The 72089-nt window shown below is 39.4% G+C and overlaps 4 protein-coding genes across 4 annotated transcripts; 1 reads left to right on the top strand and 3 right to left on the bottom strand.

The window, feature by feature from the left end:
• Window positions 1-36316: 36316 nt before the first annotated feature.
• On the bottom strand, window positions 36317-42731 carry LOC110913329 (leucine-rich repeat extensin-like protein 5). The gene is made up of 2 exons (XM_022158166.1): window positions 42660-42731; window positions 36317-37528 (listed from the first exon to the last, which is right to left on the bottom strand). Exons 1-2 carry the CDS (start codon window positions 42729-42731, stop codon window positions 36317-36319), a joined length of 1284 nt encoding a protein of 427 aa, XP_022013858.1.
• Window positions 42732-46470: 3739 nt separating this feature from the next.
• On the top strand, window positions 46471-47468 carry LOC110910784 (small ubiquitin-related modifier 1). The gene is made up of 3 exons (XM_022155377.2): window positions 46471-46703; window positions 46832-46981; window positions 47191-47468. Exons 1-3 carry the CDS (start codon window positions 46638-46640, stop codon window positions 47257-47259), a joined length of 285 nt encoding a protein of 94 aa, XP_022011069.1. The 5' UTR covers window positions 46471-46637; the 3' UTR covers window positions 47260-47468.
• Window positions 47469-49833: 2365 nt separating this feature from the next.
• On the bottom strand, window positions 49834-52658 carry LOC110910785 (aspartate carbamoyltransferase 1, chloroplastic). The gene is made up of 5 exons (XM_022155378.2): window positions 52481-52658; window positions 50926-51421; window positions 50536-50849; window positions 50201-50437; window positions 49834-50107 (listed from the first exon to the last, which is right to left on the bottom strand). The coding sequence occupies exons 2-5, from the start codon at window positions 51401-51403 to the stop codon at window positions 50000-50002; spliced, it is 1137 nt and encodes a 378-aa protein (XP_022011070.1). The 5' UTR covers window positions 51404-51421; window positions 52481-52658; the 3' UTR covers window positions 49834-49999.
• Window positions 52659-54405: 1747 nt separating this feature from the next.
• Window positions 54406-57071, bottom strand: LOC110910786 (GDP-L-galactose phosphorylase 2). The gene is made up of 7 exons (XM_022155379.2): window positions 56430-57071; window positions 56215-56318; window positions 56059-56118; window positions 55740-55982; window positions 55451-55636; window positions 55111-55359; window positions 54406-55029 (listed from the first exon to the last, which is right to left on the bottom strand). The coding sequence occupies exons 1-7, from the start codon at window positions 56545-56547 to the stop codon at window positions 54691-54693; spliced, it is 1299 nt and encodes a 432-aa protein (XP_022011071.1). The 5' UTR covers window positions 56548-57071; the 3' UTR covers window positions 54406-54690.
• Between the last annotated feature and the right edge of the window lie 15018 nt (window positions 57072-72089).

Raw genomic sequence — 72089 nt, 5'->3', positions numbered from 1 at the left:
TTGAGGGCTTGTAAAGCATTCTCGTGCTTTTCAGTCCACTCAAATTTCTTGTTTTTTCTTAAGATATCATAAAATTCTTTACATCTTTCTGAGGATTTTGATATGAACCTGTTTAGAGCTGCTATCCTGCCTGTTAGCCTTTGCACATCCTTAGCATTGGCAGGGGATTTGATATTCACCAATGCTTTAATTTGTTCCGGGCTTGCTTCAATGCCCCTCTGAGTTAACATATATCCTAGAAATTTACCTGCTTTAACACCAAAGTGACATTTTGAAGGATAAAGCTTCATGTTATAATTATCAAGGATATCAAATGCTTCCTCCAAGTCCCTTAGGTGATCCTCTGCTTTCTTTGACTTTACTACCATATCATCTATGTACACTTCCATAGTCTGTCCAATTTGATCTTTGAACATCATATTCACCAGCCTTTGATATGTTGCACCTGCATTTCTTAATCCAAAAGGCATGGCAATATAACAATATAAACCGGTTGGGGTCATAAAAGCCGTATCCTCTTGGTCAGATGGCTCCATCTGAATTTGTTGGAATCCAGATGATGCATCCATAAAGGTTAACAGTTCATGCCCCGCCGTTGCATCCACCATGGAGTCAATGTGGGGTAATGGGAAAGGATCCTTGGGACATGCCTTATTTAGATCAGTGAAATCGACACATACCCTCCACTTTCCATTTTTCTTTTGAACAACAACCATATTGGCTAGCCATTTTGGATATTTTACCTCTCTAATCATACCTGCTCGAAGTAATCTTTCTACTTCTTCCTGGATAATGGCATTTCTTTCCGGTGCAAACTTCCTCCTTTTTTGATGGATTGGTTTGATTGACCTGTCAATGCCAAGTTTATGAGTTATAATATCCTTAGATATACCTGTCATATCCTCGTGTTTCCATGCAAAGGTAGACTTTCTTCTTTTGAGGAAGGATACTAGGTCTTCTTTCATCTTGCCAAGGATCCCTGATCCTATATAGATTTTTGATTCAGGATCATTAGGATCCAAAAGGATTTCGTCCACATCCTGTTCCCTTGCATCCAAGACATTCCTTGGAGGATACTGTAATTGCTATTGCTCCCTTGGCTTCGAGGTTGGTTTCATGGATGAGGTATAACAATCCTTATCCTCCTGCTGATCACTGTCGATCTTGATTATTCCCCATGGGCTAGGGAGTTTCACACATTGATGGTAGGTGGATGGGACTGCTTTCATATCATGTATCCAGGGCCTGCCAAGGATAACATTACAACAAGATAAACAGTCAATAACACAAAATTTTTGATAATTATGTAATCCTTCCACGTAGATTGGGAGTTTGATGTCCCCCAGGGTTTTCTTAGTTTCTCCACTGAATCCCACAAGCACAGAGGATCTTGGTGTGATGTCTGATTCTGGAATACCCATCTTCTTTAGAACATCAAGCTGGATAATGTTTACTGAGCTTCCTCCGTCGATAAGGATCCTGCGGACAAAATGGTTAGAGATAAAGAGAGTGATGACTAGACTATCATGATGAGGATCCTGGATGTTAATTCTATCATCCTCATCGAAGGTTATAATTTTTCCTTCCGAGACGCTTGATGTTCGAAAAGGCCTTTCTCCGTTATCCATTTTAGCTTCCTTTGCATGCCTTTTAGCTGCCGAGAAGGATGTACCACAGATGTCTGATCCTCCAGAAATAAAGTTGATCACTTGTGCATTTGCCGGAGGGGCTGGAGCTTTTTCAGGGATCCTTTCAGGATCCTGAGTCCTTTGCTTTTTTCTTCCCAACAACTCTTTTAGATGCCCCTTGCTTAGCAGATATCCAATTTCCTTTCTTAATGCGATACATTCTTCAGTTAAATGCCCAAAATCCTCGTGGTATGCACACCACTTCGATTTGTCTTTAGTTCCAGTTGGTTTGTCGTTTTTTCTGGGCCATCTGGCTTTTTCTCCTAGATTCTGCATTGCAAGGATTAGTTCATGATTATCAACGGAAAAACAATATTCAGAAATCGGAGGATAATCCTCATCATCCTTTTCTTGTTCAACGGCATGCACGTTCTGGTTGTCATTCCTATTGTAGGATTTGAATCTGTTGCTTTTGAAAGAGGATCCTTGCTTTTCTTGCTTTGAGGATCCTGCTTGTCTCTCCTGGATCCTCTTGTCATCCTCTAGCCGGATGAACCTGAGTGCCCGAGTTCTTACTTCATCTAGGTTCCTGCATGGTGTCATAACAAGATCATCATAGAACAATGAATCCTTAAGCAATCCCATCTTGAAGGCCTCAACAGCTGTGGCCATATCCAAGTTAGGAATTTCCAAGGATTCTTTACTAAACTTGGTTATGTAATCCTTTAATGATTCATTATGACCCTGAGTTACCCTATATAAATCACTAGTCAATCTTTCAAACTTTCTACTACAAGAGAATTGATTATTGAATAAATTAACTAAATTAGCAAATGAAGTAATAGAGTAAGGGGGAAGACTTAGCAGCCATTTAAGAGCTGATCCAGTAAGAGTGGATCCAAATCCTTTGCATAAGCATGCTTCCTTTAACTTTTCTGGAATTGGATTGATCTCCATCCTCTCCCTGTATTGTGCTATGTGTTCCTCAGGATCCGTTGTACCATCATACAGCTTCATAGTAGGGATATGGAACCTTTTGGGTATCTCAGCATCACAAATTGGTGGTGCAAAACGAGATACCTTATGGCTTCCATCTGCAATCTCCGGGATAGGTTTGACTACCCCTGGAAAACTTGATATCATATCCTTCAGTTTTTGTAGTTCTCTGGCCATAGCATGATTGATACCTGTATCCTGCATGAATCCATGGTAAGTGGTAAGAGAATTATTAAAAGTGTTACCTCCCATCGGGTTCAAGTTAGGAACATTGGGTGTGAATCCATATCGCTGGGATTCTGGGATAATGGATGGACCGGTGGAAGCAATGGTCTGCATTGGAATAAAATCTCCTTGATGGACATCTAGGCTTCCTGTTTGCAAATTCTTCAAGGATCCTGGTATCTGAAGGGATCCCTGAATATGGGACGATCCTGGAACGAAGGAGGATCCTTGAACCTGGGATGATCCTGGAATGAAGGAGGATCCTTGAACCTGGGATGATCCTGGAACGAAGGAGGATCCTGAGTTCATGAAGGATCCCATATGTTGAGTATAAGATCTTGCCGGTTGGAAATATGATCCCGATGCCTGAGTTACTACTGCTGAGCCGAAATGCACTTCTCTTAATCCACCCATATGTTGAATGTCTGGGGCCTCTGATGGCTGAGAAGTAATCATCGGAGTATCAAAATTCAAAGATTTGGGCATTAGTGGGGAATGATTCTCTGCCGTTTTTATTTGCCTTTTGAGATCTCCGATTTCCTTGAGGATCCTGTCATTAGTTTCATCCTGCTGCTGCATACGATCCCTCATCTGCAAAATCAAAGTAAATATATCACTAGTACTGGGAACAGAAGAAGTTAGAGCAGAAGATGATGGTTTAGAGGAGATAGGAGTTGGTCTCTTCTAAGCATTTCTCTGAGATCCAGCTGGTGGTGGAGGCAAAGGTGGAATGCCATTAGATGAGTTGACTGCAGACATCGCTGTGGAAGTATTCTTCAATGATGAAGCCATGCAACACTTCCGGAATGATCACCAACAGAAAAATTTCTTTATGAATGAAGCACCAATTGCCCCACGGTGGGCGCCAAACTGTTTTGGTCAAAAAATCACACAAGGATAATGCAACCAAACTTTATGTAAACGGGGAATGATGCTTGGTATGATGAACAAAGTGAAGGATCACTCAAATGTAAAATGCACAATTGACACAAGGATTTATACGAGGAAAAAGCCCTTGATCAATGATCTCCGGCATAAAAAACCTCGGGTGATGGAAACTACCGATCACCAATCTTCAATATAACAAATAATGGTTACAACTTTGGATGGTAACGAGCTAGGTACAAGGGTCACTATAGTATCGTGTGTCAAAGCGTGTGAGAAATGTGTTGTGTCTTCCAAATGGCGAAGAGTGCCTTTTATATAAGTGTGTGGGGTCGTATTTTAGGTAAATTACCTAACTACTAGCTCGTTTCCCCTTTAGAAATAGAAGTAAATTTAGCCTAAATAATTGCCCTTGAATTGTGCTAAGTTTCCATATTCTCCACAACATCTATTTCTGGTAATACGTGTGCGAGATTAGCGTGGAGGATTCCTTAATTACGTTGCCAAGACCAGGTCCGACTCGTAATTCCTGCAAAACAACATTAAATGTAAAGAGAACAATCGTTAGTATGAGGATCCTTAGGATGATCCATGATACTGATCCTGAAGCTCTTCTGAGGATCACTATCTGCCAAAGAAACAAGGATCACTTGTTAGGATATCATGTAAGGATCATATGTCATTAAAAATCCAGCCCTAACAGCCGTCACCCGAGGTTTTTTATGCCGGAGATCATTCGTTGATCAATGGCTTTTTCCTCGTATAAATCCTTGTGTCACTTGTGCAATTTTCATTATAGTGATCCTTATCTTCGTTCATCGAACCAAGCATCATTCCCCGTTTACAAAGAGTTTGGTTGCATTATCCTTGTGTGATTTTTGACCAAAACAAAAGTGATTAGTGATTAACAATGAATCCACGTATACCTCAAGATACCTGATCCCCATATGCTTAGCAATTTGCAAACCAGCGATTAAGGCTTCATATTCAGCCTCATTATTAGTGGCTTGGAACTCACAAGCTATGGAGTGGGGTATTATGTCCCCCTGTGGCGATTTTAGTAGTATAACAAGCCCCGTGCCTTTAACATTTGAGGATCCTTCAGTATGTAGTATCCAAGGATCCTTGGTTTCATCCAGCTGCTGGACTTCCAATTCGGCTTCCTTTTGTAAATCACTACTGAAATCAGCCACAAAGTCTGCTAATGCTTGAGATTTGATGGCTGTTCTAGGCTCATATCTTATATCATGGGCACTAAGCTTTACTGCCCACTTAGCCATCCTTCCGGACATCTCTGGTTTCCTAAGGACATTCTTAATTGGAAAATTAGTTCTAACAACAATAACATGGGTTTCAAAATAATGTCTTAGTTTAGTAGATGCCATAATTAGTGCAAGAATAAGTTTTTCAAGGTGTGAATACCTGGATTCAGCATCAAGTAAACTCTTACTTACATAATAGACAGGATATTGTGTACCTTCATGATCCTTAACAAGGACTGCACTTACTGCTTTTGAGGATACCGCAAGATATAAGGATAACACATCTCCTTTTTCTGGTTTCATCAATGCTGGAGCTGAGGACATGTATTCTTTGAGGGCTTGTAAAGCATTCTCATGCTTTTCAGTCCATTCGAATTTCTTGATCTTTCTTAGGATATCGTAGAATTCTTTACATTTTTCTGAGGATTTGGATATAAATCTGTTTAAGGCTGCTATCCTGCCTGTTAGCCTTTGCACATCCTTAGCGTTGGCAGGGATTTGATATTCACCAATGCTTTGATTTGTTCCGGGCTTGCTTCGATGCCCCTCTGGGTTACCATATATCCTAAGAATTTGCCTGCTTTAACACCAAAGTGACATTTTGAAGGATTAAGCTTCATATTATAACTATCAAGGATATCAAATGCTTCCTCCAAGTCCCTTAGGTGATCCTCGGCTTTCTTGGATTTTACTACCATATCGTCTATGTATACTTCCATAGTTTGTCCAATCTGATCTTTGAACATCATGTTCACCAGCCTTTGATATGTTGCACCTGCATTCCTTAATCCAAACGGCATAGCAATATGACAATATAAACCGGTTGGGGTCATAAAAGCCGTATCCTCTTGGTCAGATGGTTCCATCTGAATTTGTTGGAATCCAGATGATGCATCCATAAAGGTTAACAGTTCATGACCCGCCGTTGCATCCACCATGGAGTCAATGTAGGGTAATGGGAAAGGATCCTTGGGACATACCTTATTCAAATCAGTGAAATCGACACATACCCTCCACTTTCCATTTTTCTTTTGAACAACAACCACATTGGCCAGCCATTTTGGATACTTCACTTCTCTAATCATACCTGCTCGTAGTAATCTTTCTACCTCTTCCTGGATAATGGCATTTCTTTCTAGTGCAAATTTCCTCCTCTTTTGATGGATTGGTTTAACTGACCTGTCAATGCCAAGATTATGAGTGATAATATCTTTAGATATACCTGTCATATCCTCATGTTTTCATGCAAAGGTAGATTTTCTTCTTTTGAGGAAGGATACAATGTCTTCTTTCATTTGTCCAAGGATCCCTGATCCGATATAGATTTTGGATTCAGGATCCTCAGGATCCAGGAGGATTTCGTCCACATCCTGCTCTCTTGCCTCCAAGACATTCCTTGGAGGATACTTTAATTGCTATTGTTCCCTTGATTTCGAGGCTGGTTTCATTGATGAGGTGTAACAATCCTTAGCCTCCTGCTGATCACTATCAATCTTGATTATTCCCCAAGGGCTAGGGAGCTTTACACATTGATGGTAGGTGGATGGGACTGCCTTCATATCGTGTATCCAGGGCCTGCCAAGGATAACATTACAACAAGATAAACAGTCAATAACACAAAATTTCTGATAATTATGTAATCCTTCCACGTAAATTGGGAGTTTGATGTCCCCCAGGGTTTTCTTAGTTTCGCCACTAAATCCCACAAGCACGAAGGATCTTGGTGTGATGTCTGATTCAGGAATACCCATTTTCTTCAGAACATCAAGTTGGATAATGTTTACCGAACTTCCTCCGTCAATAAGGATCCTGCGGACAAAATGGTTAGAAATAAAGAGAGTAATAACTAAACTATCATGATGAGGATCCTGGATGTTAATTCTATCATCCTCATCAAAGGTTATGATTTTTCCTTCCGAGACACTTGATGTTCGAATAGGTCTTTCTCCATTATCCATTTTAGCTTCCTTTGCATGCCTCTTAGCTGCTGAAAAGGATGTACCACAAATGTCTGATCCTCCGGAAATAAAGTTTATCACTTGTGCATCTGCCGGAGGGGCTGGAGCTTTTTCAAGGATCCTTTCAGGATCCTGAGTCCTTTGCTTTTTTCTTCCCAACAACTCTTTTAAATGCCCCTTGCTCAACATATATCCAATTTCCTTTCTTAATGCGATGCATTCTTCTGTTAAATGCCCAAAATCCTCGTGGTATGCACACCATTTTGATTTGTCTTTAGATGCGGCTGGTTTGTCATTTTTTCTTGGCCATCTAGCTTTTTCTCATAGATTCTGCATTGCAAGGATTAGTTCATGGTTATCAACGGAAAAACAATATTCAGAAATCGGAGGATAATCCTCATCATCCTCTTCTTGGTCAACAGCATGCACGTTCTGGTTGTCAGTTCTATTGTAGGATTTGAATTTGTTGCTTTTGAAAGAGGATCCTTGCTTTTCTTGTTTTGAGGATCCTACTTGTCTCTCCTGGATCCTCTTGTCATCCTCTAGCCGGATGAATCTGAGTGCCCGAGTCCTTACTTCGTCTAGGTTCCTGCATGGTGTCATAACAAGATCATCATAGAACAATGAATCCCTAAGCAATCCCATTTTGAAAGCCTCAACAGCTGTGGCCACATCCAAGTTGGGAATGTCCAAGGATTCTTTACTAAATTTGGTTATATAATCCCTTAATGATTCATTATAACCCTGAGTTATCCTATATAAATCACTAGTCAATCGTTCAAATTTTCTGCTACAAGAAAATTGATTATTGAATAAGTTAACTAAATTAGCAAACGAAGTAATAGAGTAAGGGGGAAGACTTAGCAGCCATTTAAGAGCTGATCCAGTAAGAGTGGATCCAAATCCCTTGCATAGGCATGCTTCCTTTAACCTTTCCGGAATTGGATTGATCTCCATCCTCTCCCTGTATTGTGCTATGTGTTCCTCAGGATCCGTTGTACCATCATACAGCTTCATAGTAGGAATATGGAATCTTTTGGGTATCTCAGCATCACAAATTGGTGGTGCAAAATGAGATACCTTATGGCTTCCATCTGCAATCTCCGGGATAGGTTTGACTACCCCTGGAACACTTGAAATCATATCCTTCAGTTTCTGCAGTTCTCTGGCCATAGCATGGTTGATACCTGTATCCTGCATGAATCCATGGTTAGTGGTAAGAGAATTATTAAAAGTGTTACCTCCCATCGGGTTCAAGTTAGGAACATTGGATGTGAATCCGTATTGCTGGGATTCTGGGATAATGGAGGGACCAGTGGAAGCAATGGTCTGCATCGGAATAAAATCTCCTTGATGGACATCTGAACTTCCTGTCTGCAAACTCTTCGAGGATCCTGGTATCTGGAGGGATCCTTGAAACTGGGATGATCCTGGGATGAGAAAGGATCCTTGACCCTGGGATAATCCTGGAACAAAGGAGGATCCTTGAACCTGGGATGATCCTGGAATAAAGGAGGATCCTTGAAATTGCTGCGCTCCTGAGTAGGCTCCTGAATTCATGAAGGATCCCATATGCTGAGTATAGGATCCTGCCGGCTGGAAATATGATCCTGATGCCTGAGTCACTGTTGATGAGCCGAAATGTACTCCTCTTGATCCACCCACATATTGAATGTCTGGGATCTCTGATGGCTGAGAAGTAATCATCGGGGTATCAAAATTCAAAGATTTGGGCATCAGTGGGGAATGATCCTCTGCCGTTTTCTTTTGTCTTTTGAGATCTCCGATTTCCTTGAGGATCCTGTCATTAGTTTCATCCTGCTGCTGCATACGATCCCTCATCTGCAAAATCAAAGTAAATATATCACTAGTACTGGGAGCAGAAGAAGTTAGAGCAGAAGAAGATGAAGGTTTAGAGAAGATAGGAGTTGGTCTCTTCTCAGCATTTTTCTGAGATCCAGCTGGTGGTGGCGGCAAAGGTGGAGTGCCCTGAGATGAGTTTACTGCAGCCATCGCTGTGGAGGTATTCTTCAACGATGAAGCCATGCAACGCTCCGGAATGATCACTAACAGAAAAACTTTCTTATGAATGAAGCACCAATTGCCCCATGGTGGGCGCCAAACTGTTTTGGACAAAAATCACACAAGGATCATGCAACCAAAATCTTTGTAAACGGGGAATGATGCTTGATATGATGAACAAAGATAAGGATCACTTAAATGAAAATTGCACAAGTGACACAAGGATTTATACGAGGAAAAAGCCCTTGATCAATGAATGATCTCCGGCATAAAAAACCTCGGGTGATGGAAACTACCGATCACCAAACTTCAATATAACAAACAATGTTTACAACTTTGGATGGTAACGAGCTAGGTACAAGGATCACTATAGTATCGTCTGCTAGAGCGTGTGAGAAATGTGTTGTGTCTTATGCATGCTGTAGAGTGCCATTTATATAAGCGTGTGTGGTTGAATTTTAGGCAAGTCACCTAACTACTAGCTCGTTACCCCTTTAGAAATAGAAGTAAATTTAGCCTAACTAATTGCCCGTAATTTGTGCTAAGTTTCCATATTCTCCACAACGTCTATTTCCGGTGATGTATGTGCGAGATTTACGTAAAAGATTCCTTAATAACGTTGCCAGGACCAGGTCCAACTCGTAATCCCTGCAAAACAACATTAAATTCAAAGAGAACAATCGTTAGTATGAGGATCCTTAGGATGATCCATGATCCTGATCCTGAAGCTCTTCTGAGGATCACTATCTGCCAAAGAAACAAGGATCACTCGTTAGGATATTATGTAAGGATCACAGGTCATTAAAATCCTGCCCTAACAGGTACTATGAGTGATTCATCAGCTAAGCACTTTTTGAGATTAGATACGTGAAATACATCATGTATTCCTGCCATTTCCTCTCGCAGTTGTAGCTGATATGCTACAGGTCCTATTCGTTTAATAATCTTAAAAGGTCCAATATACCTGGGACTTAGCTTTCCTCTTTTGATGAATCTTACTACTCCTTTCCAAGGAGAGACTTTTAATAATACTTTATCTCCTACTTGAAATTCTAATGGTTTGCGTCTGTTATCAGCGTAGCTCTTTTGTCGATCACGTGCTGCTTTCAGTCGTTCCTTGACTTGAATGATTTTGTCAGTTGTTTCTTGTACTATCTCAGGTCCAGATAATTGTTTTTCCCCAATTTCTGCCCAACAGACTGGGGTTCTGCACTTTCGTCCATAAAGTGCTTCGAATGGTGCAGCATTGATACTTGTGTGATAACTGTTATTATAAGAAAATTCTATTAAAGGTAAGTGTTCGTCCCAATTACCTCCGAAATCAATTACACAAGCTCTAAGCATGTCTTCCATTGTCTGGATTGTCCTCTCACTTTGCCCGTCTGTTTGAGGATGATAAGTTGTGCTTAAGTTCAACTTAGTTCCCATTGCTTTTTGGAAACTTGACCAAAAACGAGAGGTAAAGCGGCTATCTCTATCAGAAACGATTAATAAAGGAATTCCATGTAATGAAACAATTTCATTTACATATAATTTGGCTAATTGTTCCATACTCATGGTTTCCTTCATTGGTAAGAAATGAGCTGACTTGGTTAGCCTATCTACAATCACCCAGATTGTATCATTACCTTTTCTTGTTTTGGGTAATTTGGTAACAAAATCCATTGTTATTAATTCCCATTTCCAGACTGGCATTTCTAATTGTTGTAACAAATCTGAGGGTTTCTGATGTTCAGCTTTAACTTGTGAGCAAGTTAAACATTTAGAAACATAGGCTGCTACATCCTTTTTCATTCCTATCCACCAGAAATTTTTCCTTAAATCCTGGTACATTTTATCACTTCCTGGATGCATCGTATATTTAGACTTATGAGCTTCTTCTAATATACGGTTACGTAAATTTCATAATTTAGGTATCCACATTCTCTTTTTATGGAATCTCCAAATTCCATCTGTTCCTTGTTCTAACTCCTTAATCATTCCTTTTAATTTTTCAGTATCCTCCTTGATTACTGATTCTTGTGCTTTTCTAATCTGATCGTTTAAATCTACTTGTAGATTTAATTTAAGAGAACGTACCCTTTTTGGCTTTTCGTGATACTTTCGACTTAAAGCATCAGCCACCACATTGGCTTTTCCTGCATGATACTGGATATCACAATCATAATCACTAAGTAACTCCATCCAGCGTCTTTGTCTCATATTCAACTCTTTTCGCCCGAAGACATATCTTAAACTTTTATGATCTGTAAAAACGGTAAACTTACTACCATAAAGATAATGTCTCCAAATCTTAAGGGCAAAAATTATAGCTCCTAATTCCAAATCATGGGTTGAATAATTTTCTTCATGATTCTTAAGCTGTCTAGAGGCGTAAGCTATAACCTTGTGACGTTGCATTAATACACATCCATATCCTAACTTAGAAGCGTCACAAAAGACTACAAAGTCTTCAGTTCCTTCTGGTAACGCTAGTATGGGTGTATGGGTTAATCTTTGCTTAAGGATTCTAAAAGCTTCTTCTTGTTTTGGTCCCCATTCAAACTTAACAGATTTACAGGTTAACTTAGTTAAAGGGATGGCTATTCTAGAAAAATCTCAGATAAATCTTCTATAATAACCGGCCAATCCTAAGAAACTTCTAACCTCAGTTGGTGACTCTGGGGTTTTCCATTTGGTAATTGCCTCGATCTTTGTTGGATCTACATGAATTCCTTCATGGTTAACTAAATGTCCGAGAAATTGTACCTGTTCTAGCCAAAACTCGCACTTTGAAAACTTAGCATAAAGTTTTTCCTTTCTCAATAAACTTAAAAGTAAGTGCAAGTGCTTTGCATGCTCTTCTTTACTTTTAGAGTAAATTAGAATATCATCTATGAAGACAATTATGAATTTATCCAAATATGGTTTACATATTCGGTTTATCATGTCCATAAATGCGGCTGGGGCATTGGTTAGACCAAATGGCATGACAGTAAATTCATAATGACCATACCTTGTTCTGAATGCGGTTTTAGGAATGTCCTCTTCCTGTACCTTTAATTGATGATATCCTGATCTTAAATCGATTTTAGAGAAAAATCGAGCTCCCTGAAGTTGATCGAACAAATCATCCATCCTCGGTAATGGATACCGATTCTTAATCGTGACTTTGTTCAATTCACGGTAGTCAATGCACATACGCATTGATCCGTCCTTCTTTTTAACGAATAAAATCGGCGCTCCCCATGGCGATGAGCTTGGCTGTATAAATCCTTTCTCCAACAATTCGTCTAATTGTTTCTTCAGTTCCTGCATTTCAGCGGGTGCTAAACGATAAGGTGCTTTGGCAATCGGTGCTGTCCCTAGTAACAGGTGAATTCTGAATTCAACTTCTCTGTCTGGTGGTAGTCCTGGCAATTCTTCTGGAAAGACATCTGAAAACTGGGACACTACTGGAATATCTTTTAATTCTTTTCCTTTAGTGTTAGTGATTACAGAAATCGTATACACTATAGATCCTTTTCTTATATAGCTTGCAGTTTTCATCACAGAGATGAATTTAGTGGATCTAAATGGTTTATCTCCTTTAATTGTGATCTTTTCACCTTTTGGTGACTTTACTTGAATCGACTTTTGATCACATAAGATATTAGCTTTATTGGCTATTAACCAATCCATTCCTAATACGATATCAAATCCTACCAGATTCATTGGGTAAAGGTTTGTGATAAATTTTTGATTAAAAATTTCTATTCTTGCTTCTTGCAAGACTTCAGAAATCTTAACGGTTTCTCCATTTGCTGTCTCTACTAGACATTCTTGTGGTAGTTTAGTTAATGATTGATTTAGGAGTTTGCAAAATGAAGTATTAATAAAACTTTGGTTTGCACCAGAGTCAAATAATACTTTAGCAAAAATATCATTAACTAAAAACGTACCAGCAATGACGTCCGGAATTAGCCTAGCTTCGTCTGCAGTTAGAACAAATGCTCTAGCATTTTTAGTGTTCTTTGTTGTTTGCAACTGGAGCTAACTTCGGACAGTTTGGCTTGATATGACCTTTTTCTCCACAGTTGAAGCATATTCGGTTGTTGGCTTTCTTTCTGCAGTCTTCTTCCTTGTGACCTGACATTTTGCAAAAATTGCAATATATGGAGCATTTTCCAAAATGCTTCCTTTTGCAATACTTGCAATAAGGTGCAGATGTAGACCTTACATTCCTACGGTTGGAATTCCCAGAACGGAATTCTTGAGTAAGCCTCTGAGTTAAGTTTCTCCTCTGATCTTCTTCCCTAGTACGGATTAACTCATCTGTCAAGGTATTGGCTAGTTCTACAGCTTCTTCTATAGTTTGAGGTCTAGCTGCCTTGACTACATGTCTAATCTCTCCAATTAATCCCCATATATAACGGGAGATTAACACTGGTTCTGGTGATGCAAGGGTTGGTACTATCCTAGCATATTCAAAGAATGTGGTAGTGTAACCCTTACTGTCTACCCCGGTCATTCAGAGATTCAGGAACTTATTTGCTATCTGTTCCTTTTCATTGGGAGGGCAGAATTTCCTTTCTACCATGTTTTTAAATTCCTCCCATTCCATGTTATAAACCCTATCACTTCCTCTTGACTGGAGGATAGTGTTCCACCATTCTAAGGCTGCGTTTTTAAACAGATTTGAAGCAAACAGTATCTTATCTTCTTCAGCACATTTGCTTATTTTTAGAACAGCCTCAGTTTTCTCTATCCAGCGTAAGGCTGCAATGGGTCCTTCATTGCCCGAGAATTCTATTGGTTTACAGGACCAGAATTCTTTGTAAGAACAACCATATGGCATGGTTCTTCTTCTTTTGGGAATGGGCGCTTGAAGTACGGGTCCATTGTTCACGCTGTGTTCCGGTTCACTTGGTCGCTTACTGCTATGCTTACTTTTATTATTCGCTTCTTGAACTGTTTGAATAATAAATGGCATTGCATCTATAATTCCTTGTGCCACTATGTGTTGAACGGCACTATTATCCATTTGGTTTCCATTGTTGTTTGGATTCTCATTAACCACGTTATTGTTACTCTGGTTATCGTTATTCAGATTATCTTGATTTTCCTCGTCGGCCATCTGAATTTTAAACAATTACCAAATATTAATATCACAATTAATATTTGAATATAGCCAATCACATGACACGCACTTTTAACCAAAAGCGTCGAGCATTGCGACTTTTACTCTATTTATATAGTATGCATCATTACACACTAGTACTGAAATTTAAATTACAATACTGACTGAAATATAAAGCTACAATACTAGTAGTAGGCATCCGTAGTTTTTTTTTTCTAACACATACACACATATATTATTTATTATATTATTATTATTATTACTACTACCGTTTCTGCCATCACCTTCACTGATATGGATTCATCCAAAAATCCATATTACGCTCATCGTATTTCCATACGAGGCGTTCTCCCACCTGTCGCATTCTCTCACTGCTTTCTAAAATTTCCTCCCCAAAAGTCCTAAGTTCTTGGACATTTTCTGCACTCATTGGGGGTGCAGGTTCTAGGACTGGGTTTGGAATCTGTGGTACGGGTTCCTGGTATGGAGGGATAGGGACCTGGTACGGGTATGGATTCTCTAAAATTTCCCTAACATATGCATCACTAATGTTGTAGGGATCTTGAGGATCTAACCCTGGGTAAGCTCCTAAGTTGGGCATTGGCACATTTTCCTGTATTGGGTTTTGTTGCACGTAGTCCCTAACATCGTCCCACCAGGGGTCGTAGTTGTTTGGGTCTAGGGGATCTGGTTCAGGTACCCTAGGTATCTCCCCCGGGTTGTAATCAGGCATTTCTATCTGGTTTTCTACTTCCAAGGGTTGGTCAGGATTTTGTGGTTGGGGTGCTAGCATTTGTTCCAGGTTTGGGTCAGCAGCAGTGGTTGCTAAAATATAGATATTAGCGATACCCCTATTGAGCATATCCTGATTATAAGCATCAGTCTCTCTTTTTGCTGCGGCTAACACTCGCTGCTCCTGCAACTTTTTCATTCTTTTCCTACGTTCATGCGCTCCCCTACTGAACCATCCCCTCTTTTTCTGAGGAAATGGCTCTTCAGATTGAGCCTTAAACACAAAGATTCCTTCTTCTGTGTCAGCAGAATACCCTGAGAGGGCAGGCTGAGAAGAGGAGGTGCCTTCGCTCCTAGGCGAACTAGACAGTTGACGATAGGCGTCAGAAGGTCCTTGGTCGCTCATACTGTAAACTAACAAATAGTCAGATAACACATAGCAAGAAATACAATTATACACGTATTTCCATAATTTATTTCCTAACACTTTGAATTTTGATGTCAGCAGAACACTTCTGTGGCTGAATCAGTGGCATAGCTCTGATACCACCTTCTATCACAGCCCCAGATCCCTAGTTCCCGGGAACGGGCGGCCGTGAGCCAGTTTCGGTGGTATCATGTTAATTACTTATTTGGCAGCGGATATTTTCATCAGGACCGTAGTTAGGAAATATTAAATCAGAGTAAACCACCATATTTTATAATATTAAACAAATGGGTAAAACCCAAGTTTTTTATTACAAACTGATTTACAGCGATAAATCCCACTTTATTGAAATAAACGCTTTCTTTTATTTAGGTAACTTTTATAGCCACTTTTCCAAGCCTTCAGTGCTATCCAGCTGGCTTCTAATTGGCTTTCACATTGTGTTACCTGAAACGCGTTTTAAACAGGTTTTGTCAGTGGGAAATACTGGTGAGTGAATCCCAGTTTAATCAAGAAATATTAATTTAATTTAAACAGTATTGAGGGCGATTACAATGTTTATATCTACCCAATTACTCATTCAGTACTGTCAATCCTGACTTGTGGGTCATATTACACATTGGCTAACTCTTCGTCCAATGGTAACGTTACTCACATTTTGTATACAAAACCCCAACATACCGGCAGTAATTGTAGAATTACAAAGACTCAATCACTGCTAAATTGCATTGTAAAAGGGTTAAGGTTTTGTAAAAACTGTTAACAAAAAGGAGATTACTCACATTGCTGTCTTAGGTTATTCTTTAAGGTTTCCTGGTGAATATCTATAATTTACACAAATGTACGTGTGTTAGTATAATAACCCTTTTTAACATTAGTAATACCCTCCCCGAGACGGCATTCCAACAACTACGTCGGGCAGAACCACGACAGCCGTTACGGAACCCTAGATCAATCGGGCAGCGTATCTAATACGTCTCCAGGGGTTATAATACTTACATCGTAGCAGAACCTCGCTATTTTAGGGGGTATAATGCCCGGGTATAGTAACGCCACTACAGAAAATTAAGAAAGAAAGAAAGAATTTGAGCGATCGGACTGAAGACCCGATGCGTGCTATTTATAGGGCTGAAATCAGTCTTCCTCGCGGCCCGCGTGGGATATGGGCTGGACTTACGCGGCCCGCATTGACTCCGGTCAACTGCGTAGCTTGGCCCGGTCATCGTATAGCTTCGCCGTGTGTTGGGCCACGTGGCGGCCCAGGGCTGTGCCACAATTCAGGGCACTCGCGGCCCGCATGGACTTAAGCGAGATCATACGCGGCCCGCATGAACTTAAGGTTTTGGCGAAGTCTGGTTATACCCTAATGCGGCCCGCGTTAAGTTGAGGTGAGGTCAATGCGGCCCGCCTCAACTTAATAATTATTGTTTTTAATTTATTTTATATGTTATATTTGTATTTTGGATTCGGTTTTCACATACGGGGTGCATATAAAGACATGGTGAGACATTTTAAGATATATTAGGGTGTAAAAATTATTAGGAGGACATCGATTTTACCGAGGGTTGTTATAACTTTGAAACACTTTACTTTTTCTTGAAAATTGAGTTTGAGCAAACCGCATAAAGATGACTAAAATAATATGGAGCTTGGATTTAGTCTTTAGTGGATAAAACCACGTAAATCGTGAGAAGTCATCCACAAAACAACATAATATCTATATGCCTCAATGGTAGAGACCGGAGAAGGGCCCCATAAGTCACAATGAACCAAATCCAAAGAAAAAGATGCTCGACTTTCATTAATAGGAAATGGTAAACGGTGTCTTTTAGACATTTCACAAGACGGACACATTATTGGTTTAGGTAAAATGGACGTGAGTTGCAAAGACCCACTTTTATTTAAACATAAGATAGTATCAAAAGAAACATGACCCAGACGGTAGTGCTATAGTTTATAAGTTGCCTTAGGTGATTTTGCCAACGTTGAGAAAAAATCTTGAGGACCCGTATGTAGCACATAGAGGTCGTCTTCACATCGACCTTGAGCCACAACCTTTTTCGTGGTGCGATCCTGAATATAAAAATAAGGTTAGGAGAACAAAACATCCAAATGATTATCAGTTGTAAGTTTGCTTATCAACATAAGATTTTTCTTAACATTAGGAACCACCAAGACATATTTCAATTTTATAGCTTTAGTAATATTAGATTGTCCAATATGAGTAATGGGAAGAGAATTTCCATTACCAAAAGTTACCGAATGATCACCTGTGTATGGGGCAGAATTATTGAGATTCACTTGTGGGTCAGCCATGTGGTTTGTGGCACCAGTATCACCAACCCAGTCAGGACTCCAAGTGTTAACAAAACATTGGGCATGAAAGGCTTTCGCCAAATCAGCCGATGATGGGTTTGAACGATGGGCAAATTAAAAACTATTCGGGCAAGTATTAGCATAATGCCATCTGTTCGACATAGTTGGCAGTGAGGAATGCGGCGACCCCTACCGCGACCACAAGAGCCACCACCTTGAGAAAAACGATCCCCACGGCCCCGATTAGTGGGAGAGGAGGGGGGGATAGTGCACGGTCCTCCCAACCGCCGGAGTGATCTCACTCCGGGAGCCGCTACCCGACCAAGCTAGCTCCGCGGTGACTTCCCCATGCCGAGTTCTTACCTTGGGCGACATATGCCACTCCCAAGACTCGAACCCGGTACCTCCGGGAAGAGGTAGGTGTCGGTGGCCAACTGGGCTACCCCAGTTGGTTCGATTAGTGGGGAGGATCGAGTGCTTTGTGTTAAAAAAGCCATGGGTGGTGATGATGGACCATGAAGAGATTGCAAGAATAATTCATGAGATTCAGCCTGAACAAGTAGATCCCGAAACATAGGAGAGGGTTTGGAGGCACGAATTGCAGTAGAAAAAGTTTCAAAAGAAGTGCCCAAACTACATAAGAACCAATGAACTTTGTCAGACTCGTCAACGGGTTGATCGACGACAACAAGTTGATCACATAGGTGTTTAAATCTCCTACCAAAATTAGATCAGAGGAAGAACCTTTTGTAATGTGATGAAGTTTGTCACGCAGATTTTGAATACACTCAATAGAAGCGTTACTGTAGGCAGATTCTAACGCGAGCCACATGGCACGAGCAGTAGTGAGGCCTTGGTTTCGGCTATCACCTCCTCAGAGAGCGAAGCATTAAGGAACATAATAGTCTTTTGGTCAGTAGCAATCAACGCAGAGTACTGCGGATTAGAAACTGATTTTTCGCCTTGAGAGATTAGCGGTTCAGGAGCAAGAGATGAACCATCAATATGGGAGACCAAGTCTTGACATGATAAAACTGGTAAAATATGGCAGCGCCAGACCAAGTAGTTAGTCGATGACAGCTTCACTATAAGCATATGCATCAGGGTGTTGGTGGACAGAGTCGAGTCAGAGGAGGAGGTAGTAGCCGTGACGAAAACAGAGGGAAAGAGATTGCGAGGAGGTGGGCGACAGTTTAGAAAGAAGAGGAAGTGCAGAGGGTAGGAAGGAAGAGGGATAGGCTCAATGATACCATGAGAGTTATCTGAATCTCTGCATTCCAAGGGATTGTAGCAGCAAATATATACACAAATAACATTACACTTAGGTGCAAAAAGAATGTATAAAATACACACTAAACACAATATTTAATTTTGTTTAACAGAGACCCTATTTTACAACCATGACTGGATTTTTATTTTAAATTGTTATGTTTATGCCTCTTATATTCATGTTTATATGTACGTTTATTGAAAAGCAACAATTGTTACGTGTAAGGCTAATGATATCACTACGATTTATGTGGACCTTCGAGTCGTCCAGCGGAGCCGTTCCTACGTTTTCGGAGACCCTAAGCGAACTACAAAATGGAGGCTCTTTTGCAAAAGTATCATTTTTAACATATTTAGTAACAAAACCCTCCTTTACCCGGGTTTAGGACCGACAATTATAAATTAAAAAGTTTATAATTGGCGTAGTTATTTTTTTTTTTTGAAAGTTATATGTTTTCTATAGATTTAGTATGTGTTTAAATAAAATTTATTTTTTCAACTTTAATTGAGGCAAATTATTTGATGAAATTATCGTAATCAACTTCTTCTAAGAAATCTTTTTCAATAGACATAAGAGCTAAACCGTTTAATCTTTCTTGTGATATTGTGAATCTTAATAATTGTTTATTAGTTTCAATTTGGAAAAGCAAGGTTCTGCGGTAGCGACGGTTACAGGAGTGGCTAAAGCAATTCTATAGGCAATATATGCATTTAGAAAAGAACTAAAGTTTTTAATACAAGTTAATATATTAATATGTCTGTCAGATTCTACATGTATAATTTCTTTTAGTTCGGATTCGATTGACCACTGCTAAAATTTGAATTTATTTAAGAGATTAACAATGATAATCAAACTGAATTGGCAAATACAAACTGGATTCCCTAAAAGTGTAATAACAAACTAAATTGGTAAATACAAACTGAATTCCCTAAGCAAATAAATCAAATCGATAAATATACCCTAATTCCCTAAACAACAAATGAGGATCAGAGGATGTCTAACCTGAATCACAAAATCGCAAATCACCAAAGTGGATCGCAAAATCGCTGAATCGCAAAATCGCAAATCACCAATTCACCAAACTGAATCGCAAATCACCAAACTGAGTGTCTTCCATGGGTTCAATCAAGCTGAATCCCAAAATCGACGAATCACCAAACTGAATTTAGTTTATGTTTGGGGGTTTACAAAATCGATAAGACTGTTTAGTGATTAGAATGTAAAAAACTTAAAATAGTCTATTAGTTGTTGCTAAATGTTACTGTTACTTTAAATCTTCGATTGAGATTGTGATGCCATTATTATCACGCGCCGATTGCTTCATTCCATATAGGAAACCCAAACGATGCCTCTGATAATCGAACGATTTCATTATTCACGCCGCTAATATTGATGGATAACTCAACAGTCGTCCACGTACTTTGAGGTTTCACGCTTATGGCATGCGGCTGGGTTATCAGTATCAAATATGTATGATCTGAGCGGCTCAAACTTTCGTGATCTGAACACCTCTGATAATCGACTGAGCCTAATCTTATTAGTACAGTAGTACTGGACCCAATATACTGAAAACCTAACAGAAACTTGGTGGCCCTTCAAACTTTCGTGAGTAAACTGCCATTTTGGTCCCTGTGGTTTGGGCAGTTTTGCCATTTTAGTCCAGACCTCAAACTATTTAAATCTGGGTCCCTGTGGTTTGCATTTTGTTGCCATTTTAGTCCAAAATCCAAAAACCCTCTATTTTGACTGTTGAAAACTGATTATTTTGTCCTTTAGTGCAGGGGCATTTTGGTCATTTTTTAAATTTCATTTGTTGTAAATTCATTTAAATTTCATTTGCTGTAAATTTCATTTATTGAGCTGCACTCTCTCTCTTCTCTCTCAAAACCCAGATCAACTCTCTCTCTCTCTCTATTACACCACCACCGCCCCGCCACCTCCTCCCTCTCTCTCTCTCTCTTCTCTCTCTCTCTATAGCACCACCACCACCGCCACCTCCGGCCCCTTCTCACCACCGCCACTCCGGCGTCATCCCATCCAACAGTCACACCCACACCTCCTTCCTCGTTTACCCCATTCTCTCTATAGCACCACCACCACCGCCCCCATCTGCCACCACCGCCCCCATCTCTCTACACCACCTCTCAATCCCGCAACCTACCATCACCCACTCCCACCCCGACATCACCCACCGGCCACCACCACAACCACCGTCACCAACACCCATCTGCCACCACCACCCAACCTGCAACCACCAACACCACCATCCACCTGCCACCACAACCATCGTGGAAACCCCTCAAATCCGAAACCCACCATGAAAAACCCTCAAACCACCACCGTAACCACCCAAAATCCCCAAATATTCACTAGAAACAAAAACTCAAAATCCCCAAATATTCACTAGAAACTTCATAAAACACCCAAAATCCCCAAATACTCACATTATCACTTACCAAGACGATGTATCCCTATCACCGGAGTTGCCGCCGTCACCACCTTCACCAAACTCAAAGCAAACCCAAACCCGAGCCACACCATAACCACCTCCACTGTCGTCGTCAACCACCCCCTTACATCATCATCATAATCACCATCCATCATCATCATCAGTCATCATCATCATGATCAGTTATCGTCAACCACCCCCTATTTACAGATCTGAAAAGAAAGAAGGATGGAGGAGAGATACAGGTCTTCGTTGTCCGTCCACCATCGGATCTGTGTAGAGAGAGAGAGAGAGAAAACTGAGAGAGAGAGAGAGAGAGAGAGAGAGTGTGTGTGTGTGTGTGTGTGTGTGTGTATCTGTGTTGTTTTAGTGAGAGAGAGAGATCGAGGGTTATATATATATATATATATAGAGTGAATTGCAAATTTTGTCCTTTATCTTTATACCTGATTGCAGGCGGTGTCCTTTATCTTTAAAATTGACGAGTTTTGTACTTTATGTTTCAAAATCATGCAAGTTATGTCCTTTAACCCTAACTCGGTTAATTTTAACTGTTAAGTGAAGGGCAAACTAGTCTTTTTACATGTTTATTTAGAAAACCATTTTAATAATTTTAATTTCTATAAATTAAACAAAAATAATTATATATCTCTTCAAATACACTCTCTCTCTCTCTCTATCTCTTTAAGCGCACCACCCTCACATCACACCATCACTACTGCACCACCCTACAACATCATCGCACCACCCCAACACCTCAGATCTGTTCTTCTTGATGAGATCGGGGTCGACCACCAGATTAGTCGCATCTCAGGCACGGCGGCCAACAGTTACGACAGTGATGACTATTTTCGGCGGCCCCTTCATTGCTACAGTGGTGGTGATGTGTAAGAACCAATTTATAATACTAGATTTGACAACATAGAACCTTGCATTTAACGCCAAAATGACGACTTATCAAAAACTTTCAATAGTTTGAAACATAACTAGACACAACAACATGTAATATACTTACGAAACCGTAATAAAAGGATAACTACAATTGTTTACATAGTTTTTAAAACAAAAGATCATGTGCGGAAGCGTTTGTAAGTGTGTTCGGTTCAGATGCATGCACTTGATCATCATCCTTCACTTGAGTACCTGAAAACTAATGTTTTAAACAAGCATTAGAGTTATTAATGATGGGAATTCATGTATTCGGATTAGGTTCGAAAACTTATTCAAGAAAATGAAATAAAAATTTCATCAAGCTGGGTTCCACCGTAATTTACGGTGTCACCGTAAATTACGGTGGGTTCTGGGCACTTTGGAACCTACCGTAAAGCAGTAGATCCCCACCGTAGCATTTTGTTGGCCACCGTAAATTACGGTGTCACCGTAATTTACGGTGGGCCCTGCACTTGTTTTCTTGCTTATTGATCTTGAGCATTCAAGTTCCGTTTTGTAGAGAAATGACCTTGAACAGATTTATCACCCACCCAAGGCTAATTACCCATATTTGAGACTATTATCACTTTTTGCTATCCCATAAGGGATCGCTCACGTATCGATCTATATGATTAAATCCAAGCTTTCATATTTGTCATCTATACTACTAGTCACAATTATCAAATCTAGTTCACAACTCCTATACAAGGAGTTTAAACTTCACAACTAACATGGCATGTCAATTTACAACTTACACAATGGTTATAACCATGCATTAAGTGATGGTGTCTAGCTTCATGTTTATTACAAGACTTATTTTGACCCGTTTGGGTGCTGAATTAAGCACCATCCAGGGCATGCAAGTATCCATGTTTGTCACTTGTTTTGACCCAATTCAATTGTTTAAGACATTAGTCATTTTCGTGACATATTGGTAAATCTTAGTTATCATGTCTCAGAATTGACTACATAAAACTAACAATTAGGTATAGTGTAACGAAACAATAAATTTCGTACCTTTAGAGCGCGTCTTTTCCTCGTGAATTCCCTCCGGCTTGTCCGCTAGATGAACCGGACTCTTTGCCTAGAAAATTCAGTTTTTACAACATGTTTAGAACTCTTTTTATGACCACAATCACATCATTATGGACCATTATCAAATCTGCGTTTTTATTCCAAATTTCACATTTAAATCCCCACCTAGGCATTTCTACAAACACCTAGTGGGTCAGATTTTTTCTACCTTCATAAACAAGTTCATGACTTGCGATTTAACATCAAATTTCACTATAATAGTAATTTTTGCATACATCTTAGTATCAATATCACAGGAGTTACCTCCTATAATGAAATTTATACTAGGATTAACATTCAAAATCCTAATGTTCATCATCAACATATAAAACCCATAACCTAGCTTCCATGGATTCATGGAATTTTCCTGAATTGGAGCATAATTTCATATATAGTTGTCTAGGTTTTACTCCTAGACACTATATCATCTTTAATCTAACTAATTATTGTCATGCATCAACAAATTTCAGATTGCTTAAATTCATGAGGATTTCAAGTAGTGAATTCTCATCAAATTTTACATACCTCTTAATCCTCTTGCGATGAGGATCACAGTTCTAAGCTCGGATTTCGTTTTGGTTAGGATTTGGACCTCCAATTGAAAGAAATTGTGAACTTTAGGGTTTTGGAGGATGGGGATCGCCCCTTTCTTGCTTCTGTCGACCAGACACACCAAGAATGGTGTGTTTGGTGAGTTTTGTCACAATTAGTAATTTACTTTTGATTTTTGTCAAGTTTAGCCCTTTAACTATGATTTTCTCTAGTCTTAATTATTTTAACCATAACATGCATTAATTCAAGACTTGAATTCAACTAGGTTAAATTCCTAGTTGGTAAACTCTTGTTTATAAATTCTTTGAACTTTATAATATAAGGGTTTATATTTTTGGGGTGTTACAAGTCCACCCCCCTTGAAAAGGGTTTCGTCCCCGAAACCAAATTACGTACCAAATAAGGTAGGGTGGAGACGTCGCATCTCCTCTTCGGATTCCCAAGTAGTGTCTGACCCTTTTCTGTGCTCCCATTTGACCTTGACTTGGTTTATCACTTTGTTCCTCAAACTTTTCTCCTTACGATCTAAAATCGCAATCGGTTTTACTGCATAGTTGAGGCTGTTATCCACTTTGATATCATCGTAGTGGATATGAGCAGTTTCATCGGCCAAACATTTTCGGAGATGTGATACGTGGAATGTGCTGTGAATTCCACTCAACTCTTCGGGTAATTCAAGTCGATAAGCTACCTTACCAACCCGTTCAGTGATTCTAAATGGCCCAATAAATCTTGGGCTTAACTTTCCCCTTTTTCTGAATCTAATAATACCCTTCCAGGGAGAAACCTTTAGCATGACCATATCGCCAACCTGAAATTCGATTGGCCTATTTCTTTTATCTGCGTAGGCCTTTTGCCGGTCTTGAGCCGCTTTCAAGTGTGCCCGAACTATGTCAATTTTCGCATTTGTAGCTCGGATTATATCAGCAGGTGCTAGCCCTCGCGGACCCACTTCTCCCCAACATACAGGAGTCCGACATTTTCTGCCATATAATAGCTCATACGGGGCCATTTTAATGCTCGCGTGATAGCTATTGTTATATGCGAATTCGACCAAGGGTAAATGGACATCCCAACTACCTCCAAAGTCAATAATGCAAGCCCGTAGCATATCACCCAACGTTTGTATTGTTCTTTCGCTCTGCCCATCCGTTTGTGGATGGTAAGCAGTGCTAAGGAACAATTTAGTTCCCATCTGTTCTTGGAATTCATGCCAGAATTTCGAAGTAAACCGAGTATCTCTGTCTGACACAATGGATATTGGTACTCCATGCCTTGCTATGATTTCATTGGTGTAAACCTCCGACATTTTCTCAGATGTATAAGTCTCACGAATCGGGATAAAGTGAGCGCTCTTAGTTAACCTATCCACGACTACCCAAATAGCATCAAAACCACGACTTGTTTTAGGCAGTTTGGTCAATAGGTCCATCGTAATTTGCTCCCATTTCCAAACCGGGATTTCTAACGGTTGAAGTTTACCATATGGCTTTTGGTGTTCCGCTTTGACTTGTAGGCATGTCAAACACTTTTCCACGTATTTCACGGTGTCCCGCTTCATTCCGGGCCACCAATAGTTTTGCTTCAAGTCATGATACATTTTAGTCGCTCCCGGGTGAATGGAGTAACGGGATTTATGAGCTTCATCAAGTAGAAGCTTCTTAACCCCACATGTGTTAGGGACCCAGATTCTATTAAAACGAGTCTTTAGGCCTTGACTGCCCACCTCAAGGTCTTTAACTTGGCCGATAATTCTTTCCTTTTTCCAGTTTTCTGCCTTTACAGCTTCATCCTGTGCTTCTCGAATTCGTTCTAGTAAACTTGAAGTCACAACCAGTTGCATTGATCGTACCCGTATCGGGGTATAATCTGTTTTGCGACTCAGCGCATCGGCCACTACATTGGCCTTACCGGGGTGGTAATGTATTTCGCAATCGAAGTCTTTGACGGTTTCCAACCACCGTCTTTGCCGCATGTTTAATTCCTTCTGGTCGAAGAAATATTTCAAACTTTTATGGTCGGTAAAGATTGTAAACTTTACTCCGTACAAGTAATGTCTCCATATCTTTAAGGCAAACACCACCGCCGCTAATTCTAAGTCGTGAACCGGATATTTATTTTCATGAATCTTCAATTGCCTCGAGGCATAGGCGATGACCTTGCCTCGTTGCATTAACACACACCCGAGCCCCAATTGAGAAGCGTCCGAGTAAACCACCATGTCGTCAGTCCCTTCCGGTAATGTCAGTACCGGAGCGTGGGTCAACTTTTCCTTGAGTGTTTGGAAAGCTTCCTCTTGCTTAATGCCCCACACGAACTTTTCCTCCTTACGAGTTAATTTGGTCAATGTTAAAGCAATTTTGGAGAAATCCTGTATGAATCTCCGATAATATCCCGCAAGCCCTAAAAAGCTTCGGATTTCCGAGGGATTTCTTGGAGGGCTCCATTTCGACACAGCTTCTATCTTGGACGAATCTACTAGTACTCCATCAGCACTAATAAGATGCCCAAGAAACTGTACCTCCCGTAACCAGAAAGCACACTTCGCGAATTTTGCATACAACTTCTCTCGTCTGAGTGTGTCTAATATTTCCCGCAAATGACACACGTGCTCGGCTTCACTCTTTGAATATACCAAAATGTCGTCGATAAATACAATTACCGACTTATCTAGCATGGGTTTGCAAACCCGGTTCATGAGGTCCATGAAAGCCGCGGGTGCATTGGTCAATCCGAAGGGCATTACAAGGAATTCATAATGCCCGTACCTCATACGAAAAGCCGTCTTTGGTACGTCCTCCTCCTTGACTTTCAATTGGTGATAACCAGATCGGAGATCGATTTTGGAGAACCAACTTGCTCCTTGTAGTTGGTCAAATAAATCATCAATTCTTGGAAGTGGGTATCGATTCTTCACCGTGAGTTTGTTTAACTCCCGGTAATCGATACACATGCGCATACTGCCATCCTTCTTTTTCACGAATAAGACTGGTGCGCCCCACGGGGACACACTCGGTCGGATAAACCCCTTGTCAAGAAATTCCTGAATTTGAGACATTAATTCTTGTAACTCCGATGGCGCAAGCCGGTATGGCGCCTTTGCCACGGGTTTTGCGCCCGGAATCAACTCGATTCCGAACTCTACCTCTCGTTCTGGCGGTATCCCCGGTAGTTCTTCCGGGAACACGTCTTCATAATCTCGCACGACCGGTACATCCCCAATTTTGAGGAGCTCTTTTTCCGTTTCGCTTGCTATACCATAAAGGCCTTGCATCCGTGTTTCATGAGTTTATAGGCTTCTAGCATTGTGCATATCACCGGGTTACCTCCCTTTTCTCCATATATCGTAACTTGCTTTGTCACACCCCTAATTTCCACGTATCACCGGTGGGCCCGGTGGGGGATTCCGTGACGTAGTTGATATCATCATATGTCAAACAACACAAATTATAATGCACAGCGGAAGCAAATGAAAATAGATTTATTTCAACTATTAATTGTAATATCAAGTATCACAACCAGTCAAAATAGATCCACAGGCGGATCGAAGTAAAAAGAAAGTTATTGTTCAACAGATTACGCATCCCAAAAGCTTGCGAGACTCTACGATGCTAAGGAGAAACCAGCCTATTCCGTATAGCACCTGCACTTAATCTTTTTGGGGAAAATACGTCAGTTTGCACTGGTAAATACAATTTAACTGACTCATTTTAAAAATATTGGTTTTAAATGCACAGGGCACAAAACATTTTATAACTTGGGAATAATTAAGCAGAGTTAAACTTGTAAAAGATTTACATGTTTGTTGACCGTTCAGTCGCCCGAGTCGTGTCGGGTTTAAGGTTAAATGACACACCACATGGTATAAGTCCGCGGCGGGAAGCCAACGTTAATACCTTAAAATAATAGACATAAAACCGGGTGTACGCCTACACCCGACTGTCGAGGTTGTGGCCAAAAATGATGCCAAGGATATCCGGGACATGGTCATTAAGCTCCCAAAGGTACAAGAAACAAACAACACCAGATTTTCAAACGGGTCCCATTGGTAATACCCATCTACTAATGAGATGGAACCAACCGCCCGACCAAGCGGTATATTACATACCGTACCCCCAAGCCCGTATAGGGAAAATAAGTTAAAAGTATTTACCTGAGCAAGTATAACCACAATTTCAAAAATGCACGTGTCTTTTACTGGGCTCCTATTCTGGAACGAAGGTTATAATAACCTATTAGAATCCTAACGGGTCTTTTAACATAGCCCAAGCTTAGACCGGTTAGTTTCAAAGAGTAGTTATGGTTTATTCGCGAGGAATGCGAAAACCGGGGAGGAATGTGATTTAGACCCTACAAGCTTGGATACTTGTATAATATGGGTAAACTAAATACATCCTGAATTTTGAGACTTAGATGATATGGTTTGACCCGCTTCGGCTAATATGTGTGAACTAGTCACATAAGCCGATCCGAACGCGAAAGTGCGTAACGAGTAACCATATAAGTCATATGCAAGTTTCCTGAGATTATATGCACCGAATATGTTGTAATATCAGAAAGGTATGCCCAAATATGCCCCAAATGTTTTTATATGCCAATTACGCCTCATAAGGGCATTTTAGTAATTTTACATAGGCTAAAAAGGGTAAAATGGGAAAATCTGAGTTTCCAACTTTAGGCTACTGTTATAATGTATATTTTTATAAAATATATCAGTAGGTTTTAGGCCTTTTATATAAAATCTTATTTTGACATATACTATGTCGTAAAAATGCCTAAAAAGGCGGTTTGGAGCCATTTCCGGGTTTTAAAAGAAATGCTGATATTTTTATATTTCCAGAAGGCTCAAAGTATGATATTTAGTATAACAAATCAGTTGGAAAAAGGCTTCGGGTCAAAGGTTATGTAAAACTCATTTTATGACCGAAAAGGGTAAAACCGGCATAAGCCGAAAGAAGCTTAGAACCTCTAGTTATGCTCAGCCTAAAAATAAATAAAAATCTTTAAAATTCCCAAAATATTATTTTATAACAGTGGGTATAAAGTTTTGGCATAAAAATTCGGGTTTAGATAGGCTATGCGTTAATTACGCTAATAATTTACTAAGAAAGCCTCTATTTACGCTAATAAGCATAACTCTTAATCTAGACCTCAAATTGATGTCAAATTTTGGGGACAACTTTATATTTCAGTAACTAAGGTGTCTACCCTTTTACATTTTCAAAAATTATGATTCTTGGACATTCGGGCATAATGGTCAACATATGGGCTTTTAGCGGAAACATGCATACGAACTAAATATCTAATGAACCATATTGTGTAATCACAGGAGGATATACTAACATGTTAATAGGTCCAAAAGAAGCTCTAAGGCAGATTCAAACTTGCCTAAAACGGGTCAGAACTGAAAGTCAAAGCGAAAGTCAAACTATGCGACTTTCGGTTCCGAACCGGGTCTAAACAGAAAATTGTCGAGTTGAACATGTTGGAACATGTTCTTACACTTATTACCAAGTTTTATAAATTTTCAAACAGGTTACATACAACCTACATTGCTAATTATGCGTTAATTCAAAGATAAGCATTCTGTTGACTTTTTCTAATTAGCTTTGACTCGACAATTAACATGCTTAGAATGGGAATCTGGAAATACCCTATTAAAGGTTTGTTACCCACTTAATTACCTTCCTAAAGGTACTTTTAATTCGTGATTAGACAAAGTACATTATGCTTAATCACGAAGTCAAACCTTAATTACGACGGTTTGACTTTTGCTTAATTAACTAAGCTAGAAAGGATTAAAGAGGGTTAAGGACACTTACAAGAGTCCTAAGATGGATTAGAGAGCCTAAGAATTTGACTTGGTGACCAGAGGAGCTCTAGAGAATGTTTAGCCAAGGTTCCAAGATGAGCAAGTTCAAATGATCAAACTCAAGCTCTATTTATAGTGAACCCAAGACTCTTGGATCAAGCCAAGCAAGTCTAATGTTGATACAAGATCATTACATTTGTCCCTAAGGGTCTAAAAACAGCCTATGCAGCCCATAGAAACCAAAATTTACGATTTAAGTCGGTTACAAGCAATGGACAGGCAGCTGTCCAAAACATACTGCCAGCGACGGTCTTACGGACCGTAAGCTTGAGGCCTTACGGTCCGTAAGGACCTCTTGCGGACCGTATGCTACATGCCTTGCGGTCCGTAACCAACTTTACTGAAACATAGTTCAGGTGCCTTCTTTACGGACCGTAAGTCTAGGGCTTTGCGGTCCGTAACCGTTCATGCGGAACAGAATCTATATACCCTGCTTACGGACCGTAAGCCAAGGGCCTTGCGGTCCGTAAGCGATGACCAGAGGACAAAAATTTTGCAACTTTAAAGTCTTGACCATGCATTTACAAAACCGAAACATGCCTATCTTTTGCAGCTTGTGGGACCATCTGACCAACCTTTGCATGAGGAGAAGACTCTTACATGTCCCCTATTTCATTTATTCACAAAGGTCTTGACAAATTGACGGATATTTCAAAGGAATGGGTCTTGAAGTTTTTATAGAAGTTGGCCATTATATAACTAATGTTAATCACAAGGATTTTATTAAATTTAGGAGTAGTAACAACCTTCATTTCCATAGTCCTTAATAAAGATGAACTTTATTTATTGAGAACAACCGGTTATTGTACGAGATGATCATAAACTGATTTAAGGATCTTGGGATTTATAAAATGTCGGGTCGCTCAGAGGTGATTTAATAACATGTCGCCCTTGGGTCGTTCAGCGGTAATTAAAATACATGACGCCCCTTTTTAAATAAGTCCTACCACATATCTCTTTATTAAATCCGGTTTCTCTGACACGTCTGTCAAAGAGGACACGTGTCTTTATTTAATTGGACAGGAATTTTCGAGGTGTCACATCCTCACCCCCTTAAAAGAAATCTCGACCTCGAGATTTTTATTGAAATAACTGAGGGTACTTTTCCTTCATCGTGGACTCTAACTCCCACGTATAATCAGGACCTCTGCGGCCCTCCCATTTGACCTTGACAATGGGCACATGCTTCCTCCGAAGCTTCTTTACCTGTCGGTCCTCAATCGACACAGGTTTTTCTATAAACTTCAAGTTTTCATCAATATGCACATCTGTATGCGGGATGACTAGCGATTCGTCAGCCAGACATTTCTTCAAATTGCAGATGTGGAACACATTGTGAATACCACTAAGCTCTTCTGGTAAGTTTAACTTATAAGCCACTGATCCTACACATTCGATGATTTCGAATGGTCCAATGTATCTTGGGCTCAACTTACCTTTCTTGCCAAATCTCATTACCCCTTTCCAAGGAGACACTTTGAGCAAAACTTTATCGCCAACCTCGAATTTGAGGGACTTCCGCTTACCATCGGCATAGCTTTTCTGCCTATCACGAGCAGCTTTTAGGTGCTCAGTGATTTGGGCAACTTTGTCAGTCGTCTCCAGGACTAACTCAGGTCCTGATACTTGAACATCTCCGACCTCGGCCCAGCAAATGGGCGTTCTGCATTTCCTACCATATAGGGCTTCAAAAGGCGCAGCCTTAATGCTGGAGTGGTAGCTATTATTGTATGAGAACTCTATTAGAGGCAGGTGTCTATCCCAACTTCCTCCTAGGTCTATCACACATGCACGAAGCATGTCCTCTAGGGTTTGAATAGTACGCTCACTTTGCCCATCCGTCTGAGGATGATAAGCCGTACTAAAATTTAGCTGCGACCCTAGAGACTTTTGGAAACTTTTCCAGAAGTGAGATGTATATCTGGTATCTCGATCAGAGATGATGGATACCGGTACGCCATGCAGAGCTACTATCTTATCCATATATAATTGGGCTAACATGTCAGAACTGAAAGTTTCTCTAATGGGTAGGAAATGAGCTGACTTAGTCAGTCGATCCACTATCACCCAAATGGTATCATTTCCCTTTGGTGTTTTAGGCAACTTGGTTATAAAATCCATCGTTACCATCTCCCATTTCCAGGTGGGAATCTCAGGTTGTTGCAGCAAACCTGACGGTTTCTGATGCTCAGCTTTAACTTGAGCGCACGTCAGACATTTAGCCACATGGGTGGCTATAGACTTCTTCAAGCCTATCCACCAATAATTTGCCTTCACATCCTAGTACATCTTATCCGCTCCAGGATGGACGGAATATTTAGAACTGTGGGCTTCCTTAAGGATGACGTCACGAAGACCTCCATAAATAGGAACCCATATTCTTCCATTCAATCTCAAGATTCCGTCCTTGCCATAGGATAACTGTTCTTCAGTCACTCCTAGGTTCTCATTGGGGTAATTAGCTTCTAGCACTGCTTCCTTCTGTGCAGCTAACAACCTTTCATGCAGACCATTCCTGACCTCAATGCTTTTGGCGTTGATTCGGATTGGCTTTATCCTTTCTTTTCTACTGAGGGCATCTGCGACTACATTGGCCTTGCCTGGATGGTATCTTATTTCACAATCATAGTCATTTAGAGTTTCCATCCATCGCCGCTGCCTCATATTCAATTCTTTCTGGTTGAACAGGTGTTGCAGGCTTTTGTGATCAGAGTAGATCACACACTTCGTGCCATACAGGTAGTGCCTCCACAACTTTAGTGCAAATACAACAGCACCCAATTCTAAATCATGAGTGGTGTAATTTTTCTCATGCACTTTCAATTGTCGTGAAGCGTAGGCGATGACCTTGCCTTTTTGCATTAACACACAACCCATCCCGGTGTGTGATACATCACAATAGACTACAAATTCATCAATACCATCAGGTAACGTCAACACAGGAGCGTTACTTAATTTCTGCTTCAAAGTATCGAATGACTCTTGCTGCTTAGGCCCCCAATTGAATTTACTATTCTTGCGAGTCAGCAAAGTTAGGGGTGATGCAATTCTTGAGAAATTCTCGATGAATCTCCTGTAGTATCCAGCTAAACCTAGGAAACTGCGAATTTCCGTAGGTGTCTTTGGTTCTTGCCAATTCATGACGGCTTCAACTTTAGCGGGATCCACTTGAATACCACGCTCACTGACCACGTGTCCAAGAAATTGGACTTCTCTCAACCAAAACTCACATTTGGAAAACTTGGCATACAGCTTTTCTTGGTGAAGCAGCTTTAGAATACTGCGGAGGTGTTTCTCGTGATCAGCTTTACTCTTGGAATAAATGAGAATGTCGTCAATGAAGACTATGACGAATTTATCCAAGTAAGGTTTGCAAACGCGATTCATGAGATCCATGAATGCGGCAGGTGCGTTTGTGAGCCCGAAAGGCATCACTAGGAACTCGTAGTGGCCATAACGAGTCCTAAACGCAGTCTTATGAACGTCTTCTTCTTTGACCTTCAACTGATGATATCCTGATCTCAGATCTATCTTGGAGAAGTAGCTTGCCCCTTGGAGTTGATCGAATAGATCGTCGATCCTGGGTAGAGGATACCTGTTTTTAATGGTAACCTTGTTGAGTTCTCGATAGTCGATACATAGACGCATCGAACCATCTTTCTTTTTGACAAATAGAATTGGTGCTCCCCAAGGAGATGAACTAGGTCTAATGAAACCTTTAGCCAATAATTCATCTAACTGTGTTCTCAATTCCTTCATCTCCGTTGGCGCTAGTCTATACGGTGCCCTAGCAATCGGTGCGGCTCCAGGAATAATATCGATTCTAAACTCCACTTGTCGGTCTGGTGGCAAACCAGGCAGTTCTTCTGGAAATACTTCAGGGTATTCAGATATAACGGGGATATCTTCAATCTTCGGCTTTTGTTCATCAATGGTTACCTGTGCCATATAGATGACACAGCCATTCTTCAAACATTGGGATGCCTTGAGCATAGACAACTGCTTAGGCAATCCATGACGAGTATCTCCCTGAATGGTGAGTGATTCACCAGATGGAGTCTTGATTATTACTTGCCTTCTACTGCATACAATCTGGGCTTGGTTATGCGATAACCAATCCATACCCAATACTACATCGAAACCAGCTAACTTGAAGGGTAGCAAGGATAGAGGAAAAGAGTGGTTCCTAATGGATATAGCACATCCATCTAACACAGTCGAGACTGTTTCTAAGGTACCATCTGCTAACTCTACCTCATACTTAGCACTAAGGGTTTTAACAGGCAATCTTAACAGCTCATAGAATTTACTATCCACAAAAGATTTATCCGCGCCCGAATCAAATAATACTCTTGCGAAAACGTCATTAATGAGAAACGTACCAGTTATGACGTTGTCGTTCTGGATGGCTTCTTGGACATTCATTTGAAAGACCCTAGCGTTGGTCTTCTTTCCATCCTCAGCCTTCTTGGCGTTCTTTGGGCAGTTAGTCTTGATATGCCCTTTTTCGTTGCAACTAAAACAAGTTGCATCCTTTATTTTCTTGCATTCAAGAGTCCTATGCTCAGAGGACTTGCATATCCCACACTTTTTGGACTGGGACCCCTGTTCAAACCTGCACCTCCCAAAATGGTGCTTTTGACAGGTTTTGCACTTGGGCCTATCGCCCGATCGATTCTCATTCTTCCTGGCATCGGAGCCCTTCTTACCCTCACGGTTTCCCCTATGCCTCTTGCTTGATCTGTGAGAGTTATCATCTTCCCGTTTCCTTTTGTCAGATTCCGAACTTTTTAGAGCCCTCTGTCTTGCTGCATCTTGGGTGAGTGACAGAGATAAGTCGGTGACAGATCGAAACGTAACTGGTCGCGAGGCCTTCACACTGGCCTTGATTTCAGGGGCCAAACCCCCAATAAAACGCGCGATCCTTTTTGGTTCAGGGGTTACCAGGTAAGGTACTAATCTGGATAAGGTGTTAAAACTGGTGAGGTATGCTTGACAATCAAGGTTCTTCATAACCAAGGATAGGAATTCAGATTCAATACGCTCAACCTCATGTTGAGGGCAGTAGTTTTCCTTGATAAGAGCAACAAACTGCTCCCATGACATACTATACAAGGTAGCTTTCCCAGATGCCTGGATCAATGCTCCCCACCAAGCCAACGCCTCACCTTTGAAGGATTGTGATGCAAACTTCACCATGTCCCTCTCAGCACATCCACTAATGTCTACCACCGTCTCAATCTCATCGAGCCATGTCATACAATCAACTGCCCCTTTCTCCCCTGTAAACTCTCGAGGTTTACATGACACAAAATACTTATACGTGCAGCCTTTAGCACGTGGAGTTTCATCAACCACAAGCTTTTTAGGGTGAACACTGTTTTCATTGGAGGAATGACGATCCTCATCTTTCTTAGGTTTGGGAGAAGCAGGTGGCTGCTTGTTGCGAACCTCAGAATGGTTCTTTGGCTTAGCATGAGGTGCAGACAGGGTTCTACTGTGGGTTTCACTGAATTCACTATACTGTCGCGCTAAGGCTTTGTCAACTGCTTCATTTACAATTGCTTTTAATTCGGCACTGGTTACTAGAAACTTTACATCATCACGGTTCTCAACCGGATGGCTATTGGCTTCCTCTGATCTAGTCATGTAGCTTCAACACTACATATAATTAATAGACAAGGTTTTACTTAAAGGCTCTTTTATAGTATTTTATGTTCTATTAACCAAGGTTTTAAATTGCCATTTTAGGTTAATTTATTGAAACATTAGGATGTTATTATCCTACAATACTTTAATCATTAGCACATAGGCCTAGTCACAAGGACAATAAAGATATTTCAATAACCAAGATTTTACAATATCTAGGTGTTTTAGGTCGAATCATAGTTCTATACCATTAATTAACAGGGAGTCATGAGCTACCACTGTCCTTAGTCACGGAGGACATTTAATTATTGCCCACGGGCACTTCACTTTCAAAGAAGTGGTTAATTAATTTAAGGGAATTTTAAAATTAACCCAAATATACATGGCCTGTGTGACTTTACTGATTCACAGTTTGCCAAGAGCTTTAACATACTAGATGTTAATAATTTGGAATCTATTATGTGGGTTATACCATCTTGGCCAGGTTTTAATAACACAAGGGCTAGGTTTTACCTCTAAGATTCTTTTAATAATTAACGCAGAACAGTCCTAAATTGAGATGTTAATTATAGATCTTAACCTAATTATGGAACTACCATCTTGGCTTTGTTTTACAAAGCTAGGTCTTGGTTCACTTTAGATTTTACCAATTAATTATAATGGCAGATCCTTTTTTAAATATTTCATTTATTTTCATAATTTATGCATGCAATAATTAAAGAAACTTAATTAAAATATTTCACACATAGTTTTAAGACAGTACTACAATTGCCCAAACGGGACTTCTACTAAAATAAATGAAAATGCCCACGCAGGGGCGGGAAACAAGAACAAACCCACGCAGGGGTTAACTAACCAAACTTGCTCACGCAGGAGCGGAATACAAACCACAAGCTCACGCAGGAGCTGAATACTGGAATAACAAGTCCACGCAGGGACTGAATTACAATACGAATAAGTAACAAGGGTTTTCAATGACCCCTCCTCTTCGATTTCCCCTTAAGCAAATCTGACAGCCCCTTGAAGAATCCTTGCCGCTCTTTGCGGTCTTCACGAACTTCTTGTTCGACTTGGCTCAGCCTCTCAAGAACTTCCTGTTGAATCGGTGGCTGAGGCGGCTGATACACCGGCGGAGGAGGTGGCTGATGCTGGTACCCATAAGTCGGGTAACCAGTAGTCCATGGCCCTCCATATGGTCCTTCAGGATGAAGAGCATTGTAATCCCGAGCTACTAGGTATGGATCTACCTCTGCATAACCGTAGTTGTAGTTGTAGTGGGTGTGTGCCGGCTGCTCAAATGGGTTGTACGCCGCTGACCCAGCATATGCAGGAATCGGGTTATCGAAACCCAGAGGTGGTACCACAGGTACTGAGTTGACATCTGGTATGGGGCTTGACGGACCACCATCATAGGGGTCTTCTTCCTCCTGAAGTGGGGGATAATGGCTGCCACTAGATGGCTGGGGAGTAGCAATCCGAACTCCACCTCGCACGGACATCCGTGCATTAGACCTTCTTCGCCTTGGTGGCTCCGGAGGCGGCTGCTGCGGCTCTACTGGCGGTGGCGGCGGTGGCGTGACTGCCACAAATTGATGACCCACTGAAGGATCCTGTTGTTGCTCATGATGCGAGTGTTCAGACGGTGTGAAGTACCAGTCAATGTTTCGGAACCTTTCCTCGTAGCTGTCTGGACCACGATATGGCGATCCATGAAATGATGACCCATCTGATATCTCGATGGGATGGTTCGGCGTTCCTGATGCTGGCTCCACGGGGTCAGTATCCTCATCCATGTCGTTCTCCTCTGGAAAGTGGTCTCCCGGTCCGAGTGGGTTAAAACCCATGGGTTCAGGCAAAAGGTTAGCCGGGTTAAACCGGCTTTGGAAGACGGGTGTTGGGCTGCCAAAAGAATGGTGAGAATTGGATCTTTGGAGAGGTATGAAAGCTGGAGGCTGGTTATTGGGTTCGTTTTCAGAATTGGGCCCAAATGAATGTTGGTACGAAGGAGAGGAGCTAAGGGATACTGATCGCCTTCCTGGTTCGACATAGAGTCTCCAGGGCTCTTGCGGGCTGGTGCTCATAGTAATGGATGGGGTTCGCCGGTGCGAAGGCCCGGCTTCGTGATCATGACCTGTCACGGGTCCTTTGCCTCTACCTCGAAGGAATCTGGGTGGCATGATGACCTGCATATAATATTTAGATAACCACAACAATATAGTTATAAAAGACTCAAAAATAAAACAAAGCAGAGTTGTCCTATGTTCAATGTCTAGACTTGGAACTCGAAGAATGTGCAAATTTGTGCACTGAGATTAAACACAAAAGGCTAGTGTTTAATTCACTCAGTGTTGGCTCTGATACCAACCTGTCACACCCCTAATTTCCACGTATCACCGGTGGGCCCGGTGGGGGATTCCGTGACGTAGTTGATATCATCATATGTCAAACAACACAAATTATAATGCACAGCGGAAGCAAATGAAAATAGATTTATTTCAACTATTAATTGTAATATCAAGTATCACAACCAGTCAAAATAGATCCACAGGCGGATCGAAGTAAAAAGAAAGTTATTGTTCAACAGATTACGCATCCCAAAAGCTTGCGAGACTCTACGATGCTAAGGAGAAACCAGCCTATTCCGTATAGCACCTGCACTTAATCTTTTTGGGGAAAATACGTCAGTTTGCACTGGTAAATACAATTTAACTGACTCATTTTAAAAATATTGGTTTTAAATGCACAGGGCACAAAACATTTTATAACTTGGGAATAATTAAGCAGAGTTAAACTTGTAAAAGATTTACATGTTTGTTGACCGTTCAGTCGCCCGATTCGTGTCGGGTTTAAGGTTAAATGACACACCACATGGTATAAGTCCGCGGCGGGAAGCCAACGTTAATACCTTAAAATAATAGACATAAAACCGGGTGTACGCCTACACCCGACTGTCGAGGTTGTGGCCAAAAATGATGCCAAGGATATCCGGGACATGGTCATTAAGCTCCCAAAGGTACAAGAAACAAACAACACCAGATTTTCAAACGGGTCCCATTGGTAATACCCATCTACTAATGAGATGGAACCAACCGCCCGACCAAGCGGTATATTACATACCGTACCCCCAAGCCCGTATAGGGAAAATAAGTTAAAAGTATTTACCTGAGCAAGTATAACCACAATTTCAAAAATGCACGTATCTTTTACTGGGCTCCTATTCTGGAACGAAGGTTATAATAACCTATTAGAATCCTAACGGGTCTTTTAACATAGCCTAAGCTTAGACCGGTTAGTTTCAAAGAGTAGTTATGGTTTATTCGCGAGGAATGCGAAAACCGGGGAGGAATGTGATTTAGACCCTACAAGCTTGGATACTTGTATAATATGGGTAAACTAAATACATCCTGAATTTTGAGACTTAGATGATATGGTTTGACCCGCTTCGGCTAATATGTGTGAACTAGTCACATAAGCCGATCCGAACGCGAAAGTGCGTAACGAGTAACCACATAAGTCATATGCAAGTTTCCTGAGATTATATGCACCGAATATGTTGTAATATCATAAAGGTATGCCCAAATATGCCCCAAATGTTTTTATATGCCAATTACGCCTCATAAGGGCATTTTAGTAATTTTACATAGGCTAAAAAGGGTAAAATGGGAAAATCTGAGTTTCCAACTTTAGGCTACTGTTATAATGTATATTTTTATAAAATATATCAGTAGGTTTTAGGCCTTTTATATAAAATCTTATTTTGACATATACTATGTCGTAAAAATGCCTAAAAAGGCGGTTTGGAGCCATTTCCGGGTTTTAAAAGAAATGCTGATATTTTTATATTTCCAGAAGGCTCAAAGTATGATATTTAGTATAACAAATCAGTTGGAAAAAGGCTTCGGGTCAAAAGGTTATGTAAAACTCATTTTATGACCGAAAAGGGTAAAACCGGCATAAGCCGAAAGAAGCTTAGAACCTCTAGTTATGCTCAGCCTAAAAATAAATAAAAATCTTTAAAATTCCCAAAATATTATTTTATAACAGTGGGTATAAAGTTTTGGCATAAAAATTCGGGTTTAGATAGGCTATGCGTTAATTACGCTAATAATTTACTAAGAAAGCCTCTATTTACGCTAATAAGCATAACTCTTAATCTAGACCTCAAATTGATGTCAAATTTTGGGGACAACTTTATATTTCAGTAACTAAGGTGTCTACCCTTTTACATTTTCAAAAATTATGATTCTTGGACATTCGGGCATAATGGTCAACATATGGGCTTTTAGCGGAAACATGCATACGAACTAAATATCTAATGAACCATATTGTGTAATCACAGGAGGATATACTAACATGTTAATAGGTCCAAAAGAAGCTCTAAGGCAGATTCAAACTTGCCTAAAACGGGTCAGAACTGAAAGTCAAAGCGAAAGTCAAACTATGCGACTTTCGGTTCCGAACCGGGTCTAAACAGAAAATTGTCGAGTTGAACATGTTGGAACATGTTCTTACACTTATTACCAAGTTTTATAAATTTTCAAACAGGTTACATACAACCTACATTGCTAATTATGCGTTAATTCAAAGATAAGCATTCTGTTGACTTTTTCTAATTAGCTTTGACTCGACAATTAACATGCTTAGAATGGGAATCTGGAAATACCCTATTAAAGGTTTGTTACCCACTTAATTACCTTCCTAAAGGTACTTTTAATTCGTGATTAGACAAAGTACATTATGCTTAATCACGAAGTCAAACCTTAATTACGACGGTTTGACTTTTGCTTAATTAACTAAGCTAGAAAGGATTAAAGAGGGTTAAGGACACTTACAAGAGTCCTAAGATGGATTAGAGAGCCTAAGAATTTGACTTGGTGACCAGAGGAGCTCCAGAGAATGTTTAGCCAAGGTTCCAAGATGAGCAAGTTCAAATGATCAAACTCAAGCTCTATTTATAGTGAACCCAAGACTCTTGGATCAAGCCAAGCAAGTCTAATGTTGATACAAGATCATTACATTTGTCCCTAAGGGTCTAAAAACAGCCTATGCAGCCCATAGAAACCAAAATTTACGATTTAAGTCGGTTACAAGCAATGGACAGGCAGCTGTCCAAAACATACTGCCAGCGACGGTCTTACGGACCGTAAGCTTGAGGCCTTACGGTCCGTAAGGACCTCTTGCGGACCGTATGCTACATGCCTTGCGGTCCGTAACCAACTTTACTGAAACATAGTTCAGGTGCCTTCTTTACGGACCGTAAGTCTAGGGCTTTGCGGTCCGTAACCGTTCATGCGGAACAGAATCTATATACCCTGCTTACGGACCGTAAGCCAAGGGCCTTGCGGTCCGTAAGCGATGACCAGAGGACAAAAATTTTGCAACTTTAAAGTCTTGACCATGCATTTACAAAACCGAAACATGCCTATCTTTTGCAGCTTGTGGGACCATCTGACCAACCTTTGCATGAGGAGAAGACTCTTACATGTCCCCTATTTCATTTATTCACAAAGGTCTTGACAAATTGACGGATATTTCAAAGGAATGGGTCTTGAAGTTTTTATAGAAGTTGGCCATTATATAACTAATGTTAATCACAAGGATTTTATTAAATTTAGGAGTAGTAACAACCTTCATTTCCATAGTCCTTAATAAAGATGAACTTTATTTATTGAGAACAACCGGTTATTGTACGAGATGATCATAAACTGATTTAAGGATCTTGGGATTTATAAAATGTCGGGTCGCTCAGAGGTGATTTAATAACATGTCGCCCTTGGTTCGTTCAGCGGTAATTAAAATACATGACGCCCCTTTTTAAATAAGTCCTACCACATATCTCTTTATTAAATCCGGTTTCTCTGACACGTCTGTCAAAGAGGACACGTGTCTTTATTTAATTGGACAGGAATTTTCGAGGTGTCACATGCTTTCCGCTAGGAGACGTTAGTTTTATTTCCTTTCGGAAACAAACCACCTTTGCGTGGTAACGGGATAGCCAATCCATTCCCACTACCACTTGAAATTCTCCCATCGACATCGGGATCAAGTCTATTGTGTATTCCTCGTCATCAATGTTCATCGTACAGTTTTCCATACATCGCAAACAATAAAGCTTTTGTTATTACCTATCTCTACTTCTAAAGGCATAGGTAATTTTGTTAGAACAAATGAAGGGTGTCGAATAAACCCATATGAAACAAAAGATTTATTCGCACCAATATCAAATAACACACGTGCGGGAACTGAATTTACAGTGAATATACCTGAGACCACGTCAGGTTCGACCTTTGCTTCAGCAGCGGTCAATTGAAAAGATCTTGCTTTGGCTTTTGAGGCTTCACCTTTCGAGTCTTGCCCTTCTTTCTTCCCAACCAATTCCGGGCATTCCGATCTTTTGTGACCCGTTCGGTAACAGTTGTAACAAACAGTCACTTTCTCCGGACATGATATAGCCATATGTCCCTTTTTTCGACATATGGGACAAGGCTTATCTTTGAAGCGACATTCGCCCTTATGATTCTTGCCGCAGATTTTGCAACTTGGCGTACCGCCCTTTGCATCTGATTTCTTCGTTGTTTCATTCGTTCTTGCTTTCTTGGTAGGGCTTGGATTTATGTCTTGTGCCCTTCGTTCACCCCGCTCTATGCTCTTTTTCAGCTCAATCTCCCTTTCCCGAGCGGCATTGACAATCTCGGTAAGGGTCTCGTACTTTGAAGGGGTTATGAACTCCCTATATTCTGCGCTTAGCATGTTATGGTAGTAATAAACCTTTTGCTCTTCGTTCGTTATCAGATCGTCACAGAACTTCATTTTGTCCATAAACATCCCCGTGATCTTGTCTATGGATTCACCCTTATGTCTGAGTTGCATGAACTCTTCCTTGATCTTGTTTATAACCGCTTTGGGACTATGGTGTTTAAGAAACGGCGTCTTAAACTCCTCCCATGTCATGGCCTTGGCCGCTTCGCTTCCAATCTCCTTCTTTTTATTATCCCACCAGTCTTTCGCTTGACCTCTTAATTGACCCGTACCATAAGCTACGTAGTCATTCTCATCGCAATGAGTTCTCTCGAATACTCCCTCGATATCGCCTATCCATCGTTGACACACGATTGGATCAACCTCCCCATTATATATAGGTGGTTTACAAGCTATGAATTCCTTGTATGAACAAGGCTTTCGTTCCCCAGATTTTTCCTTTGCTAGATTCGAATTATCTTCTAGCTTCTTGATTCTCTCTTCTACTACTGATAAAACCGTATTTTGGATTTTATCAATGAAGTTCGATAAACTGTTTTCGATCGCCTTCCCAACCTCCTCGGCAATCATTATTCTCATTTGTTCGGTGACTCTTGGCACCGCATCACTATCACCTCCGCCCGCCATCTTTGATACTGAAATGTTTACATACATTGTTAAACATTTCATTTGTAACACATGTTTTACTTGTTTTGATTTGATCAAGTTCGTGACTTGACTCAATCATTCTTGTTTCATGCCTTTCTTGTGTTTGAGTGTGTTTACACACTCTTGATTCTATCGTTCTTGTTTCATGCTTTTCTTGTGTTTGAGTGTGTTTACACACTCTTTTCCATGCATATTTGTTAGTGAATTATTTCTATACTTCTTTAATTTTACTTAAGCAATTACTCTTACCGGATGTTGATCAAGCTTGAACCGAACACTTATTGGCAACCTTAAGCTCTGATTACCAACTTGTAAGAACCAATTTATAATACTAGATTTGACAACATAGAACCTTGCATTTAACGCCAAAATGACGACTTATCAAAAACTTTCAATAGTTTGAAACATAACTAGACACAACAACATGTAATATACTTACGAAACCGTAATAAAAGGATAACTACAATTGTTTACATAGTTTTTAAAACAAAAGATCATGTGCGGAAGCGTTTGTAAGTGTGTTCGGTTCAGATGCATGCACTTGATCATCATCCTTCACTTGAGTACCTGAAAACTAATGTTTTAAACAAGCATTAGAGTTATTAATGATGGGAATTCATGTATTCGGATTAGGTCCGAAAACTTATTCAAGAAAATGAAATAAAAATTTCATCAAGCTGGGTTCCACCGTAATTTACGGTGTCACCGTAAATTACGGTGGGTTCTGGGCACTTTGGAACCTACCGTAAAGCAGTAGATCCCCACCGTAGCATTTTGTTGGCCACCGTAAATTACGGTGTCACCGTAATTTACGGTGGGCCCTGCACTTGTTTTCTTGCTTATTGATCTTGAGCATTCAAGTTCCGTTTTGTAGAGAAATGACCTTGAACATATTTATCACCCACCCAAGGCTAATTACCCATATTTGAGACTATTACCCGTTATCACTTTTTGTTATCCCATAAGGGATCGCTCACGTATCGATCTATATGATTAAATCCAAGCTTTCGTATTTGTCATCTATACTACTAGTCACAATTATCAAATCTAGTTCACAACTCCTATACAAGGAGTTTAAACTTCACAACTAACATGGCATGTCAATTTACAACTTACACAATGGTTATAACCATGCATTAAGTGATGGCGTCTAGCTTCATGTTTATTACAAGACTTGTTTTGACCCGTTTGGGTGCTGAATTAAGCACCATCCAGGGCATGCAAGTATCCATGTTTGTCACTTGTTTTGACCCAATTCAATTGTTTAAGACATTAGTCATTTTCGTGACATATTGGTAAATCTTAGTTATCATGTCTCAGAATTGACTACATAAAACTAACAATTAGGTATAGTGTAACGAAACAATAAATTTCGTACCTTTAGAGCGCGTCTTTTCCTCGTGAATTCCCTCCGGCTTGTCCGCTAGATGAACCGGACTCTTTGCCTAGAAAATTCAGTTTTTACAACATGTTTAGAACTCTTTTTATGACCACAATCACATCATTATGGACCATTATCAAATCTGCGTTTTTATTCCAAATTTCACATTTAAATTCCCACTTAGGCATTTCTACAAACACCTAGTGGGTCAGATTTTTTCTACCTTCATAAACAAGTTCATGACTTGCGATTTAACATCAAATTTCACTATAATAGTAATTTTTGCATACATCTTAGTATCAATAGTAATTTCTTGCTTCTGTCGACCAGACACACCAAGAATGGTGTGTTTGGTGAGTTTTGTCACAATTAGTAATTTACTTTTGATTTTTGTCAAGTTTAGCCCTTTAACTATGATTTTCTCTAGTCTTAATTATTTTAACCATAACATGCATTAATTCAAGACTTGAATTCAACTAGTTTAAATTCCTAGTTGGTAAACTCTTGTTTATAAATTCTTTGAACTTTATAATATAAGGGTTTATATTTTTGGGGTGTTACACGATGGTTCTGGATTTGATACGACGGATAACTATTTTGTTGTTCAGTCGCATCTCAGGCCACGGTTTCACCACCAGTACTCCATCCCCAATTGTTGTGGTTGTTATTGAGTTTAGTAATAGATATCATAGTCGCATCGTTGAAGGTAAGCTTACTGTCAGACTCTAACTAAATTTGGGGAAAATGCATCTCTGCCAGACTCTAGCTAAATTTGGGGAGAATGCTCTTAACAAAACTTGTTTTTTTCTCCACTTAAATTATCATGTTAATGTGCTTTACTGTAAACATATATGAGTTGTCAAATTGTTACCATTTGTCCTATTACTCATCAAACTTGCTTTATTTTGGTCAATTTAGAGGGCACTGATGCGTTGACTTGGAGTTGGGGATTTCTTTGGGGTTTTAATGCAACGAATCAATATCTTAATCAAAATCACTAAAAACATATCAATTCACAACAATTTGGAAGAATCGTGCAACAAAAATGTGAGAACTATGATGTATAACAGAGAGTGGTGGAAGGTGTGGTGGTGGCCAGAGGTGGTTGTTGGTGGAAGGTGGTGGTGGCCATAGGGAATTTGGGTTTATATATATTTTAATTAATATATTTTTAATTAAATGCTTAAAATTACAAAAGTACCCTCATGTGACTTGCAGATGATCTTATTTAACGTTAAAAACAAACTCAGTTAGGGCTAAAGGACAAAGCATGCAACAATCTGAAACGTAAAGTGCAAAACTCGTCAATTTTAAAGATAAAGGATACCGTCTGCAATCAGGTATAAAGATAAAGGACAAAATTTGCAATTCACTCATATATATATATATATATATATATATATATATATATATATAGGGAGAAGATCATGCGAGAACCACCTCTTATTGTGAGAACCACGAGAACCAATGTGAACACACCAAAAATGTCTAAAAATAGCTAAAAATCACACAAAAATTTTTTTTTTGAATTTTTTAATATTTTTATAAAAAAAATCGCTACTTTTCTAAGCCAAAAAAAATAGCGATTTTAACATAAAAATATTAAAAAAATTCAAAAAAAATTTAGATTTTTTTTTTGATTTTTTTAGATTTTTTTAGGTTTTTTGGGGGTTTAGTTTTTAGCATTTTAGCTGGGGGAGGGGGGTGGGGGGGGTTTAGGTTTTTTTTTTTTTTTTTTTTGGGGGGGGGGGTGGGGTTAGGTTTTTTTTAGATTTTTTTTAGGTTTTTTTTTAGCATTTAGCTTTGGGGGGGGGGGGGTTTAGGTTTTTTTTTAGGGGGGGGGGGGTTAGGTTTTTTTTTTTTTTTTTGGGGGGGGGAGGGTGGGGGTTAGGTTTTTTTTATGTTTTTTTAACTATTTTAGGTTGTGTTCACATTGGTTCTTAAGGTTCTTACAATAAGGGTGGTTCTCGCATGAGCCCCTCCCTATATATATATATATATATATTATATAATATATAATTAATTTTGTTTTAAATTATTAGAAGAGTAAAATCAGAATGACCAAAATGCTCATGCACTAAAGGACAAAATAATCAGTTTTCAACCGTTAAAATAAAGGGTTTTTAGAAATCACAGGGATCTAGATTTAAAAAGTTTGAGATTTGGACTAAAATAACAAAACTGCCCAAATCACAGGGACCAACATGGCAGTTTACTCAACTTTCGTGATCCTAGGCCTATTGGGCCGACCCTGCGTCCAGTTAGATCTTCTCTCCAAGTGTTATGTTCCACGTTACCACGCGAGCACTCTGCTTGATTTTTACGCAGTTTTGTAATTTGTAATATTTAATTAAATTTAAATTTAAATTCTTTTATTATTTAAGTCGTATACACAGTATTCGGTTCCCACATCTTGTTCGTTTATTTTGTCACAATCACTCTTTTGAATATAGATCGAGAGACGAAAGGCGTACATTTGCAGCAAAATCAGCCGGAGAAAAGACATGTCGGCGAACGACGTAGACAAGAAGCCAGCCGGAGAACACATCAATTTGAAAGTCAAAGGCCAGGTTAGGGTTCATTTCTTCGATTAGGGTTTCTTTTATCGGGGTTTAATCTGAACAATTTTTATATAAACAAGTATGGATCTGTATTATTATGATAATTATATGTGGCACCTAATTTCGTTGGTTGTTAGGATGGGACTGAAGTGTTCTTCAAGATCAAGCGTAGCACACAGTTGAAGAAATTGATGAATGCCTATTGCGATCGACAATCGGTCGAGATCAACTCTATTGCTTTCTTGTTTGATGGCCGTCGCCTTCGAGCAGAACAGACACCCGATGAGGTAACCCCAAACATTTAAGAAATAGTATTTGATATTTCAAGCCGATTGTTTGTTGTAAAGTTTAAGATCGGGTTTCGGGTAATGGGCATTCCATATGGTCATAAACCCGATAGGTATGTGACACAAATTTATTATTGGGTATGAGTCGGGGATTACTAGAACCCGACCCACCTAAGTGGTGCTGACTGGTTAATAATTTGTTGCGACAGTTGGAAATGGAAGAGGGGGATGAGATCGATGCTATGCTGCACCAGACAGGAGGTGGGTTCGGCTTCTGATGGAAGGAGAATGGTTCATTCTTGCCTGGTTAGCCAGCCCGTTTGATTTGTTGAAGTTGTTTCGAGTGTAGTATGTCTATCTAGTATGGTGTCGTCGGCCCCTTTCGCCTAGTTAATAACTTGTAGGAATTTACTGTTTGAATGTAACAGATTGATGATTGCTAGCTTTTGTGAAGTTATGCTATAAAAGGTTGTTGATGTTTGTTTAATTGTTTTACGAGAGTGTGTTTGGGTTCCTCAATTGAGGCCGACTTTGTGTTCATGAACGTTCTACAGATCGCGATATGGTTGAGTCTGTCATCGCGATATAAAACAGATTATTCATGTTCCAAAGGGCTTGTAGGTTAGTGGTACAGGAAGTTGGAGACGGTTGAAAGTTCAAGTGCCATGGTGGGAAAAACGTGTTGATTTAGAAGTAGGATTAGTGAGTGTATGTAGTTAATATCGTGATATATCACTAATATATCGGTTATCGGTCCCCTGGTGAGACATCGGTACCAATAATATCGGCGATATTAGACCGATATATCACCGATTTTCCCGGTATCAGTACCTTTCTTCTTAGTTCTAGTATTCGCCTTTCAATTATTAGTGTTTTAAGTCTTAATTGTTGATTGTTAGCGTTAAATGATATCAGTTCCTACTTGCTACAATTGTTTGTGTTTTGCAAGTTGCGAATGGTTAATTTGTTAATGGTAAGATAGTATACTGAATTGTTAGTGTTAAACCCGCCGCGATTACCTATATCTCAATATCAGTCTTTGACCTTGACCGATATTCGATTTTTTACCGCGTTAACGATTAAATGTAGAGATGGGCATTTCGGGTTTTTTTTATACCCGGTACTGGTTCCTAACCGGACCCGGTTCTTGTATGAGTGTTGGTGGAACCGGTTTTTGTAGGAACCGGTTCCAGTTCCTACCCGGTTTTAGACCATTAATACTGGAACCGGTACTAATCGATTTCGGGTAGGGTTGTAACCGGTTCCATCGGGTAATTCAATAAAAACGCTGCAAACAGTTACTGTAGGCTAGGAATCGATTCCAACGGTAACAAATGCATTAAATGGTTGGTTGCAACGGTTAGGAATCGATTCCAATGGCTAGGAATCGATTCCAACAGTAACAAACCATTAAAAGGTAGAATTTAATGCACCGGGTTGGATTTGGTTACGGAGGAACCGGTTTCTGGTAGGAACCGGTACGAACCGAATTTTTTTATAAAATGTGGAACCGGGTAAGAACCTACGGGTTTTCTGAACCCGGAACCGGTTCTTTAATAAAGCGGGTAGGAACTGGAACCGGTTGTAGGTCGGGTTTGGAACCGGTTATTATGTCCATCTCTACTTAAATGTTGTAAAAAAAAGGGTAACTTTGTAGAATAGTAACCAAGTTTTAAAAGTGTTTCAATTAGGTCACTCAAGTTTTAAAAGTGTTCCAATCAGGTCACTCAATATTCATTCTTCATTAAAATTAAGGGTTTTTTCATCCATTTCATAGGTAACCGTGGTGATGTGGATTTTTGTTTCTTTTTTCTCTTTTATTTGATGCTAACGTCGAGTGATAACGTGTATTGTAACTTCTTTTTTTAATTTTTAATGTAATTAAATGGTTTTTATTTTTAATAAATATAATTTTATATATTAAAATAATTCGACCCCAGCATCTTATAATCCATTTTTTTCTTAACACACGGAAAAAAGGACATGGCTCGATTTGAATGTTAAGTTATCTAATTGGGACAAAAACAACACCAGTGACCTAATTAAAACACTTTTAAAACTTGGTTACTATTCTATGAAATATTCCCTAAAAAAATAGAGAATTTATGTAGCAAGTTCCATTAAAGAATTAAGTCTGAATTTAAGTAGAGTTACAGAAGTTCTTTCACGGCTTTGTTATCCAGGCTCAACAAATTTTATAAAACTACTAAAAAAAATGGTTACTTGTTAAGTCAAAATTCAAAAGCATCATTACTTCATCTCTTACGGTTCATCACCTGCTCATCTACGACATTCTGTCCATCTTCAGCGTTTCATCTTCATCATTCTTCCGGTTTCATTTTCATCACCAATTTTTCTTATCTTTTCTTTGAATTGTTGTTACTTGTTAAGTAAGAGATGGTGATGGTATTTCATTATTTCTGATTTGTTATTACCGGGTCGGAAGAGAACTAGAGATGATGGCGATGTTGGTGGCTTAATCTTAGTGGCCAATGAAAGTGCATTTGTTGTGGATCCACGTGCGAAACTGAAACAACCCTTCTGCCCTTTCCTTTTTAGTATACAAAGCAGTTGAATTATTAGCTTGATGATGTTTTTTATACTCGTACTTAATGTACACATTATTTAATGTACAAAATATATAGCTAACTAGGCAACCCGGTTGAACCTCCCGGTATAACCTAGTTTAACCAGCTGAACCATTTTTTAGCTCAATCCGGTATGAGTTAAAAACCGGTTTTTAAAACATTGGAGAAAATTTATGTAGCAAGTTCCATTAAAGAATTAAGTCTAAATTAAGTAGAGTTACAGAAGTTCTTTCACGGCTTTGTTATCCAGGCTCAAGACACGCATTTAGTTTCACGAAACCGGTCTTTATTTTAAAAAACAGATGCTAAACAAATGTCTAAAATATTCTTAAACTAAAACCACAAGACGAACATCCTTACAAAAATCCATAACCTTAACATAGCATCTAAAAGACCTGCAATTCTCAAGACTATCTAGCATGCAACCTACTCACCAACCAAGAAGTAAAAGCTTCAACAAAGCCATTCTAACATAAAGACCATTTTTCGCTTGTCTAAAATAAGCTGCCCTTGGGTCGTCATCTACATCCACCGTTATCTGCATGACAAAAACAAATTTTAAAAAACTACTAAAAAAAATCAAGCGTAAAAGATTAAAACGATAACATGTTTAAAACAATCCGACAGACACCTCATCAAGCCTGGGAAAAGGATGCATGACGACAGCATGCTTCTGCATAACGCCTAACACATCCCGATCAACAATGTACTTGCCACGAGCTTCGTCATACAAATCGGCTCTCCCACCAAACCGCTCTTTTTGAATGCGGGTTTGGTACACCACATCGCATTTTGATGCCACTTCCTTTAAATCCGCACTTTCTTCCCAATCAACCCCGTTTAACGTCAAGTATTGTTTAATGTCCTCCTAAAAAAAGAACACAAGACAACAAAAGTAATAATTCGCCGAAAATACAAAAATAAACATGTTTTTTTATAATGTTAAAGATTTTTTTTAATGCATACCTTCATCTTAACAACCTGTGGTGAGACAAGGTAGATTTTAACATCATCATATTTGGCTAAAAGATAGGCTAGAGAATGAACTGTTCGTCCATTAGCAAGATCGCCAACAAGTCCAACTTTAATCCCGTCCAGCTTTCCGATTTCCCGTTGAATTGTGTACATGTCAAGAAGAGCCTGAGTAGGATGCTGACCTGGACCGTCACCGGCATTAATTACAGGAATGTTAGCTGTCATCGCTGCTCTTTTAGCAGCACCACTTTCAAAGTGCCTCATCACAATAATATCTGAATACCCCTCCACAGTTCTAATTGTATCTGAAAATTTAAAAAAAAAGGTCAACATTAAAGTCAAAGTCAAAGTCAAACAACTCAATATTGTTACTGAAATGACCTTCAAGTGTCTCTCCTTTAGCAGCAGAAGAAAACTCGCGTGCGTTTTCTGTTGTTAAGACTTCTCCACCTAAGCGTTTCATTGCTGACTCAAATGAAAGGCGAGTTCTAGTTGAAGGCTCGTAAAACAGAGTTGACATTAAAAAGCCATTCAAAATTTGACTTCCACGTGACGTTTTCTCAATAGTTTCCATTTCACGCGCGACTTCAAATATGGCACCGAGTATATCTCTATCGAATTGTTGTGCTTCAATCACATCGTCAAGTTGGAACTTTTCTCCCTTTACAAAGGGTCGGAAAGTTTCTACTGCTACTGCCCTACATTGGATCATATCCTTTGATGTGCGGTTATTCTTAAAACGAAGAAGATGATGCTTTTGCGAGAAATCTGACTTCTTGGTCACACCATAAATCTTGGTTTGTTTAAGAGCTATGGCGGTGCCGTTTGTAGCATGTGTAGAAAACATAGAAGAATACATTGTCTCAAGTTGTATCACCTGCAAAGAATTTTCAGTGAAACCAGTGCGTAAATTGTGCATTCAAACCTTCTTTTTCAGATTTACATTCTAAACAGTTACTCTATGACCAGTGGCGAAGCTTGAGATTTCCGACTGAGGGGGCGGAAGTCACTGGACCTAAAAATTTCTATAGAACCGGGAGGGGGGGGGGGGTCGAAAACGTATATACCCAAAAATTTCTATACGAAAACCACATACTCTCCACTACTGAGCGAAAAGCTCGGGGGGTCAGCCGCCCCTTAAAAGCTTCGCCCATGTCTATGACGTCACATAAATTACATGCATAAAGCAAAGCCTGGCAAAACGTACAACGGGTCGAAACAGGTCTTGACCAGAAAGTGCCAGGTTGAAACTTACCGGTTGTTATAGGAAAACAAATATTAAAATCGGCTCACCTACTGTATTTTGTTTGTATGATGCTGCTACCCGTAGGTGATGGCTGCTAGGGGTGTTCATAAACTGTCGTGCACTTTAGCCGGCTTGAATACGTATCGGTTTGGAACTGGGAACCGGTCGTGCAACATTAATTATATATTTTATTTATTTAGGGTAAAATAATAAATACAAAATTATGTTCTTTTATATTTCTTTATTAAACATACTAGGAATGTTTGTTTGTTTTTTTGGTCTGAAACCGTAAAACCAAACCGAAAAACTGTAAAATGGTGAAAAACTGAAAATTGGCCGAACCCCAACCAACCGTACGGTTCGATTTGTAATTTCCTAAAACCGTAGTTATCGGTTCAGCCCAATACTTTTGTCAAAAACCAACAGGCACATTCTAAGCTAGCATATTTTATAAGAGTAACCAATTTTGACCCATTGTATAATTAAAGTGATCAAAATCAACCATTTAACCTAGCAAACTCTCACTTTAAAACAATTATTCAGACAACACCAATGTGGGCAAACAACCTAATGGAGTAATTCGTAACATGAAACACCCATAACATATAAAACAAGAAGGATTACAAGATAACATATACGTAACATTAAATGGATAAAATTAAAAAAAAAAAAAAAAAAAAAAAACCCCACCTCGAGGTACGAGAACTTTTGGATAAAATACGGCTGCGTCTACGGTGGCCGGACAAGCAAGTCGTCGAGGTCCGGCAACTTTCCGGTGAAAGATGATGATGTAAGATTAAATTAACCAACCAGTAGATACGATAGAGTGATGAATCTTTTAGGTTTTGGCGGAAAACAGAATTATTATGATTTTCATCAACAGGGCTATTTCAAACCCTAAAGAATGGGCCTGGGCTTGGTATTGGGCTTGCATATGAGTGTGACATTTGTTTTATTTTAAGGCACATGTATCATTTAGGTTTGATTAGTTTCCAGATAATTATTACTCTGGCCAATAAGGTAGTGGTGGAGTGGTTGTGGAAAGAATTGGTATTCCTTGTGACTCAGGTTCGATTCTCACTCTCATTATTTTCTGCGGCATCCAAGTGAAGAGCGAATACGGGTGGCGTCGGTTCGACTAGGATGAGAGGCAAGGTTTTACCTATTATTCCACGTATTCGGGTGGGTGGAGGTCGGATTTTCGCACATCTGGGGAGAGGCAAGGGACTGGCGGCGGTCGAGTAGTCAACCTTGACCACAGCGCCCAGTGTCATGGTGGTTAACACGTCGTTGCTTGCCATTCAAAAAATAATTATTACTCCGTATAATTTGTAAGATCAACATTAGGGTCAATTGTGATGGCTAGCTTTATTTGTATCCAAAAAGTCACGCCATCAATAGTCATTAGTTAATTTATTGTAACTTACACTAATACAAATCGTTGATTAAATCATAAACCTATTTTTAATAAAAGGTTGCTAACGACCTCTAGCTCAAGTGGTAGGAGGACTTGAGTTCTTCCTAGAAGACTCAAGTTTAATTCTCATTTGGTGCAAAAAAGAGTGAGGCATTGGTGTACAATGATAGGAGAACTAAGGAAACCTGAGTTCGATCCTTGAGCCAAGGTTTTACTGGTAATTTACCGTCGTGCCTACGGGCGGGTGGATTATTGGGTTTTCCCCGGAATTGGTGGTGGACGACTCGGGTTACTCTCGGAGTATTCCGTTTGTCCAGTGGGTGCCCTGAGAGTGCTCGGGATTGATTTGTTGGCGGTTCAAAAATAAAAGGTTTATTTTATTTTATTTTAAAAAACCTTACAAAAGTTTAGGAGCTATTTGAACTAAGATAGGTACATTTTAACAATCATAACAATTTTAATACCATGTCAAAATCAAAATCACATTATCTCTAAAACAATATTTTTTTTTTTTTGAACGGCAAATTTGGATCACTGACGGACCACTGGAGTATCATCGTGCCACCAGAGGAACCACCCGATCATATCCATCTCCACTAGGCATAATGCCACACCAATTCAGGAGGAAACCCAATAAACATGAGAAAACCCCCCTTGTGGGAATCGAACCCAGGACCTATTGGTCCCAAAGCCTTATCCCACCACCAAGATGCCACTAGGCTATAAAGCCATATCATAATCATAAAACTGTTACCTTAAAGCGACACATGTAAAAAATTGATTCCCATCTACCAGACTACAAAATTCTACCTCCACTAGTTTATGCCTTGACCCTAGTGCGGTAAGTTTACAGAATTCAATGAAACTAGCATCTGAATTCATCTTTTTTTTTTTTTTTTAACGGCAAACCACTTTATATCTAAATATAACTACAAAATTCTACCCCCACTAATTTATGTCTTGACCCTAGTGCGGTAAGTTTACAGAATTCAATGAAACTAGCATCTGAATTCATCTTTTTTTTTTTAACGGCAAACCACTTTATATCTAAATATAAAGAGCCAACGGCTTACTGGAAAGCATACAACGGAAAAAGAAAAAAAACAACGAAGAAAACCGACGAAAACGAGCCAATTGACATTAGGGAATTGGAATAAATGTAGAATATCATCACAGAGGTAGAAGATTCAACAGCAAATTGCACAAAACAACAATAGCATTATCAGGCAACAGCCATTAGCTCAAAGAGCAGCACACACTGAAATTGAAATCTGTACATGCAAGCAAGCATACGTCCAACACAACTTAACATCCATGATCATTTTACAAACACTACATACCCAAATCAAACAAACCGAATCCCATGATTCTTTATTTAAGGGACGATCATTCTCGTAGCTAGCACACCAAAACCACGAGAACATCCCAAACATACACTAATCATGATAATAACATATTTCGTGAAATCATTTCACGAAACCACCTAGTGTTGGACTAGGCATTCTTGCTTCCCAGACACAATGCCCGCACGCAGACCATTGTTAATACCGACTTCATCAGCATCTTGCTTATCCTCCTGCAACATTTTCTCAACGGCAGCACACGAAACTGTTTCGAAGATAATCGCTGTCACTTCCTGAAACCTCGCTTCAGACAAAGAAACCTCCGCAAGAAGTCGCCACGCTTTTTCTTCAGACGCGCCTTCGTAATCCTCCTTCCTTTTCAACACCATGTGTCCGCTAATTTCCCACACGGCCGGGTTCACCTGAGTATCTAGAAGCTCGGCACTCACTTCACCTAACGCCTGTTTCTCTGCATAACACTGTACTTACACATGTTAGCATTAGATCACTCGAGTTAAGATAATGATATGTTACTAATTACGGTTGTTTGTAATTTGTACCTGTGGAATGACGAAGATGCGTTTCCCAGATTCTGAAATGAGCACATTGTAAGGTATGTTGTGATCTTGAAGGCATATGCAGGTATCAGCTACAGAGTTCGAAAGATCTTTTAGAGAATTTCCGCCTTCGAATACAAGACCGCGAACGGGATAGTTGAGAAGCTCATAAACTTCAACCCCACCGTTAAAATCAGTAATCTTCTTAGTGGCCGCTTTCTCAATCGGAAATGGCACAGCCAAGTAGTAAGCCTGAAGACGACATCAAAACGGTAAAACCAGTGTTACAATATTTGCAAGTACTCGAATAGTGAATTTATAAACTTTTTATAAGGATGATAACCTGGAAGTGAAGGTGATTGATGGTGGCGAATGCACCCAAGCTATTGTAGCCCAGACGAAAGTAAGGACTTCCGGCCTCGTGTGCCATGTACAGTGCAAGCAATAAGCTTTCGTGGTCGATCCTTTGAGGTAAGTGCTCGAGAATTCGAGGGATAAGAAGCACATGCCCGTATTCAATGGGACTAACCTATTAATTTCAGAAGAGCAACAAGCAACAGACTGTTTATTGTAAAGCTATTCATTTGTATAAGTTATAACAATTAAGAATAAATGAAAGAAAGACTACAAACATTGATAGCAACAACACTTGGTGAATTGTCAACGTCAATGGGAGCGTTTGGATAGAACCGCACTTCACCATCTTCACTTGGTCCAAATTGGAACAGTACTTCTTCCTGCCCAACTTTGGTGAAGTTGAACTTGTTCTCATCAAAGGCCTGCAGCACCTTATCAACCTGGAACTCTGTGGGTCGTTTTTTGAGGTGTCGTCCCTCGTTCAGTTGAGCAATAAAACCGTGTTCACCCGGAATCACCTGCAAAAAGATCACAATTAGCATAACATTTTGGTTTCTTGAAAGATTCATTATATTTCAAGAAACCGATGAATACCTTAGTTTCACAGGCGGTAACATCATAGCGAAAAAGCCCCCTCTCCATTCGATCCTCCCACTGCAAAACAACCAACAACAACATAAATTCTTAACCTACAACAATTATAGAACAAAAATTAATTAATTAATTAATTAATAAAACTTTCTATCTTACCTCTCCAAGAAGAAGGGAGTCCAAGAAAGCAAAAGGAATTTCATTTTTCCCACACAATTCAACCTTATCGGTTTTCGGAAAAGCATACAGAGGCAACTTAGAGCCTAAATCCAAAATCAACACAAAACCCACATGTTAAAAAGACTCAAATCATGCAAAGAAACATCTTCACCTTCAAAAAGAACATATTATAAGCTAGGCATTTAATCAAACACCTGGCAGACAACATTTTCTGAGACAATTCCGACCGCAGCCACGTGCAACACCACCTTCCTCAGCCTCCTCCTTTTGATAATTCGAAAGAATAGTAGGAACCCTCTTAATCCTCAACATCCTCTTCTTCAAATCGTTGGTAATTTAAACAAACAGCGATCAAGCAAGCAGATTTTGGCAGATTATGTTATAACAATAATAATAACAATAATATTGGTACGTATTCTAAGCCTAATATAACCTAAGCTACAAGAAAGAGAAAGAAGATGGAACCACCGCCGGCGAGAAAGAGGAGGTCAGAAGGGCTACCGCCTTCGGACGGCAAAGCGCCGCGTCCGCCGTGCGTAGAAGGGTTGCTCTCAATGGTTATTGAACGACCCTTCTGGCGTACCGATCGGACATGTGCGAGTGGACGCGTTGCCCCGTGTATAGCCGTGATGTCTGCAACTTGTCGTTCCCGGGTTTTACCCCAAACCTGTGCTCTTTCTCCGGCGAGAAGGTTCGATCTTTTTCTCTCTCTTTTTTCTGCGGTAACAGGTACCGTGATTGCAATAGTGGAAAAGGGGTGATTTTGTAGGATGATTATGGGGTGTGGAAAGGAACGGGTGGTGGGTGTTGGGTTATATAGACGGATAAGATGAGTGGTTGTTGCGAGTTTTTTGTGGGTGTGGTTGTGGTTTGGTTTGGGGGTTGTGTGAGTCCACGTGATTTGACTCTTGTTGTTTGGGTTCGTGGTTTGGGTTCGAGTCGCTTGCTTACGTACTTTTTTAACCGAGTGTGACGTTTGTGAACAAGTAAAAAAAGGACGATGAAAGAAATATACATTCGTGTAGTGAATATCCTTTCAGCATAAAGTAATAATATTTATTATTTTATTATTTCTTACTGAGTTGGGTGGCAAGGGATTTTTTCAAGCAATCTAGATTTGAAGGTTTTGGGTTTAAGTCTTGTATGTATATATAATAAATATTATTTTATTTGTATTTTGCTTCATTTTTCTCATGATGTTATTGTGTGGAGAATAATTCAAAGATTATAACACTAGTAGTAATGATTGTTATCAATTTGGAAACTTGTGGTTGTAGATATGAGCCATAACTTTAAAGCATTCACACTAGGAATTAGGAAATAATGTATCTTTTCATTTCTAAAAGAGTAAACTTTCATTTTAGTCTATGAGGTCTCTTTTCCTTACAAGCAGAATACTCAAAGGAAGCTTACCTTCATCGTCAAGTAGCAAGACAGGCACACTCTCACTGTCTTCAGGCCATTTATCGCTCATCTGTGAGTGCACTATTGTCTATCACTTCCGTCAATCCGAATCGTAGCAGAAAACTATTAAAGACAAGGTTTTGTTATGTTAAATCTACGGATAAGTCTAGTTTAAATGAGGAATGACAAACTTGTAATTAAGGAGAACTTCCTTAATGGTTTGCCTATAAATAGAAGCCTTAGGATATATTTTTAGGACTTTTGCCATTTTGAAGACTAGAGCTTCTAGAGAGAGAAACTAGTACTCAAGGTGATTCGTGGTGTAATCTTTGTCATATCATTGAATAGAATCACGGTTATTACGTTCTTGTATTCGGTCCACACACACGTGCACGGATTCCGCACGTCGTACGTGTCATACGCAATTGTTCGGGAGTCAAAACCGATCCTACATCATCCCTGCAGCGACTAACACTTGCTCACCAAACACCCGGTTCAGTAGCGCCATCAAGTTCTCATACCATGCCACGCCGCGCGGGACTCTCATCCTTCTTTGGGGATCGGCCCCATCCCTCGAAATTGCATTGCCATTGGAATCACCTCCGCGCATATAAAGAAAAATTTCATTTTCTATTCATGGAAGCTTTTTGGAGGACTGATCAAAATCTTCTTAGCAGCGCACAAAGCGAAAGAGAAGAATCCCATGTTGCTTTGAAGTTGGTAAAAAATTCTGAATTTATCGACAGTCGGCTCTTCTCCCTGCGACCGACAAACAAACTCGAAATGCCTCATGCGCACCATGCCCATCAGGCTCATCTGAGATATATGGAAACCATAGTATTGAAGTATGTTTCCCAAGAAATGGGTAGCCGGCAACCGGAAGTTTCCCTTTGAGAAAAAGTCAGTGAATAGCGTAATATACCCAGGCGGTGCATCTGCAGCAATCTGCCCCTGTGCAGGGTATCGTGCATCCCACTCTGATGCAAATTGTTGACCACAAATAACCTGTTCAAACATGCCTTGGTCCCACTTCAGTGGTGGCAAACCACCACCGGCTTCCTCTACAGTGATAATATCATCATCGGCAGACATCTTGAAGATCTGAAGATATGATTAAAGAAACTTGAAGATCTGCAGAAAAAATATGAAGATTTGAAGAATCAAAGAACTTCAATAGAAGATTTGGAAGATAGGAAGAGAGAAGAAGGGACGATTCGAAGAAATAGTGATCTTCAATCTTCCCCCATCGCCTATTTATACCCATCGCATTTAATTTGATGGGTAACCGTGCCGAAGCAGCCGTACGCGTGTCCAACTAGAAGGTGACACGTCAGGCGGGAAAAGCGAAACGACGGCTACCATGCGCACGTGGGCCTCACTTGCCTGACAGCAGACGAAACGGCGCGCCTGACACAGTGACCACACAATCGTCACAGTGTCAGCGATCAACATAACGTCTATGTCATCACCAACTTGCACCAACCTGTCAGTTTCTTTTTCAAATTCCACGAAATTTTCCCGCGCAAATGAACCGATTGCTTCAACAACAAGCTAGGAAGTTGCGCCGTCTGAATATCACAAAATCAGACGCGCGCCAACTTTCCTATCAAAGATGACTTTCAAGTTTTAAGAATTGCCATGCACAACAAAGCATGTCACTTCAACATCAAACAGATAGCTGTGCCACGTACACAAAAGTACACTACGCGCGCGCCAGCTGGGCAGCTGCACCACGTGCTACGTGTCACATTACACGTGCGCCAGTTATTCTAGTTTCGAATATGCCTCATGGAAAGCTGAGAAAAGGCAGGCTTAACTTCAGACTTTTTTGAGTCCAGAGCTCCACCTACTTGCAACTTGCGTATGGAAGCAACACTGGACTAGGGGGACTTGAAGGGGTATGGTCCTAAATCCTGCGCCGACCAGACAAGTCGCGCGCGAGACCATACCCTTAACAGACTAATTCGGTTGCTTTCCCAACCTTGCGCCGACCAAATAGTTGTGACATAGGTCGCACGTGGGGTCAAGGCAAACACAAGACCAGATTTCACACTTGGCTCCTTGGATGAAAACCCCTACTTCTTGGACCTTGCGCCGGCTATATGGGACATTCCTGATAGCTGCGCGGATGACAGAAGCGCAACTAATCTAAGGACAAGTACTAAAGGTACAAGTGGCAGAACAACGAGCCAATGAGCGTCCAACAAGTTGTGTCCGATCGTGCTCCACGATTGACAATCATACAGGAGACAAGAAGGTACACAAGGACGCTTACGTGGCACCAATCAGCGTGTGCCAACAACTGCACCACGATATACACTTAGCCGCTGATCACAGAACAGACACAAGGACAATGGTCAGGCCACGTGGATCTAATCAAACTTGCGCCAACTCTCCTCTCGCCCAGAAGCACCAACGGTCGTGGCACAGGGGACAAAACGGATATTCCTTGTTGTCAACCGCAAGGCCCAAGGCCCATCAGCCCATCTCCTTTCACACCACTCCGACTATAAATATGAACCTTCACTTCAAGTTTAATGATCCACCTCCCTGCTCCCTTACTCTCTTAATTACATACTTAATCCTTAAAGCATATACTTATTCCCACGTCGGAGAGTGATTACGAGGAGAACCCCCTTATTCCCCTCCTCGTAACGAGCTTAACGGGGTGTTTAGTGTTTTGCAGGAGAATCATCAACACATATTGGACGAGACAAAGAAGATTAACCTTATTTGTCGAGGCACATTCCCAAACTAATCACCAAATTAGTTCAGTGTTTCTTCAAGCCTATTCGCATAGTGGTGGATATACATAATATGCACTAACATGGAAACTGTCAAACCGTCTTATCGAGTTTTGATCAGTGACTACTTCAGTTCATACGCTTTGGGAGCACTTTTTCCCCCAAAACCGTTCTTCTAAATCTTTCTAGATCTGATCGGTGTTTTGGCGTAGTTCACACTGTTGTGAATATCCTTCTCCATGGCTATTTTTAACCAGCCCTTAACCATTGCGTCACAATGCATCCAGGGCATGTACATGACAGATCCTTGTGCTGGTTTCTTAATTGAGCCATCAATAAAGCCAATTTTGTTCTTTACGAACAGAAAATTCATCATTTCCTGAGCCCAATCGCTGTACTTTTTGTCTGTGAGTAGGTCATTAACGTGTAGTTGCTTAGGGTAATCGGAAGCGTGTAGATAGAAAGGAGAGGTTTGATCGATTGCCCCACACCCCTTCTGTTTTCTTTTTCACAACATCGTCTCTAGCCATGAGAATGGAACGATTGGGTTTTGCTTAGGTTAGCATCGGTATTGCTTTGATACCATAATAAATTTTATATGGTAAAAGAGATATTCAAGAAGAAGTTGTATAAGTTGTATTTGATTATGTGTATTCCAAGGTTCTAGAGTAGCCGTCTTTATGCAACCAAAGAGAACTAATCAAGGAAAAAGATATGGACTAACTATAGGAAAGATAATAACTATGGAAAAGAAACAAAATAGTAGGCTAAAATAGATAAAGGCCGTTATAATCACGTAGTAAATCTGTTCATCGAGTTGGTGAGCTGTAAGAAATGAGTTAAACGGGATAACATCTCTGTCTATTTAAGTAGACGAGTAAAACATGTCAACCGGCCGAACATGACACATTTATTAAACAAGTTATATATGACAACATAAAACTTGAGTATTTACATATCACGTTTCAGGTCATGTCAAAAATTGATTTTGCTACTTTCCTGATCATCCTACTTATCTCAACATTCAACAAGCTCGCTTGCCTATATCAGCTTACCTATCATGTCATCCTAACCTTCTTGCTTGTTCGGATGTATATCCTTGTCTAAAATGATCTTACACTCCCGGACCACATTCTAATAATCACAAAAGATTCTGCATGTCGCTAGTATTGTAAAAAAGTACACCAAACCAACGAATAGTCGGCAAGGGGCATTTATAATAATGGGGAATTGGCTTGTAAACTACCTATGGTACCTCTTTACAAAGTAACGCCGAGATGAACATTTATTACCCATATGAATATCTTCTCACAAGGTAACACTCGACACGCCAATGAGGTAGTGGTGGAGTGGTTGTGGAAAGACTTGGTGTTCTTTGTGACCCAGGTTCGACTCCCACTCTCCCCATTATTTTCTGCGGCATCCAGGTGAAAGACGAATACGGGTGGCGCCGGTTCGTCTTGGATGGGAGGCGAGGTTTTACCGATTATTCCACTGTCATACCTTCGGGCGGGTGGAGGTCGGGTTTCCGTGCATCTGGGAGAGCCAAGGGACTGCGGCGGTCGAGTAGTCGACCTTAGCCACAACGCCCGGTGTCACGGTGGTTGGCACGTCGTTTCTTGTCATTAAAAAAAACTTTGACACAAAAACACGTGGCTAGACTAACATTCTTGTTATTTTGTAGTTAATGTAATGCATAAGTTTATATCTTCGAAACATCCAATCTATAGAGATCAATAAGAGTCGTTGTGATTCGTAAATATAAGAGTAAACTGCTATTTTGATCCCTGAGGTTTGGTCACTTTTGCCACTTTAGTCAAAACTCAAACCTTTTGCATCTAGGTCCCTGTGGTTTTAGTTTTATTGCCATTTTGGTCCAAAAGTGAAATCAGGTCATATTTGTCTTATAAAATCCTGCTATTTTGTCATTTTCCTCAAGGGCAAAATGGTCATTTCTTTTTTATTTTATTTAAAGTTTTTATTAAAGGAATGACCATTTTGCTCCCGAGGAAAATGACAAAATAGCAGGATTTTATAAGACAAATATGATCTGATTTCATTTTTGGACCAAAATGAGTAAATGACAATAAAATTGAAACTACAGGAACTCAGATGTAAAAGTTTTAAGTTTTGGACTAAAGTGTCAAAAATAACCAAGAGTTTACTCTATATAAAATGTAAATCTCTGTTTACATATTGGGCTGCTATAATTATTGTGATAGAGAAATTTTTACTATTATATTCATTATAATAAAAAAGCATAAAGTTATGGATGTAGACATAACGTTATTATAATAAATATAAAAGTAATGCAAATCTTTTTAATATCAAGTTTTCTTGGAAGAAATAGTGTACGGTCAAGGTCCCCGCACAAATTGAATGCCACTTTCTTGTTTGGTTCAAACAAGGCTCATGGTGTGAGTGGGGGACTACATGGGACACGAAAAGAAAACCAAAGCAATTTTCGTGGCCTTCAATTTCCCTCATTTTTGGATGACTAACAAGTGGCTTAGGTTGGAATATAACTGATAACACATCACATGATCATAGGTCTTACTTTATGTATTTTATCATTGTCATACATGTAACATGCATTGAAAACGATACGTACATACAAATGTAAAAAACCTAAGATACATAAAGTAGAATATCGGAATCTCAACTTGAATCTTCTGTTCATGACATCCCCTTTCTTTGATATGATTAAAAATTTAAAACCAGAGTCGTCTCAACCTATTTCGTAATTTTTTGGGTTCATTTCATAAATAACTCGAATGAAATTTGTTCTATGAATATTGTATATAATCAGATTCTTTTAATATTCTACATATTTGCATTTAACATGAATAAAAAAAGAGAGACTTGGTGTTCTAAGAGACTCATGTTCGATTCTGCCATTTCCATTATTTTCTGCGGCACCTGGTGATGATGGGAGAATAGACGAATAGGTGGAGATCCCTAGTTCGATCAATGAACTGAGTGGGTTTTACCTCACCGCACTGTCGTGCCTTCGAGCGAGTGTTCACGGGCGTCGGCCCTAGGTGAGATTTTTCCCTGGTTCGGAGGCGAGTGTATCCGGATGTGGTGAATTTCGCCAGTAGCCCATTTGGAGGATTCGTTGGTCGTTCAAAAAAGGTTAAATAAACCATATATATTTCATTGATGAAAAAAATGATTGTAAAAGAAATATCTGTAAATCTATAAAAGAGGTAATACATGTTCATCCTTTCCACATTCATAATACAAATAGTTCTGCCAAAAAAAAAAAAACTTTCAAAAAGAGACAAATAACCAAAAATTTACAACTTTTTTAAAGTTTAGTTAGTCTAAAGTCGTTTTTTGCTCTAAGACCCATGCTTAATTTTTTATATAAACCGATGTTGATAATTATTTATATTCTAAAGATTTTAATTATAATCTTGTTGATTATGAGTATTTATCATGGTTGTAAAAATCCCGACTAGGCACCGATTAATCCCCGATTAATCACCGATTAATCTCGATTAATTTTCGATTAATTACAATTAATCCCGATTATATCCGGTTAATCCCGATTAATCGCTAGTCCCCACCTCACCGACCGACTAGCGACTAGCGATTTCTACAACCATGGTATTTATCTAGAACTTTTTGTCATCTAAATGATTCATTCTTAAATGACATCACCTTGGGTTCTAGAAGAGGTAGTTGAGGGTATTACTAATTGGGTTGTTTTTTGGCCATTATCACGCTACGTAAGTCTTATTGGTTCAGTGGTCGAAATCTGACCAGTTAAACTCCAAAAAGACATTTCCAAGTACCTCAAGGAAGCTTCCTCCAATGCATCTTCTCCTAGACTCACCATCCAACTAACTAGTTTTAAACTTTTAATCAAGATTGAAGGTGATTTGTTGACTATAACAAAGCATGGTTGTAGAAATCATTAATCGCTAGTCGGCTGGTGGGGTACGGTCTAGCGATTAATCGTGATTAACCAGAGATTAATCGGATATAATCGGGATTAATTATAATTAATTGGAAATTAATCAAGATTAATCGGGGATTACTCGGTGCCTAGTCGGGATTTTTACAACAATGATCTCGGACCGGAACTCGGACCGGTTGTAGCGTGTAAATGATCTCCAGTCAATGGCGGACCTAAGGGCGAAAGGGGTGGGTGCGGGGAGTGATGTGACAAAGTAGTTTGCCTCTGGGGAACACCGCCGCCATCAACCAAGTCACCATGTGGTGACTGTGAATTTGGTGATTGTTCACCGCACAAGTGGAGAGGAGGGAAGAGGAGAGATAGGGGTGTATAGCGGGTCCCACTATCTTCCAACCAATCATACTTTTTTCGTTTTTTTAAATGGTTTTGGTGGAACCATCCTTGTGACTAAGGACAAAAGAGTATTTGGAGATGGAAGTTGACATGCGAAGAAATCATTGGCAAGAAGTTACCCTTAAGAGGTGATCACCCCTCTTACCCTAAGATTTTTTTCTACCGAGGTCCATTTTTTTGGTGTAACAATTTTTCACAACCAAAGATTACAATTTTCAGGTCGGTCATCGTAGTCGGGTCGAGGCTATGAAATAATATAGAAGCATATAGTTGACATGCAAACACTACATTGTTAATAACCATTTTTTAAGCATCAAGTTATCAAATAGTGGTGATTAACAAGTTGGTTGGAACCAACAACTTCCGAAACAATTCAATTACTTCAAATAACTTCAAAATTTTGTTTAACTTTTATTTTTATTATTATTATTATTATTATTATTATTATTATCATTATTATTATTATTATATGAATGCCACTGTATATTGAAAGTGTTATTTGGTAATCAAATGTGAAATAAAATCATTTAGTGGCATTCAATTGAACTAAATTCGATGATTCAATTTATCAAGGAAGCAAATTAGCAGATCAATGAGTGGTTGTGATGTTTTAAAACACTAGTTTTATTTGAATTAAAAAAAATAAACTAAGTGTTATTTGATAATCAAATGTGAAATAAAGTCATTCAGAGGCATTCAATTGAAGCAAATTAAAGGATTCAATTTATCAATTTAAAGAAGCAAACTAGAAGATCAATGCTAGTTTAATTTGAATGGAAAAAACTAAATTAAAAAACATGTTAGAGTTGAATATAGGATCTATATGTTGGTAAAAAAAGGGATTAACCACCACATCATCCTTTTTTTCTTAATACTATGGGGTCCAACTAATTATTTTTATAAGGTCCTTGAAAATTTTAAAATACCGGTTGTACTATTTAAAAAAAAAACATTGGGGTCCATGGACCTGTAACACCCCGACGGCGTATAAAACAACCCGCGACGGAAACTTCGGGGGTCATGTTACAAATTGTTTTAAACACATGGTATTTAAAGTTTGGTTATATTAAATTAATGAATTACATTGTCTTTTGGGAATTCAAAACAAAACATAACAACTATTTATTTTAAGCAGGCTATGGCCCGAGTCTGAATCCTACATGTAGCATTTGTAAATCATTAAATATTTGCATCTGAAACATATGTGAAAAAGACATGTCAACAATGAATGCTGGTGGTGACCGTTGCATCCATTGCACAGAGATGCAGTCCCAACATAAGGTTTCCTGGCGGGGGTTGAGCTGGTTGGTTGGGAGTAGCTTGATTGGTTTGAGCAACCACAACAAAATTCCTTGAAGCCTTATGCTTCTTGTAATTTCTAGAGGGTTCGATTTTGGTTTCTTTTGGTTTCTCCTGAGTAGTCTTAGTAGACTGTTTCTTGTCACCTTTGCGAAAAAGTTTCCCTTTCTTTACTTGAGAATCGTTTAGGGTTGCGGCTAATTCAATAGCCTCCCTAACGGTAGCTAGCTTGCAACCAGTGACTATGTCTTGAACGAGATCAGGTAAGCCATCAATGTATTTCTAAATGGCCTTATCCAATGGCGTGACCATGGTGGGACAGAGTAAGCTTAACTCTTTGTATCGATCGGTGTAGGCACGATTCTCGCCACTATCTTGCTTGAGATCATGGAATTCATTTTCGAGTGCCCTCATCTCATTGTGTGGGCAAACTCCTTCATCATAAGACCTTTAAGTTCCTCCCACGTTTGTGCCATAGCTACATCCACACCTCGATCTCTCATAATTCTGTTCCACCACGTGAGTGCTCTCTTTTGGAAAATATTCGAAGCAAACTCTACCTTGCGCTCATTAGAACACTTACAATGGCGGAAAATGCTCTCGATGCTTGCAAACCATTGGAGGAGCCCGGTAGCTCCTTAGACCCATAAAACTCGAGGGGTTTAGCCGAGTTGAAATGCTTGTAGTTACATTTCATGGGTACATTATTGTTATTGTTATTGTTGGCTTGATTGAGTTGGATCACAAGGCTTAGAAGTATCACCACCATTTGCTGGGCGATCAGAGCTGCCGTTTCAGCGTTTTGGATAGTGTTGCGACGAGAAGGCATTCTAAAAGAGAAAGGAATCGTAAGGGAAAACGAGTGAGATTGATACAGGATAATCAAAAAGAATCGTTACAACATCGACGAAACACAAGGATTATAATCATTTATTCGTGACTTAAAATGAACAAATGACACAGTGACTAACCAAAGTAAATGGGTCTTTATAATGTATCGCGAAGACATGCTTTAGCCTATAAGTGGACACTCACCCCAAGAGTTCCCAGGTAAGAGTGACTAGTTCGATTAAGTGGATTTGTACGAACACTCTAGCCTTACACAAAAAACTCAGGGTATAGACATCCCCCCTTCCAGATTGCACATGTTAACATTATTAAAACTCAAACTTTGACGAGATTTTGAAAACTTTTAAGGCTTAAAACCTAAAAATAAATCATCTAAGGATAGATAATGATTTCTTGTAAAAGTTTTGGAAAAAAATTTACTTTTAAGAATGATTAATGACTTTGTATTGTTTTGGTAATGAGAATATTGTATTAAGAATCTATACGCGAGTTACCTCACGTTAGGGTCCTAAGAAGGTTATAGTCTAGGTTGAAAGCATTACTAATAACTTAATTCCCTATAACTATGGCTCTGATACCAATCTGTAACACCCCAACCGTGTATAAAACAACCCGCGGCGGAAACGTCGGGGGGATCACGTTACAAATTGTTTCAAACACATGGTATTTAAAGTTTTGTTTTATTAAATTAATGAATTACATTGTCTTATGGGAATTCAAAACAAAACACAACAACTATTTATTTTAAGCAAGCTAAGGCCCGAGTCTGAATCCTACATGTAGCATGCTTGTAAATCATCAAATATTTGCACCTGAAACATATGTGAAAAAGACATGTCAACAATGAATGCTGGTGAGTAACATAGGTTTTGTGATCAAGACTCATGACTTTGAATATTGAAATATATTTAACGAACTTCAAGAGTTGATATTTTAAATAAATCATTGTGGCCGTGAATCTTTGACAAAAAGTGTTTATTTTGTAAAACCGTATGAGAAATCATTCGATTTGAAAGATAATAGTGTATAGTTAACTTAAAAACATTTGTGACTCTGTAATATCCCACCAAATGTCTTGTATTATATAAACCAACCAAACGACTTGTCTTGTATAAACTATCCAAATGAGTTGTCTTGTATAATCAAATGTTTTGTATACACCAAATGTTTTGAGTAAACAAAATGTCTAGTTTAATCAAAATATTTTTTTGTCGCAGCCCCCGACCCCTACCCTGGGAGCGGGCGCCGCGAGGGCAGTATCAGTGGTATCAGTGTTTATTAATTTAGCAACGGAATACATCAGGACCGTAGTTAGGAAATATTTTTATTAGAGTAACACCAAACTTTTTATAATAATAATTCTTTGGGATAAAACCCAAGTTTTATTTGACAATACATTTGTAGGGATACACCTTAATTATTGAAAACAAAAACTCATTTTTATTTTAGGTAAACTTTATAGCCACTTTTCCAAGCCTTCGGTGCTCTCCAGCTGGCTTCTATTTGCTTTCACATTATGTTACCTGAAACGCGTTTTAAAAACATTTTATCAGCAAGAAATACTGGCGAGTACATCCCAGTTTAATCAAAACAGCTTTTATAATTTCACAGTAATGAGAGTGATTAAAATGTTTATATCTACACAATTACTCATTCAGTACTTTCAATCCTGACTGGTGGGTCATATTACTCATTGGCTAACTCTTTGTCCAATGGTAACGTCTTTCACATTTTGTATACAAAACCCCAACATACCAGCAGTAATTGAAGAATACATAGACTCAACCACTGTTAATTATATTTTAAAACATTTGAGGTTTTGTAAAAACAGTTTACAAAAAGCAGATGTACTCACATTGTTGACTTAGGTAAAACTAAGGCTTCCTGGGGATTCTCCTGGTTATTATCTATTAAAATCAAACAATGCACACGTGTTAGTAAAATAACCCAAATCACATTAACCGTACAACCTCAGACAGAATCTCAATGACTGAGTCGGGCAGAGCCGACATGCATTACGGAATCCTAGATCAATTGAGTGTAACACGAGACAGAATTCCAACGACTGAGTCGGGCAGAGTCGACATGCGTTATGGGATCCTAAATCGATCGTGTAGGGTAATAGCAGGGTTATAGTACTTACAACGAGGCAGAGCTTCACTTAATAATGGGTATTATGCCCGAGTAGAATTTCTACTATATAGAAATTGAGAGAGAATTTTCAGAATTGAACGAATTCAACTGAAGCTGATCGATCCTATTTATAGGGCTGAACTAGGGAGGCTCGCGGCCCGCATAAGATTAAGCTGACTCTCTCGCGGCCCGCGAGAGAGTAGACTAGGGTTTAGGCTCGGCCAGTCAGCGAACCTAGCCTTGCCACGTGTCGACACGTGGCAGCATTGTGTGTCCGGCAAGTCATAAGGCCTCGCGGCCCGCGACACATACGGTTAAGGGGGTTGCGCCCCGGGAGCGACTCCCAAACTTGGTTTTTGTTGATTTTTATAAGTACGAAGGTATTTCGGCTCATTTCCCGCGTACGGGTGTATTTTAAGATATCTAGGGTCACGTTTAAGGGTTCTAGGAGGGTTGTTATATTTCTTGTATAAAACAATTGCCTTTTTGTATAAAACCAGTGTGTTTGTTGGCGAATACATTCAAGCTTTGTTGACTGTCGGACAAACCCTTAAAAATAAAGGTTTATCAATTGTGTTACACAGTTTCTGTCATTCCCAGAGGAAACTTCCAAACAGACCTAGGAAACAGGAACTGGGTTGTTAATCCTAAGGTACCATAACATACTACTCGTCGGCTTGGCCAAAGTTAATGAATGTGTCATTGCCATGTTCAACGTACCATCAAGTTTTGTACAATGTAAGCATGTTGTGTATATAAACCATATGTAAATAAGTTTTGTAAATATGAAAAATAATTTAGCAAAAGTCAATTTGCTTGACTTTTGGCTCATAACTAGCTAAAAGAAATGAAATAGACTAGGAGAAACCCTTACCCTATGTCTCAAGAGGAAGATTAGACTCAGAGAAGGAGGCCTCAATGTCACACCCCAACCGATGGCGGAAACATCGGAGTGAGATGAATGAGATTGCTCGAGACTTCATAACACTAAATGTGACAAGTATTTAATAAACAAATTCATTTCATTGCTAACATCAAGTACATTGTTTGAAATAGAAATACAACAAGTGTGAAACAAAATAAATTACAATACAACGAGTATTAAAGTTTAAAGTGCGTTTCTAGGCATCCTACAAGATTCCATGCATCGTCATCATCATCAAAATCCTGCAACACGTTTTAAAGTATAGTTTAATACAAAAGTATTGACGAGTATACAAGTTTGAGTACTAGCATATGTATATAAGAGTTTGAACAATCCACGTGACAAAAATGTTATCAAGAATTAACATATAATTGGCATGCGATTATACAAGTCAACCATCTGATTACCACAAGTTTAAAAGACTTAACATGACCACAAGACTATGGGCGGTGCGTTACTCCTATAGCGCTATAGATGTTAAGGGGAGGCTCGTACGGAGTTAATGACAAGTTTATCACGTAAGAATGTTCCAATGCATACGACTCAAGCATAACATATTAATCATGTATGTTGGATTGTTTGTTTGTGACTTAAGCATAAAGTATAAGTGATTGCATGTGTTTAATAAAATAAACGTATTGCACCCAAAAGTGTAAAAAGTAAAAAAGGTCATGTATACTCACGGTTTGCGAAGAAATTTCCACTTAGTGAGTTTGACGAGTCTTGAATTGTTGGAACACCAAAGTTACCAATTTTGGTTCTTGAACTTTTTGCCCAAAGTTGAAAATCTTAGAGCTTTGAGAGAGCTTGGAAGTAATTTGGAGGTGGTGCAAGTGTTTGGAAGATGTTAGGGTTGGTATTTATAAGAGGGTTAAGTGGTTGGAGTTTAAATGAAGGTGGTTGGGAGTTAGGAGGGTATTAAATGAGTTGCTTGGAGGTTAGAAAATGGTTTGGGTTATTAAATGGGTTGGTTGGAGGTTAGCACATTAAAGAAAGTGGTTGGGGAGATGGAAATTTTCATTTTTAGTCCTTGCACTTGTATTGTTGGTTATTTTATGTTATAAAGGTGTATGCATGTATATTATAAGTATGATAAATGTATGAATGTGATTCCGAGAAAATAATCTCGATGTATATCTTGGTTTTAAATTAAAACGTGTATTTCACGACTGATAACATATCATGCATGTATGATTAAACAAGGTTGATATAAAAATACGATTTCCATTATGATCAAAGTTTCAAGATTTTAAGGATTGAAATGAAGTAAGAATACAAGTTTCTAAAAATAAAAATGTGAATACAACTTTCTAAATATAGAATGTACAGAAAATGTGGAGCGTTAAAGTCTCCCATACTTTAGGAAATTTCGTCCTGAAATTATTCAAGAGGAAGACTCGGGATAAGATAGTATTTTGGTGGTTCGATACGAGTGATAATCGGTTAAAATGTTTTGGCCAAAATGAGAAATTTTGATGCTTAGTGCCGAAGCAGCGTTTATGTATCAGCGTATTAAAAAGATGCATGGTTTTCAAAAGTTTTTGGCTAAATAGGTAGTTTGTGGTTGATTGAGCATACATAGGCAATTCGGAGGGTTAAAAGATAGGTTTGTATAAGTAGTTCGTTTGACTAAAGTGATTTTAAGACATCAATCGTAAGTAAGTGTAAAAATAAGTAAACCGTGTATGTGTGCGTATAGGCAATGCGAGTTTGACCGAGTTTGGACAACTCGGTCAAAGGAGTGTTTTAAAAAGAATGCGCCCTAAGGAGAAAAGACTTTAGTATAAATAAGGATGTAATTTGATGTAATGTGGGGCCCACATCGTTTTTGTAACACCTCGCAAAATCATGTCCAATATAGTAACAACACGTGTCATGAAATATAAATGTGTGATGAATTGATTTCAAGGGACTAAAGTTGACAAACGAAGAAAGTATGTATGTGAAAGGATCCAAAGTGTCAACATTTAAAAATTTGCCTTTCAACAACCCTACACGATGTTTATACTCTTAAACAAATGGATTGTGATACGTATGAAGCCGTTCGTGAAAGAAAGTGAAAGTTTACAAGACGCGAGGGTTAAATGTGTCAACATGTTAAATTACTACCTCTGAGTGACCTTTTAATGAACCCGGAGCTTTGTAATGATTAATTATACTCTCAAGAATAAGTGATGAAAAA

This window comes from Helianthus annuus, chromosome 11 (genome assembly GCF_002127325.2).
Source record: "Helianthus annuus cultivar XRQ/B chromosome 11, HanXRQr2.0-SUNRISE, whole genome shotgun sequence".
NCBI classification, from domain to species: Eukaryota; Viridiplantae; Streptophyta; class Magnoliopsida; order Asterales; family Asteraceae; genus Helianthus; species Helianthus annuus.
Note: the sequence above shows the minus strand (reverse complement) of the source record. Positions and strands in the feature narration are given on the sequence as shown.

What these genes read in the sequence shown, in the direction of transcription:
- LOC110910785 (XM_022155378.2), bottom strand. Translation starts at nt 51,403, where the DNA reads ATGTATTCTTCTATGTTTTCTACACATGCTACAAACGGCACCGCCATA. An exon ending in CACAGGTTGTTAAGATGAAG is followed by an intron (nt 50,438 to 50,535) that starts GTATGCATTAAA and finishes TTCTTTTTTTAG; the next exon opens with GAGGACATTAAACAATACTT. An exon ending in CTTTTCCCAGGCTTGATGAG is followed by an intron (nt 50,108 to 50,200) that starts GTGTCTGTCGGA and finishes TTTGTCATGCAG; the next exon opens with ATAACGGTGGATGTAGATGA.
- LOC110913329 (XM_022158166.1), bottom strand. Translation starts at nt 42,731, where the DNA reads ATGGCGGGCGGAGGTGATAGTGATGCGGTGCCAAGAGTCACCGAACAA. An exon ending in GAATAATGATTGCCGAGGAG is followed by an intron (nt 37,529 to 42,659) that starts GTTGGGAAGGCG and finishes TATTATATGCAG; the next exon opens with GTCATCATGCCACCCAGATT.
- LOC110910786 (XM_022155379.2), bottom strand. Translation starts at nt 56,547, where the DNA reads ATGTTGAGGATTAAGAGGGTTCCTACTATTCTTTCGAATTATCAAAAG. An exon ending in CAGAAAATGTTGTCTGCCAG is followed by an intron (nt 56,319 to 56,429) that starts GTGTTTGATTAA and finishes TTTTGGATTTAG; the next exon opens with GCTCTAAGTTGCCTCTGTAT. An exon ending in CAAGTGTTGTTGCTATCAAT is followed by an intron (nt 55,637 to 55,739) that starts GTTTGTAGTCTT and finishes TGAAATTAATAG; the next exon opens with GTTAGTCCCATTGAATACGG.
- LOC110910784 (XM_022155377.2), top strand. Translation starts at nt 46,638, where the DNA reads ATGTCGGCGAACGACGTAGACAAGAAGCCAGCCGGAGAACACATCAAT. An exon ending in ATTTGAAAGTCAAAGGCCAG is followed by an intron (nt 46,704 to 46,831) that starts GTTAGGGTTCAT and finishes GTTGGTTGTTAG; the next exon opens with GATGGGACTGAAGTGTTCTT. An exon ending in CAGAACAGACACCCGATGAG is followed by an intron (nt 46,982 to 47,190) that starts GTAACCCCAAAC and finishes TTGTTGCGACAG; the next exon opens with TTGGAAATGGAAGAGGGGGA.